At 40.6% G+C, this 63,945-nt stretch overlaps 1 pseudogene; it reads right to left on the bottom strand.

The window, feature by feature from the left end:
* Window positions 1-215: 215 nt before the first annotated feature.
* Window positions 216-50,751, bottom strand: LOC134370622 (proton-coupled amino acid transporter 1-like; annotated as a pseudogene).
* Between the last annotated feature and the right edge of the window lie 13,194 nt (window positions 50,752-63,945).

A 63,945-nucleotide genomic window follows, 5' to 3' on the forward strand; every position in this document is an offset into this window, starting at 1 on the left:
GCTCCCAAAGGGAGTTGGCCTGGATCAGACCAAATGGGAGCAAATGAGAGAGCCCAGGATTAGAACTCAGATCCACGAGCTCCTTCCTGTGCTCCTTTCCCAGCACCATGGCAGCCTCCTAAAAATACAGACATTAGCAATTAAAGAAGGATTTTTGTTCAAACAAAGCTAGAATGTCAGTTTAGGGAGTGAAAGAAGTGTCTTGTTGAAATTGGTCACTGTTCCAAGATGCCAGTGGAATTGGGAATGAGCAGAGAGTCTTGAGGCTGGATCAGGTCATCGAGGGCCTAGTAGGTCCCCACCACAAAGCCCACATAACCCAGGATGCTGATCAGGGCATCCGTGGCGATGGTGAGGGGGCTCATGCCCTCTGAGTAGTAGGTGGTGACCTCCAGGAGGGGTGGGATGATGAGGGCCAGGGCGCTGCTGCTCACAGAGCCCACCCGGGAGATGACCAGGTCCAGGCTGGGGATGAGGATGGCCAAGATGCCTGCAAGTGAAGAAGACATTAGTTTTCCAATTGCCCTGGACGGGGATACCCCTACAATTACCAAATCCAAGCATGGCAGAGCGTTAGAAAACATTTTACAGGACTCCCAAGGGAATCTCCTTGTCCTGCTAAAAGCTGTCTATGGGGACAGGATATTTTGGCAGGGTAACTTCAGTGGGGCTCTATCAAGGTAGGGATTTGATAAAGCCTGAAGTACGAATCACTAAACTTTCAGTATTTTGTAAAATTACGAAGCGATGTGGGAAGCAGATTTTCCACCCCACTCTTGAGCTTTATCTCCCTTTCAACCCTGGGGTGTACATCGGAGTGAGGCACATTCAGGGAGGAGGAAAGGGACAAGAATGTCTCTTTAACCATCACATGGAAAGAAAAGCTGGTGTTTATGGATTTTAATGCATTAATAACAAAATGTCCTCTGAGTCAAAGTGACAGTAAAATATTGGGTATTTTCTTTGTGACTATTGAACAAGTCACTTTCCATCTCTAAGCCTCAGTTAGCTTGTCTGTAAAATGGCAGGGTGGAGAGGAAAAGGATTCAAGAGAAGTTTGGGCTAAATTATCAGAAAAGTCTTCCAGTTTTGATATTCAGAGGCCTAATATAATCTTTACAATGTTTTGCATTTATTTGCGCTTAGCTATCAATAAATGACATCCTTTTTTCATAGTAATTAGCTGCTAAGATCTTTACACATCCCATGAGGAAGGCTGGGCAGGAAAGAAACTAGGGCCTAGAGATAAAGTAATTTTCTTTAGTCTTCAAGAACAAGTTTACCTCCATACTTGGAGACGGGAGACTGGCTTTCAGCAATCTTATCTCTCCTTTTGGTTGTTTTTGAGGCTTTGGGAAAAATCCCTTCTTTGTTTTTACCTGTTGAATGGTTATAGCTCCTTTCTCTGAGGAGAGATGAGAGTCATTAAGGTCCTTCAAAGGATGTTAGATATCCAGGAAAGCTTGATATAAAATAGGAAGCTCTTTTGTCAGTAGAATAAAAATAGGAAGCTCTTTTGTCAGTAGAGTATATCTTTCTTTTTTTTCTGACCAGTAAGGGGATCGCAACCCTCAGCACAGTGTTGTCTGCACCACGCTCAGCCAGTGAGCGCACCAGCCATCCCTATATAGGATCAGAACCCGCAGCCTCGGCGCTACCAGCGCTGCACTCTCCCGAGTGAGCCACGGGGCGGGCCCAGGAGAGTATATCATTAAGCATAAAGACCGAACAGTTGACTTTTCCTTTAGCTGTTTCCCAGGGAAGAGAATTATCCTTTTCAGGGGCTGATCTAGACTAGAATAGCATCTGACACTCAGTAAATAGGCCTTGAATGAATGAGTCTGGAAGACTCCAGCTGCAGGAACTCAGAGCTATGGGAGCCCCACCTGAAGAAGAGGCTTTTATCCAGCAGCTCTTTGACTTCAAGTTTCTCTTGTTCCCCTTTATTCTGTTCAACCTTTTCTCCCCTCAAGTCATTTCACTGGTGTCTAGAATTATATAATACTAGAAGGGACCTTAGCCATCATACCATCCAAATTGCTTAAGCAGAAAACATGCAGGAAGGTGCAGTGCTCAGCTCTTAGTAAACGTTTGCGACAGATGGTTAATAATATCAGGTGTAGGCAAGGGTGTGGGGAAAGAAGCCTTTTCACACTCTGTTGGGAATACGAATTTGTATAGCCAATTTGGAGGACAATTTGGCAGTAACATTTTTCAGTTATTCTTTCAGAAACTCGGATGCCAAAGATTGAGTTAATCATATTCTTGGGGCTCTATCATTCTGGGTTCATGCAAGTCTCCTGCCTGAGTCTATTTATCTTCCTTTATTTACACCAGTGGCTTTCAACTGGGGGCAATGTTTCTTCCCCAGGGAACATTTGGCAATATCTGGAGACATTTTTGCTTGTTACAACTGCTGTTGGCATCTGGTGGACAGAGGGCAGAGAAGCTGCTAAGTGTCCTACAAAGCACAGGACACACTCTTACAACAAGACTTCCTTGGCCCTAAGTGTCAATAGCGCTGAGGTAGACAAACAGGGATTTCCACCACTTCTTTCCCCACCGTAGGTGACAATTCTGATGTATTTAGTATATATTGTATCTATTTTTGTAAAGGTGTGTATTGTTGCTTTGTTGCTGTGTATGCTTCGTTAATATAAATAGTATCATGTTAGAATCTCATTCTGTTTCTTGCTTTTTTCTTTTGTGTCTATTTTTAGGCTCCATCCATGTTGCTAGGTTTAAAGTTAGTGTTAAAAATAAGGATGAAAATGCCCATTGGCCCAAATACTCCACTTCCTGGTATCCGTCTTGAAAAAATATTTACACATTTCCTAAGAATGCATATACAATAATATTCTTTTATTATCGTTTATAACAGCAGAATATTGGGAACAAATTCAATATTTATAAGACAAGATTGGTTAAATAAATTATAATATAAAATCTGTACTTTCTTACTCGATGTCAACTTGCCTGGGGCTAGTATTTGATGTAAATTCCTTCTAAGTGTTGGGCTGTCCTGTGCACTGCAGGATGTTTTGCAGTATCCCTGGCCTCTACCCGCTACCCACTAGATGCCAGTAGTACTACTTCCCCTAGTGTTCCAATGAAAAAGTATCTCTAGACTTTGCCAAATGTCCCCTGGTGGTAGGGTGTGGACATTGTCCCTGGTTGAGAATCGTGTGTAAATAAAGGGGGAACATAAATAAATAAATTCAGTTAGGGACTTTCCATGAGCCAGTGACAACCATTCCTTTTATTTGTATAGAACTCTGGAGTTTTTATATACTTTGATTTTCTATTAACTATATTCAACATAGAAAAATTGGAGAATATACATAAGCAAATAGAACACAAACATACACAATTTACCACCCAGAAATCAACTATTATCCCCCTCCCTGGACATACATACACATTCATTTTTCACAAATGACATTGCAATATAACATTGTCCTACTACTTGCCTTTCTCACATAATGATATATCATTAGATCTTTTTGATATCACATTGTAACATTTTAAGGCCTAATAGGGAAACAGAATGGAAATTGATCCCACTTTAGAGATGAGGTCATTGAAAGTGAAGTTAAAAGAATTCCTAATATTCTGTCTTGCTATCAGCTCCTATTGTCAACAGAGATTTAGTAAAGCAAATTTAAAGAAAAGAGGGTCGAAAAAGGCTTAACAACAGTCCCTTTTAAAAATCTCTTCCTTTTACAGAAAGGAACTAAGACCTTCCTACCCAATTGCATTACAAGCACTTTAACAAACAAAAGTGTATACTGATACACCTTAGTTTTTCGTAAGATTATTGACTGTCTCACTCCCGGTATATATGGGAGTGGAGGACAGAGAGAAGAAAGGGAGATCCTGCTTTTGTTGTGACTGTGACACACCGAACAGGGACTGGCTTCCCTCTAGTGGTATAGTAATATCCCCCTACTGAAGGAAGACAGCTTCTCTTTGGCTTTGGCTGCCTTGTGAGGTGTGAACTCCCATCCCTGGAGGTGTTCAAACTCTGAAATTCAACTCTAAAATCTAACACATTTGTTTGGAACCCTACCTTCTAAGATTGCAAAACTACAAGCTTCTAGAATTCTGAGATTCTGTGACTCTCACAGAGAATCTCTGGGTTGTCATCCTGGTCATCCTCTGCAAGAATATTCTCATAGACAGATTCAGCCCAAAGACTGCTTGCTACTCACCATCCCAGCACGCTAAGGCATTGAGGACATGATTATTTCTGAGAACTTCATGGCATTTCTGAAGCTGGTTTGTACAACACGTATGAACATGGAGGATTATCAGAGAGATGAAAATTACAAAAAGGAATCAAATAGAAATGCTAGTAATAAAAAATAGAGTAGCAGAGATGTAGCATTCTTTTGATAAAATTAGCAATAGGTTCCAAAGAGCCAAGGAAAGGTTCTGTGAACTTGAAGATAGATCGATAAAAATTACCCAAGCTGAAATACAGGAAAAAGAGTGAAAAAACTAGAACATCCAATAGCCGTGAGACAATGTTAAATAATCTAACACAGGAGTAATTGGAATCCCAGAGAGAGAAAAGAGAATGTGGCAAAAGAAATATTTGAAGAAATAATGACCAAGATTTTTCAAAAAATAGTGAATGACATAAAACTACAGATCAAGAAGTTCCGAGAAAAACACCAAAGCAGAGCAGGATAAGCAGCACATACGCACATACACTCACCTAGAAACATTATATGCAAACTGCTATAAGCCAAAAATAAAGAGAAAACCTTTAAGGCAGCCAGGGATTAAAAAAGGGATTTACACACAAAGGAACAAATATAAAAATTACAGTATACTTATCAGAAATGATGCAAACCAGAAGACAATGAGGTGATGACAGTGTTGGCACAAAACCCTGTCAAACCAGAGAAAATGTCTTTCAAAAATGAAGAATAAAACTTTTTTTTAGACAAGCAAAAACTAAGATAATTCATTATCAGCAGAACTGTGCTAAAGAAACTTAAAGAAAATTCTTTGGGAAGTAGGAATATTATACCAGACAGAAACTTGGATCTGCAAAAAGAAGTTAAGATCTTTGGAAATGGTTAAAGGTAAATATAAAATATATTTTTTCCTTATTTTTAGTTGCTCTAGAAGAGATTTGACTATCTAAAGCAAGGATTAGCAAATTATTGCCTCTGGGCTGGTGATCTATTTTTATAACTAAAGATTTACTGGAACACAGCCATGTTCATTACTTTAAACGTTGTCTGTGACTGATTTTGGCTACAATGACAGAGGTAAGTAATCACAACAGAGCCTGTATGAATTGAAAGCCTAAAATATTTACTATCTGTCCCTTTAAGAAAAAGTTTGACAACCCCTGGTTTAAAGCAAAAATAGTAGCAATGTATTGTGGTTTTATAGCATATATAAAAATAAAATAAATGGAATTACGAGAGGCGTTTCAAGATGGCGGTGGCTGCGGCGGTTGGCGCGGAGTAGCTGAGGTGGAAAAGGCGGCCACTGGGCCTCAGGCAGCCGGGAAACTTGTGGACCTTCCTCTTGCCATCTCTTAAGGGAGGACCGCTGCTGGTGGCCGGTCGTGGGGGGGTGACTGCAACTTTGCCCCCTGGCAGGAGAGGCTGCCTCATTTACAGGCAACAGCTTTGAAGTGTGGAGCAGGAAAAGAACTGTTTCTTAGCTGCAAAAGTGAGTCTCAAAACAGGGAACACGGTGCCAGGGCTGCTGTGGATGCAGCCAGGATCCTGGAGGCTGGGCCACACTGAAGGTGGCCAGCTGCTCTATTCAGGATTCGAGGTTTCAGGCTGGCATTAAAGAAGATTCCTGGGAGCACCCGAGCCGCGCCGCAACTGAACAGCCCAAGGTGGCAGTGGCCGAGAACGGGGAAGGCGGCAAAGAAGAGGCAGAGAGTGAGCACCCGACCTGGCACAACCCTGTGAGTGACCCCTGGACCAGCCCTGTATGGGGGGCTGACGCCCACCCGGCTCCCGCCTGCATCACCAGGCCACTCACTGCCCCGGGGCTGCCTCCATTTTCCCAGGTGCTGGCAGCTCCACCCGGCTCGGCCGTCACTGAGGCTTTCCGGAGGCTGCGGGCCGGCCTCCCCTCCCACTCCCTCCGCGGTTCTCTTGCGGGTTGGTGGCGTGGGGTGTCCCCGGCCAGTGTCGGGAGGGCAAGGCAGTACGGGTGGGCCGACTGTCACTCCACCACACCCTGGACTCCGGCGCCAAGTAAACTTCCTGTTACTGGGAGGCAGATACCATCTCTGCGGCCACCAGTTCGGAAAAAAGCCTAACCAATTTCTGGTTGGGAATAGTGTGGTAGGAGAGTTCCCAGGTCCGCTTGAACCTGCAGGAGAGCTGGCTGCAGGCGGGCGCTAGACTTGGTTTATACCAGGGGGATACAAAGGTGAACAAGTCCCGAGAAAGATCTATACAGTGCTACAAAGGCACCCAGAGCGACCGGTCGTCTGTGCCTAGCAGAAACCTGGTAGACTTCCTGGGCGAGGCGGTGCCGAGCAGGGTCTTGAAGGCCCAGCTGATAGACGAGGGTTGCAGAAGACACGCCCCAGCCCAGCACAGTGCGCACAGAGTGAGGAGACGTGCGGCCAGGGAGGCGGAGACTCGACAGAAAACACACACCCTGTGGGGTCGCCACTGCACGATCCAACAGCCTGGGCCAGAGCACACGGAACAGGGAGAAGTCCTGCACAGGAAGTGAAAGCTCAACAGCGATCACACACCCTGTGGAACGTGATCCACCAGCCCAGCAGAGTCCAAGCTGACCAGAAAGGTGGCTCCCCGGAGAAGCCCAAGACCCGAGGCAACCACACACACAAGGCACTAGAGGCCAACTGAGCAGCCACGGAGGTAGCTATACGAAATTGGCAACCACAGCAACTTCCTAGTTAGTCATTAGTCTCAAACCGGTGGACTGTGAAACCCCCTGCCACAATGAATAAACATCAAAAAAAAGATACCAGAAATACAAAAAACCAAGAAAGCACACCACCAAAAGTTAATAAATCTCAAACTCTAGATCCTATAGAACAAGAAGCCCTTGAAATGACTGACAAGGAATTACGAGTGATAATTCTAAGGAAACTGAATGAGATAGAAGAAAACACAGCTAGACATCATAATGAAATGAGGAAAAGTATACAGAATCTGAAAGAGGAAATGTACAAAGAAATCAATGTCCTGAAAAAAAATGTAGCAGAACTTGCTGAACTAAAGAAGTTATTCAGCGAAATAAAAAACATAATGGAGAGTTTAACCAGCAGGCTTGTCAAAGTTGAAGAGAGAACCTCTAAACTTGAAGATGGGCTGTTTGAAATAACACAAGCAGACAAAAAGAAAGAAAAAAGAATCAAGGACATTGAAGAAAATCTGAGAGAGATATCAGACAACCTTAAGCGCTCAAATATCCGAGTCATGGGTATTCCAGAAGGGGAGGAAAATGGAGATTCCATTGAAAACATATTCAACAAAATAGTGGCAGAAAACTTCCCAGGTATAGGAAAAATCACAGATCTTCAGATCCAGGAAGAACAACGATCTCCAAACGTATTCAACCCAAAAAGGCCTTCTCCAAGACATGTCATAGTCAAATTGGCAAAACTCAGAGACAAAGAGAGAATCTTAAAAGCTGCAAGAGAGAAGCGTCAAATCACCTACAAGGGAGCCCCAATCAGGCTAACATCAGACTTTTCATCACAAACCCTATAAGCTAGAAAGGAATGAGATGATATTTTCAAAATACTAAAAGACAAAAATTGCCAGCCAAGAATACTCTACCCTGCAAGACTATCCTCCCAAAATGAAGGGCAAATAGTATATTTCTCAGACAAACAAAAACTGCGGGAGTTCATTACCACATGACCACCCTTACAAGAAATCCTCAAGGGAGTACTGGGTTTGGTTCCTGAAAAATAACTACCACTGCCATAAAAACCCAAGAAAAATCAATACCCAGTAGTATAATAAAAATGGCATCCATGAAGAGAAAACAAGCAAACAAAAATGCTATCTACAACCTAAGGAACCAACAAACACAGAAAACAAACAGCAAATCAGAAAGCAAGGAACAAAAGACACCTAAGACAACCAAACAACCAATAAAATGCTAGGAATAAATCAACACCTTTCAATAACAGCTCTTAATGTAAAAGGCTTAAATTCCCCAATTAAAAGACACAGATTGGCTGTCTGGATCAAAAAGGAGGACCCAACAATATGCTGCCTACAAGAGACCCACCTCACCCATAAAAATTCACACAGACTAAGAGTGAAAGGATGGAAAAAGATTTACCATGCAAACAGAAAAGAAAAACGAGCTAGAGTAGCTATTCTTATATCTGACAAAATAGACTTTAAACTAAAAACCATAAAAAGAGACAATGAGGGACACTACTTAATGATAAAAGGACTGATCCATCAAGAAGACATAACAGTCATAAATATGTACGCACCCAATGTTGGAGCAGCCAGATTTATAAAACAAACTCTATTAGACCTAAAGAAGGAAATAGACACTAATACCATAATAGCAGGGGACCTGAACACCCCACTGTCAATATTAGACAGATCATCTAGGCAAAGAATCAGTAGAGAAACACAAGATCTAAACAAGACTCTAGACCAATTGGAATTGGCAGATATCTACAGAACATTCCACCCAACAACCTCAGAATATTCATTCTTCTCATCAGCACATGGATCATTCTCCAGGATAGATCACATATTAGGTCACAAATCAAGTCTCAATAAATTCAAAAAAATTGGAATTATCCTATGTATCTTCTCAGACCACAATGGATTAAAACTAGAAATTAATAACAAATGAAACTCTGGAAACTATACAAACACATGGAAATTAAACAGCATTCTACTTAATGACATATGGGTCCAAGAAGAAATCAAGCAGGAAATCAAAAAATTTCTTGAAACTAATGAAAACAATGATACATCATACCAAAACCTGTGGGATACTGCAAAAGCAGTATTGAGGGGGAAATTTATTGCATTAAACGCTCACTTCAGAAGAATGGAAAGATGGCAAGTGAACAACCTAACACTTCACCTTAAAGAACTAGAAAAACAAGAACAATCCAAACCTAAAGTTAGCAGATGGAAAGAAATCATTAAGACCAGAGCAGAACTGAATGAAATTGAAAACCAAAAAACAATTCAAAAGATCAACGAATCAAAAAGTTGGTTTTTTGAAAAGATAAATAAAATTGACAAAACATTAGCATGGCTAACAAAAAAAAAAGAAGAGAGAAGACTCAAATAACCAAAATTAGAAATGAAAAAGGCGATATTACAACGGATTCATCTGAAATACAAGGAATCATTTGAGACTACTATAAACAACTATACGCCAACAAATTTGAAAATCTGGAGGAAATGGATAAATTTCTGGACACACACAAGCTCCCAAAACTGAACCATGATGACGTAGAAAATTTGTACAGACCAATAACAATAAAGGAGATTGAAGCTGTTATCAGAAGGCTCCCAACAAAGAAAAGCCCAGGACCAGATGGATTCACAGCAGAATTTTACCAAACATTCAAAGAGGAATTGACATGGATTCTTTACAAACTATTCCAAAAGATTGAAACGAACGCAAATCTCCCAAACTCATTCTATGAAGCAAACATCATCCTGATACCAAAACCAGGTAAAGATATAACCAAAAAAGAAAACTACAGGCCGATATCCTTGATGAATATAGATGCAAAAATCCTCACTAAAATACTAGCAAACAGAATACAGCAACACATACGAAAAATTATTCATGACGATCATGTGGGATTCATCCCAGGGATGTAAGGTTGGTTCAACATACGCAAATCAATAAATGTGATACACCAGATTGGAAAAGATGAAGTCAAACTGTCCCTGTTTGGAGATGACATGATCCTATATATCGAACAGCCTAAAACCTCTACAAAAAAACTGCTGGAATTGATAAATGATTTCAGCACAGTAGCAGGATACAAAATCAACACACAAAAATTAGTAGCATTTCTTTTCTCCAATACTGAACATGCAGAACGAGAAATCAAGAAAGCCTGCCCATTTACAATAGCCACCAAAAAAATAAAATACTTAGGTATTGAGTTAACCAAGGAGCTGAAAAATCTCTATAATGAGAACTACAAACCACTGCTGAGAGAAATTAGAGAGGATACAAGAAGATGGAAAGATATCCCATGCTCTTGGATTGGAAGAATCAACATAGTGAAAATGTCCATACTACCCAAAGTGATATACAAATTCAATGCAATCCCCATCAAAATTCCAAAGATATTTTTCTGAGAAATGGAAAAAACTATCCAGTCATTTATATGGAACAATAAAAGACCACACATAGCCAAAGCAATGCTGAGCAAAAAAAGATAAAGCTGGAGGCATAACACTACCTGACTTTAAGCTATACTACAAAGCTATAATAACCAAAACAGTATGGTACTGGCATAAAAACAGACACACTGACCAATGGAATAGAATAGAGAATCCAGAAATCAACCCACACACTTACTGCCATCTGATCTTTGACAAAGGCACCAAGCCTATTCACTGGGGAAGGGACTGCCTCTTCAGCAAATGGTGCTGGGATAACTGGATATCCATATGCAGGAGAATGAAACTAGATCCATACCTCTCGCCGTATACTAAAATCAACTCAAAATGGATTAAGGATTTAAATATACACCCTGAAACAATAAAACTTCTTAAAGAAAACATAGGAGAAACACTTCAGGAAATAGGACTGGGCACAGACTTCATGAATACGACCCCAAAAGCACGGGCAACCAAAGGAAAAATAAACAAATGGGATTATATCAAACTAAAGAGCTTCTGCACAGCAAAAGAAACAATTAACAGAGTTAAAAGATAACCAACTGAGTGGGAGAAAATATTTGCAAAATATACATCTGACGAAAGAGTAATATCCAGAATATATAAGGAACTCAAACAACTTTACAAGAAGAAAACAAGCAACCCAATTAAAAAATGGGCAAAAGAGCTAAGTAGGCATCTCTCTAAGGAAGATATACAAATGGCCAACAGACATATGAAAAAATGCTCAACATCACTCAGCATCCGGGAAATGCAAATCAAAACCACATTGAGATACCATCTAACCCCAGTTAGGACGGCTAAAATCCAAAAGACTCTGAACGATAAATGCTGGCGAGGTTGCGGAGAAAAAGGAACTCTCATCCATTGTTTGTGGGACTGCAAAATGGTGCAGCCTCTATGGAAAATGGTATGGAGGTTCCTTAAACAATTGCAGATAGACTTACCATATGACCCAGCTATCCCACTGTTGGGAATATACCCAGAGGAATGGAAATCATCAAGTCGAAGGTATACCTGTTCCCCAATGTTCATCGCAGCACTCTTTACAATAGCCAAGAGTTGGAACCAGCCCAAATGCCCATCATCAGATGAGTGGATACGGAAAATGTGGTACATCTACACAATGGAATACTACTCAGCTATAAAAACGAATGAAATACTGCCATTTGCAACAACATGGATGGACCTCGAGAGAATTATATTGAGTGAAACAAGTCAGGCACAGAAAGAGAAATACCATATTTTCTCACTTATTGGTGGAAGCTAAAAATTAATATATAAATTCACACACACACACACACAAAACCGGGGGGGGGGGGAAGAAGGTATAACAACCACAACTACTTGAAGTTGATACGACAAGCAAACAGAAAGGACATTGTTGGGGGGGAGGGGGGGAGGGAGAAGGGAGGGAGGTTTTGGTGATGGGGAGTAATAATCAGCCACAATGTATATCGACAAAATAAAATTAAAAAAATAAATAAATAAAAATAAAATATATGATAAAAATAGCACAAAAATAGGAGGAAGGAATTGGTAGTGTACTATTTTAAGATTCTTAAACTGCACATAAAGCAGTATAATATTATTTTAAAGTAGTCTATAATTTATTAAAGATGTATATAGTAAACCTTGGGCAACTACTAAAACACTAAAAGAGGTATACGTAATAAGATGGAATGTTAAAACATACTCAATCCAAAAGCAGGCATAAAAAGATGAAAAGGGGAACAAAGAGCAGAAGGTGGATTTTAATTCAACCATATCAATAATTGCATTAAATGTAAATGGTCTAAATATCAATTAAAAGACAGAGATAGATTGGTTATAAAAACAAGACCCAACTATATACTCTCTGCAAGAATCCCAACTATATACTCTCTGCAAAATATAAAGACCTAAACAAGTTAAAATTAAACAGAAAAACATATACCATGCAAACACTAAAACCTGCAGTGGCTGTAATTATATCAGACAAAGTAGATTTTGGAACAAGGAATATTGTCAGAGATAAAGAAGGACATTATATAATGGTAAAGGAGTTATTTATCAAAACAACTCTAAGTGATGTAAGTGTGTATGCATTTAACAACAAAGTTTCAAAATATATAAGGCAAAAACTGATAAATTTGAAAGCAGAAACAGACAAATTCACAAGTGTATTTGGAAACTTCAGTAGTCCTGTTCCAGTAATCAATAGAACAAGTAGATGGAAAATCAGTAAGGATTGAGAAGACTGGACAACACTGTCAAACAACTTGACCTATTTAATATTTACAGAATGCTCTATCTAACACCAGCAGAATATACATTCTTTCCAAGTGCACATGGAACATTCACCAAGATAGACTATATTCTGGGTCATTAGAAAAACCCCATAAATTGAAAAGAATTAAAGTCACTCAAAAAGTATGGTCTCTGACAAGAGTGAAATTAAACAAGAAGTCAGTAAGATGTCTGGAAAATTACCAAATATTTGGAAATGAAACAACACACTTCTAAACAGCTGACACATTAAGGAGAAAGTTGTAAGGATAATTAGAAAATATTCTGAATTAAATAAAAGAAAACCCCATGTATTAAGATGTGTAAGATGCAGCTAAAGAAGTGTTTGGAGCAGCACAGTCCAACAAAAATATAGCATGAGCCACAAATGCAAGCCACATTTATAATGTTAACTTATCTAGTAGCCACATTAAAAGAAGTAAAAAGAAAACAGGTGAAGTTAATTTTAATATTGTGTTTAATTTAGCACAATACAGTATACCCAAAATTTTACTACTTCAGTGTACAGCAAAATAAAAATTATTTTTAACTTTCTGGGTGACCCAATGTGTAGCCTGTCTTCTCTTGGCCTTGGCTTTAGAGATACTTTCAGCTCCCTTCTCTATATTTCATGAATTATTGGTTACTTGCCTGAGGGGTCTGACTCAATATGTCTCCAAAACAGTTCTTGAATGTTAGAGTTGAGCCAGGAAGAGACAATGTGGAAGAGAAATCTGTGGGTTGTATATTTAGATCAGACAAGGGCTAGCATTTTATGCATCCACAGTGAATATTTTCAGAGCAAAAATGTTTTTCATGACTTCTATAATCTCCTATTTATAATGAATGCATCAGACAACAGCTACCAGAGCATCATCCTTTAGATTCAGTAATTTAATCGCCAGCTTTTTATTTTATTGACTTTTTAGGAGAACCAAGAAAGGGAATCTCAGATTTGAAAGTAACTTCTCATAGGCTATATAGCAAAACTATTTCTGCCTTGATCCATGGTTGTCCTACCTCTGCTTGAATACCTTTAGAGATGGAGCATTCACTACCCTCTTCTCACCCAGTATAAGAAAGCTCTCTGTTTAAAATATGTACCCTCAACCTCTCACTCATTAATGATTACTCCAGACTCATAGTACAAGCCATTCCACTCTTGCCTTTTATAGACATGAAGCCATCCTGCTGAACAGCCGCCGAGGGACCCTGAAGATCTTCGAACAAAGAAATATAAACACAAAGATACAGAAGGAAACCTGTTTTTTTAAGCAATCTCATTTACTTAAGTAAGGAGTGTGAATAAGTAGGAGTGTGTATGTGAGTGTGGGAGAGAGTGAGAGAGAGAGAGAAGAGAGAGAAAGAAAAAGAGGGAGAGGTTCAGAGGGAGAGGCTTCAAAAATACTTTGGAAATGAAATCTAGATCCTGGTTACAAATCGGCCACTTGAAAGTCTACTTTTTTAATTAGATGCCACTATGTAAAAATTGGAAAAGTTGCACACTCATACACAAAATCAAGATTTCTGGCTTCCTTTGAATTTGGAAATGTGCCCACCCTGGGCCCTTATCACCTGGAGCTGGTAACTTTAGACTGAGCTGTGTTCTCATTCTTGGCCATGTTCCCTGCGCAAATCACTCATTTATTCTTTCTGCCTGGCCATGGTAGGCAAGGAGAGAAAATCACATATTTATACCTAGCTCTCTAAGCAGACTGGGGAGAGCCTAGGGATTTCCAGAAAGAAACAAACCAGAATTGCCATTTAAACTGGAAATGCCCTAGAGAGCTTCCTGCGAGCCCTCACTTCTCAAATTGAGAAACCGTTCACATCCTCATCCATGTCTCTGGTAGAAATAGAGGCCAGGAGGGAGTCAGGTAGCTCTGATGAAGTAGGTTCAGACTGAGACCTGTGTGAGAGGGCAGCTTCTTTGTTAGCAGAGGCTCATAACCTTCTACAGACCCCTTTGATGAATTGGTGGTAACTACAGGTTCTTGAGGCAAAAAAATGACCAAGCAACAATGACAAAAATAAGACGACATCAAAATCAATCAACCAAACAACACATGCCTTTACATACCATGTTTGCACATAACTCAGGAAGTTCATGGGACATTGTTCAGGTTCTCAGATTAAGCCCTTTAAGAATAGTGGGCTAAATGTTGAACTTAGTTTCTATCTGATCTAGATTTTTTACTATTTTTGGTACTTGAAGTTGCTAAGGCTGACAATTTTTCCAAGTTAGCTAATGTCATATCTGATTCCTCCCTATTTCTCAGTTACCCTTAGCTGGTGAATTCTGTCATCTGGATGGCGATATCCACTTTGTGTGGACATCTGTTGCTTTAAGACCCCTCCTCATCCATTCCCTTTTCTCTTGGTGCAGGACTCCATCTTTGCTTTAGGGTACCATCCCCCTCACTGCATTGACGTCTTGGTGACACTGTCAATCAGAATCAAAAAGTTCCAACTTTTCTTGCCCAATGGATGGGCATGTGCAATTGGACGCTCTCTCCATAGACTTTGCATCTTGAGCAATGAGCCCAAGAACACAGAACAGTTGGTGGAAATTTATCCCAGAGGCAAAGTCCCTTAATTCTTCTGACTTCAAGCTGAGGCCTTGCCTTGTCCCTATCTTTTTCAAGGTCTGCATCTTTAGCTTTTTCTTTGATTCTCTGAGCCACCTCCAAATTCTTTTGTTTTAGCTTAAGTTGTCCAGAGTTCTATTCTGTTGCTTGCCACCAAAGAACCTAACTGATGTGCTTCTGTTCGGTTCAGTTTAATTACACAAACACTTATTGTGCCTGGAATTTTGCACTTGCTCTAAGGATGTTCTTGTGGCCCAACTCCTGGAAACTCCTGGGGCCTGGGGGAGGGACAGGAGAGAAGTAAGTCTGCCTGCCATTTACTTACATGTCAGACAGACCACGGTAGTGTGGACGCCGAGGTCACCACAAAGCCCTAATGCTTCAGTACCTGGGAAACAGTGAAGGGCACCATGATTTCTGCAGGGACATAGAACAGCAAGGGGTAGGTGAGGCAGATACCACCCAAACAGAGGAGCTTGACAGACTGGTACAACCTGCAGAAGGCAAAGGGAATCGGGAAAGCTTCATCCACAGACACCAGAAGCCTCTGGAGGACACTTAAGGGTCAGCAGGGAGAGCGCTCATGCCACAGCAGGGGGCAGAAATTAGGAATCATCATAACTGCTTTCAATAGTCCTCTCAGCACCTTAAAGTAAAGAAACATGTTAAGAGGTTATACAGTAAAAAAAAATTATATGCATATTTCTAGGCTCTAGAGTCTCACTTGAGTGATAAGTTTCATTCTACAAAGGTCATGAAGGTGCCAAGACTACAGAGAAGATGATGGATTCATATTTCCAATCTCAACTCCTTTGGGTATATCTATGTAATGAGTGGGGAGGTGGGTGAGACTGCCTGTACTTTAAAAATAGTGTGCGCTCTCTCTGTGTCTCTTTCATAATTGAATTCGCATGAGGTCAGAGAGTGTGTGATATGCACACCACAAAAAAATGCTGGATTGAGTTTCAGGAGACCTGGAATCCTAACTCAGCCTCTAAACCTAGGTCACTTTGCTTCCCTGGACTTCATTTGCCTTATCCGTAAAATGGGAATATGCTCTACCTGCTGAAAGGTGGGCTAGATATGAGGTTTTCTGAAAGTCTATGACTATGAAATACTAACCAGTTGGGGCTAATTTTTATCAAGAATAGAAAAAATAACACTGCTGTTAGTGGGCGTAATGCAGAGGAAAGATTAGTGATTGTTACTCTAATGCTCAAAAAGCCTTTAATGGTAACTCATCGTTTCTAGGAAAGAGTTCCAAATTTGAGCCTGGGATTCAAAGCCCACCATATTTCAGGCTCAGTGGTTCTAATTGTCTAGAATGGTTACAACGTTGAGCATGTTGTCCCTCCACTTCCATGTGCTCAACATGTAACCACTCCAGACAATTGGGACCATTCCCTGAGCATGTGATGCACCTTCACAATCAGTGAAGCCTTTGTGCATACTGTTCCCTCCAACAAGAATGCTCTTTCCCTCCATTTATAATCTGTCACATTCCTGCTCATCGTTCAAGTCTTAGAGGCTTCAGTGATGCCTCCCTGTTTCCTAGTTGGGATTAATCTTCCTTCATTTTGAGTTCCCATAACAGTAACCCTTCCCCGTGTTAGAGCCTCTCACTTGCAATGAGTTGGTTGTGTGTGCGTCAGTCTTTTCACGAGGCTAAGGAGTGTGGTCAAATTGTGTCAAGATTCCTTGCACCTGGTGCTGTGTCTTCATATGGTAAATGGGACTGTGACAAGATAAAATGAGATCATGGCTATAAGCCACGCAGTACATGAGAAGCACTTAGTGAATACTTGCTATTATTCTTTATTCTCCTCCTACTTTTTTTCTATATTAACATTTTTTTATTTAATTTACTTATTTATTTTTGGTGGCTGGCCAGTACAGAGATCAAACCCTGGACCTTGGTGTTAATAGCACCACACTCTAACCAACTGAGCTAACCAGCCAGCCCTTCCTCCTACTTATTAATGATGCATGTGAATTACTCAGAAAACTAAATCAAGTTATCATATTTTATTTTTCTAAATCTTTGTTATTTGTACATTGGATCAAGAATGTGAATCTCAGAAAATGCTAACTTCTAGGCCCTGAGGCAGCAGCTTCAACCTGGCAGCCCCCATGGGATCCAGCCCAGGCTAGTCCCCACCCCTGAGAGGCCTGAACTACTGACCCCCAGGCCACAAGGCAGCAACAGGCAGCTGAGCATCAGCAAAACTCCCTGCCACTGCTGCAGACACCAGGGTGGAATGAGTGGACCATGAAAGCCTCTGCCACAATGACTGAACACCAATAGAGAGATACTAGAAATATGAAAATCCAAGAAAGTATGACACCACCAAAGGAATGCAGTAATTCTCAAGTTCCTATAGAACGGGAAGCCCTTGAAATGACTGACAAGGAATTTCGAGCAACAATTCTAAGGAAACTAAATGAGATATAAGAAGACTCAGCTAGACAACACAAATGAAATGAGAAAAAGTATACAGGACCTTAAAGAGCAAATGTACAAAGAAACCAAAGCCCTGAAAAAAATGTAGGAGAGCTTATGGAGCTGAGTGATTCCTTCAAGGAAATAAAAAGCACAACAGAGAGCTTAACCAGCAGGCTAGAACAAGCAGAAGAGAGAATTTCTGACCTTGAAGATGGCCCGTTTGAAATAACACAGACAGACAGAAAAAAAAAAAGAAAAAAGAAAAAAGAATTTAAAAAATTGGAAAGAACCTAAGAGAGATAACAGACAACCTTAAGCACTTAAATATCTGAATCATGGGTATTCCAGAAGGGGAGGAGGAAAAAGGAAATGGCATTGAAAACATATTTAATGAAATAATAGTAGAAAACTTTCCAGGGGTATAGGGAGATATAAAGATCTTCAGATTCAGGAGGCTCAAAAATCCTCAAACATATCCAATCCAAAAACGTCTGTAAGATGCATTATAGTCAAACTGGCAAAACCCAAAGACAAAGAGAGAATCTTCAAAACTGCAAAAGAGGAGCATCAAGTCACCTATAAGAGATCCCCTATCAGACTAACATCAGACTTTTCATCAGAAACCCTAAAAGCCAGAAGAGAATGGGATGATATATTCAAAGTACTGAAAGACAAAATTTGCCAGCCAAGAATACTTTACCCAGCAAGGCTATCCTTCTGAAATGAAGGTCAAATAGTATATTTCCCAGACAAACAAAAACTGCGGGAGTTCACTACCACACGACCAGCCTTACAAAAAATTCTCAAGGGAGTACTGGGTCTGGTACCTGAAAAACAAACATCACTACATGAATACTCAAGAAAGAGCAAAACTCACCAGTAAAATAAAAAAGCTAATAATAAAGAGAAAAAAAAGTTTATCTACCTTCCCAAGAAACCAACAAACACAGAAGACAAATAGTAAGTCAGAAAGAAAGGAACAAAAGATATTTAAAACATCCAAACAAAAATCAATAAAATGCCAGGAATAAATCAACACCTTTCAATAATAACTCTTAATGTAAGAGGATTGAATTCCCCACTCAAAAGAAACTACTGATTGACTGACTGGATTAAAAAGATGGACCCAACAATACGCTGTCTTCCAGAGACTCACCTCACCTGTAAAGACACACATAGGCTAAGAGTAAAAGGATGGAAAAAGATATACCATGCAAATAAAAATGAAAAACAAGCTGGAGTAGCTATTCTTACATCAGATAAAATAGACTCTAAACCAAAAACCATAAAAAGAGATAAAGAAGGCCACTGTGTAATGATAAAAGGATCTATCCAACAAGAAGACAGAACAATCATAAATATATATACACCCAACATCAGAGCAGCCAGATTTGTAAAGCAAACACTATTAGACCTAAAGAAGGAGACAGACACTAATACCATAATAGTAGGGGACCTGAACAGCCCACTTTCAACAATGGACAGATCATCTAAGCAAAAACTCAATGGAGAAGCACAGATCTAAACAACACTTTAGACCAATTGCACTTGGCAGATATCTACAGAACATTTCATCCAACAACCTCAGAATATTCATTCTTCTTGTCAGCACATGGAACATTCTCCAGGATAGATTACAAATTAGGTCACAAACCAAGTCTCAACAAATTTAAAAAATTGGAATTATTCCTTGCATTTTTTCAGACAATAATGGATTAAAACTAGAAATCAATAACAAATGAAACTCTGGAAACTATACAAATACATGGAAATTAAACAACATTCTACTTAATGACATATGGGTCCAAGAAGAAATTAAACAGGAAATAAAAAAAATTATTGAAACTAATGAAAATAATGATACATCATACAAAAACCTATGGGATACTGCTAAAGCAGTACTAAAGGGGAAATTTATCACATTAAATGCTTACTTCAGAAGAATGGAAAGATGGCAAGTAAACAACCTAACACTTCACCTTAAAGAATTAGAAAAGGAAGAGTAATCCAAACCCAAAATTAGTATATGGAAAGAAATAACTAAGATCAGAGCAGAACCAAATGAAATAGAAAACCAAAAAAATGATATAACATCAATGAAACAAAAAGTTGGTTTTTTGAAAAGATAAATAAAATTGACAAACCATTAGCAAGGCTAACTAAAAAAAGAAGAGGGAAGACACAAATAACAAAAATTAGAAATTAAAAAGGTGATATTACAACTGATACCTCAGAAATACAAGGAATCATTAGAGACTACTATAAACAACTATACACCAGCAAATTTGAAAATCTGGAGAAAATAGATAAATTTTTTGACATGCACAAACTACCAAGACTGAGCCAAGAAGACATAGAAAATCTGAAAGACCAATAACAATCAAAGAGATTGAAGTTGTTATCAGCAGTCTCCCAACAAAGAAAAGCCCAGGACTGGATGGCTTCACTAAAGAATTCTATCAAACCTTTAAAGAAGAATTAATACCAATTCTCCTCAAACCATTTCAAAAAATTGAAACAGAGGCCATTCTCCCAAACTCATTCTATAAGTCAAACATCACCCTGATACGAAAACCAGACAAAGATACAACAAAAAAAGAAAACTACAGGCCAATATCTTTGATAAATATAGATGCAAAAATCCTTAATGAAATACTAGCCAATTGAATACAGCAATACATACACAAAATTATATGCCATGATCAAATCGGATTCATCCCAGAGATGTAAGGTTGGTTCAACATATGAAAATCAATAAATGTGATACACCACATCAACAAAATCAAAGACAAAAACCATATGATCATCTCTATAGATGCTGAAAAAGCATTTGACAAAATTCAACATTAGTTCATGATGATGACTCTATCATGAGAGTCTTTATCATGGTGTAGAAGGAAAGTATCTCAGCACAATTAAAGCCATATATGACATGATGATATGCAGATGATATGATTCTATATATAGAACAGCCTAAAAACTCTACAAAAACACTTTTAGAGTTAACCAATGATTTCAGCAAAGTTGCAGGATACAAAATCAACACACAAAAATCAGTAGCCTTTGTATACTCTAGCAATGAACTAGGAGAAAAAGAAATCAAGAAAGCTAGTCCATTTACAATAGTAACCAAAAAAATAAAATATCTATGAATAAATTTAACAAAGGATGTGAAAAGTCTCCATGACAAGAACTATAAACCACTGTTGAAAGAAATTAAAGAGGACACAAGAAGATGGAAAGATATCCCATGCTCTTGGATTGGAAGAATTAACACTGTGAAAATGTTCATACTACTCAAAGTAAGCTACAGATCCAGTGCAATCCCCATCAAAATTCCAATGACATTTTTCTTAGAAATGGAAAAAAAAATCCTAACATTCATATGGAAAAACAAAAGACCATGAATACCCAAAGCAATCCTGAGCAAAAAAAATAAATAAATAAAAAAGCTGGAGGCATAACACTATGTGACTTTAAACTATACTATGGAGCTATAGTAATCAAAAGAGCATGGTACTGGCATAAAAACAGACACACAGACTAATAGAACAGAATTGAGAATCCAGAAATCAACCCATGCACCTACAGCCATCCAATCTTTGACAAAGGCACCAAGACAACACACTTGGGAAGAGACTGCCTCTTCAGTAAATGGTGCTGGGAAAATTGGACATCCATATGTAGGAGAATGAAACTAGATGCATACCTCTCACCAAATACCATAATCAACTCAAAATGGATTAAAGAATTAAATATACATCCTGAAACAATAAAACTCCTCAGAGAAAACATAGAGGAAACACTCCAGGAAGTAGGATTGGGTACAGATTTTTGAATACAACCCCAAAAGCACAGGCAACCAAAGGAAAAATAAATGGGATTATATCAAACTAAAAAGCTTCTGCACAGCAAAGAAACAATTAACAGAGTGAAAAGACTACCAAAGAGTGGGAGAAAATATTTGCAAAATATACATCTGACAAAGGATTAATATCAATAATATACAAGGAACAACTTAACAGCAAATAAACAAGTAACAGAATTAAAAAATGGGCAAAGGAGCTGAATAGGCATTTCTTAAAGGAAGCTATATGTACAAATGGCCAACAGAAACATGAAAAAATGCTCAACATCACTCAGCATTTGGGAAATGCAAATCAAAACCACTTTGAGATACAATTTCACTCCAGTTAGGATGGCTAATATCAAAAAAACTGTGAATGATAAGTGCTAGTGAGGATAAGGAGAAAAAGAAACCCTCCTAGACTGTTGGTGGGACTGCAAAATGGTGCAGCCTTTATGGAAAATGGTATGGAGTTTCCTCAAACAATTACAGATAGATCTACCATATGACCCAGCTATTCCACTGATCCGGAAGAATCAAAGTCATCATGTTGAAGGGATACCTGTACTCCCTTTATTACAGCACTGTTTACAATAGCCAAGAGCTGGAACCAGCCCACACGTCCATCATCGGAGGAGTGCATAAGGGAACTGTGGTATATCTACACAATGGAATACTAACTACTCTGCTGTTAAAAAAATGAAATACTACCATTTGCAGCAACATGGACAGACTTAGAGAAAATTATATTAAGTGAAATAAGTCAGGCACAGAAAGAGAAATACCACATGTTCTCACTTATTTGTGGGACCTAATAAAAGTAAATAAATAAATATACAAACAAACGGAGGCTGGGAAGAAGACACAACAATCACAACAATTTCTTGAATTTAAGACAAGTGAACAGGTATGATGTTGATGGGGTGGGAGAGGGGAGTGAGAGGGAGGAAAAAAAAATCACTGAAAAGCACCATGAAAGGTCATTTGCCCCAATGACCTCCAAATATTTTGTTTCTTACTCATATCAGTGACACTTTTGATCATGCACACCTGTTTACCTATGTGTAAATATGTATGTACTGTTATCAATCTGTATTAAATATTAGCAAAACATAATAAAATATGTTTAGATAAAAATCAAAGTTCTATTTACATAGGCATTCTAATATTATCTTCCTGCACTACAATGGATCATTTTATACACCTCCCAGGGAGATCATTGATCTAGCTCATATTTCCCTTTTCCAAAAGGACTATTTTTTTTTAAATAAGAAAGTTGTTAGTTAAAAAAAAAAAAAAAAAAAAAGAACGTGAATCTCTGTTCTATAGCATCATTAACTCACAGTAACCCAAAATGAATTAGGGGTCACATACAAGAAAAAAATGTATGTTGGATTAGATTTTTTTTAAAAAAAGAAGGTTAGCTCAGTTGGTTAGAATGCACTGTTATAACACCAAAGTCGAGGTTTTGGGTTCCTGTACCGGCCAGCTGCTAAAAAAAAAAAAAAAAGGAAAATTTAAAAAAAGAAAAAAGAGAGAGAAATGACATGTATGGGATTGCATTTTCAGGGGAAGGTAATATTAATAATAACCCAAATTTAGTGAGTTACTCTTATGCAACAGGCACTGTGCTAAGCTCCTTTACTTGGATTTACATTGATTATCTGACTACCAGCCATAGGATTGGCTCAGGAATGGATATGTAACCCTAGCTGGAGAGAATCAGAATTAATCCCTTGGCTCTTAATAGACATTTTGGAAAAGAGAAATTTTCTTTACATGGGCTAATGAGAGAAATGCCTGTAACCAAGGGGCTGCTACTGTTTGTACAGGAAAAGCCTACTTGAATAAATTCAACACAGAGAAAAACAAACCTGAGAGACAGAGAGAAACCGAGTCCTGATGATACCACTTGATAGCTGGATCCAGCCATGCCCAAAGCTAGATACATACATAGATTTCTCTTTTCTTTTTGCTTTAAAACTTAGGCCAGTTTGGATTGAACTTCATCACTTGCACATGAAAGAGACCTAATACATCAGTCAAAGTTGGGAGGACTGTTAGAAATCATTTAGCCTAATCCCTTTGTTTGATAGATGGGGAAACTGAGGTATAAGGAGGAGAAATATCTTGCCTAGAACACAAGAGGATGAATGGCCATGTTGGACAAGAATCCAGATCTCTTGCTTGATCTAGTCCACTTCTTTCCATGGTGCAGTTTCCTGGCCTCTCTCCTCCATGCTAAAGACTTGATGCTCACTCCTGGCCCCCTCTGATAAGGAGAAGCTAAGCCAGCCCTACACTGCACGTCATCCTAGAGCCAGTAACCATAAGAACTTTTGGTTCTGACGCTTGAATTCACTCACCAGCAGTTGGGGAGGTTGAGGGTAATTTTCACCTGGGTAGTGGCCCCAAACCTGAGGTAGCCTAAAGCCCTGAGGCTTGTGTACAGAGTGATGATCACGAACATCCCCTCATACAGGTCAAGTGGGAACTGGGCATGGTCCTGCATCTTGTTTTCCAGAGGCAAAACCTGTGAACGGAGGAGCCACAAACAATTACACAGCGGTTCCTCTTTATGTAATGACCTCATTTACCCACTGTTTGTTATTCTACATTCATAGATGTCAGCCATCAAAAAGTTTGAGAGAAAAAAATAAAAACACAAAACTCCAAGATATGGTGCTAGCTTCAAATACAATAGCTGTAAGGAAGTACTAAATTATAACATCAGTTATTAAAAAGACCTTAGGGGTCTTCTAGCCCAAACAGCCATACTTGAGTATCCCCTTTCATGTTCAGGAGAGGCTCTACCTCTGAGCAGCTTTGTGGCCCAGGGATGAAGAAGATCTTCATTACTATTATTACAGAAAGTCTCAATTAAAATGCACAAGCTCCTGTCTTTGCAGGAGTTGTACGTCCATGTTCCTACCAGCAGGTGGCGCACCATCCAAATTTCAGTTGGACGGTGACCCTCCAGCAAACACAGGTGTGTGGGCTGCAGTATAATTTTGGATTCCTGCCTGGCGCCAGGCTTTCCAGAGCCTGCGGACCGGCCTCCGCTCCCACTCCCTCCGCGGTTCTCTGGCGGGGCTGGGGGTGTGGGGCGTCCCGACCAGTGTTGGGAGGGCTAGGAAGTACGGGCGGGCCGACTGTCACTCCACCACACCCTGGACTCCGGCCCCGGTAAACTTCCTGTTACTGGGAGGCAGATACCATCTCTGCGACCACCAGTTTGGAAAAAAGCCTAACGAATTTCAGGTTGGGAATAGTGTGGTAGGAGAGTTCCCAGGTCCGCTTGAACCTGCCGGAGAGCAGGCTGCAGGCGGGCACTAGACTCAGTTTATACTGGGGGGATACAAAGGTGAACAAGACCCGAGAAAGATCTACACAGTGCTACAAAGGCACCCAGAGAGACCGGTTGTCTGTGCCTAGCAGAAACCTGGTAGACTTCCTGGGCGAGGCGGTGCTGAGCAGGGTCTTGAAGGCCCAGCTGATAGAGGAGGGGTGCAGAAGACACACCCCAGCCCAGCACAGTGTGCACAGAGGGGGGAGACGTGCGGCCAGGGAGGCGGAGACTCGACAGAAACCACACACCCAGTGGGGTCACCACTGCACGATCTAACAGCCTGGGCCAGAGCACACGGAACGGGGAGAAGTCCTGTACAGAAAGTGAAAGCTCAACAGAGATCACACACCCTGTGGTACGTGATCCACCAGCCCAGCAGAGTCCAAGCTGACCAGAAAGGTGGCTCCCCGGAGAAGCCCAAGACCCGAGGCAACCACACACACAAGACACTAGAGGCCAACTGAGCAGTCACGGCGGGAGCCATACCAAATTGGCAACCACAGCAACATCCTAGTTAGTCATTAGTCTCAAACCGGTGGACTGTGAAACCCCCTGCCACAATGAATAAACACCAAAAAAAAGACACCAGAAATACAAAAAATCAAGAAAGTACACGACCAAAAGTTAATAAATCTCATACTCTAGATCCTATAGAACAAGAAGCCCTTGAAATAACAGACAAGGAATTTCGAGTGATAATTCTAAGGAAACTGAATGAGATACAAGAAAACTCAGCTAGACATCATGATGAAATGAGGAAAAGTATACAGGATCTGAAAGAGGAAATATACAAGGAAATCAATGTCCTGAAAAAAAATGTAGCAGAACTTGCTGAACTGAAGAAGTTATTCAGCGAAATAAAAAACACAACGGAGAGTTTAACCAGCAGGCTTGTCGAAGTTGAAGAGAGAACCTCTGAACTTGAAGATGGGCTGTTTGAAATAACACAAGCAGACAAAAAGAAAGAAAAAAGAATCAAGGACATGGAAGAAAATCTGAGAGAGATATCAGACAGCCTCAAGCGCTCAAATATCCGAGTCATGGGTATTCCAGAAGGGGAGGAAAATGGAGATTCCATTGAAAACATATTCAACAAAACAGTGGCAGAAAACTTCCCAGGTATAGGAAAAATCACAGATCTTCAGCTCCAGGAAGCTCAACGATCTCCAAACGTATTCAACCCAAAAAGGCCTTCTCCAAGACATGTCATAGTCAAATTGGCAAAACTCAGAGACAAAGAGAGAATCTTAAAAGCTGCAAGAGAGAAGCGTCAAATCACCTATAAGGGAGCCCCAATCAGGTTAACATCAGACTTTTCATCACAAACCCTAAAAGCTAGAAAGGAATGGGATGATATTTTCAAAATACTAAAAGACAAAGATTGCCAGCCAAGAATACTCTACCCTGCAAGGCTATCCTTCCAAAATGAGGGGCAAATAGTATATTTCTCAGACAAACAAAAACTGCGGGAATTCACTACCACAAGACCACCCTTACAAGAAATCCTCAAGGGAGTACTGGGTTTGGTTCCTGAAAAATAACTACCACTGCCATAAAAACCTAAGAAAAATCTAAACCCGCTAGTACAATAAAAATGGCATTCATGAAGAGAAAACAAGCTAACAAAAACACTATCTACAACCTAAGGAACCAACAAACAAAGAAACCAAACAGTAAATCAGAAAGCAAGGAACAAAAGACACCTAAGACAACCAAACAACCAATAAAATGCTAGGAATAAATCAACACCTTTCAATAACAACTCTTAATGTTAAAGGCTTAAATTCCCCAATTAAAAGACACAGACTGGCTGACTGGATCAAAAAGCAGGACCCAACTATATGCTGCCTACAAGAGACCCACCTCACCCATAAAGATTCACACAGACTAAGAGTGAAAGGATGGAAAAAGATTTACCATGCAAACAGAAAAGGAAAACGAGCTGGAGTGGCTATTCTTATATCTGACAAAATAGACTTTAAACTAAAAACCATAAAAAGAGACAATGAGGGACACTACTTAATGATAAAAGGACTGATCCATCAAGAAGACATAACAATCATAAATATGTACGCACCCAATGTTGGAGCAGCCAGATTTATAACACAAACTCTATTAGACCTAAAGAAGGAAATAGACACTAATACCATAATAGCAGGGGACCTGAACACTCCACTGTCAATATTAGACAGATCATCTAGGCAAAGAATCAGTAGAGAAACACAAGATCTAAACAAGACTCTAGACCAATTGGAATTGGCAGATATCTACAGAACATTCCACCCAACAACCTCAGAATATTCATTCTTCTCATCAGCACATGGATCATTCTCCAGGATAGATCACATATTAGGTCACAAATCAAGTCTCAATAAATTCAAAAAAATTGGAATTATCCCATGTATCTTCTCAGACCACAATGGATTAAAACTAGAAATCAATAACAAACAAAACTCTGGAAACTATACAAACACATGGAAATTAAACAGCATTCTACTTAATGACATATGGGTCCAAGAAGAAATCAAGCAAGAAATCAAAAAGTTTATTGAAACTAATGAAAACAATGATACATCATACCAAAACCTGTGGGATACTGCAAAAGCAGTATTGAGGGGAAAATTTATTGCATTAAATGCTCACTTCAGAAGAATAGAAAGATGGCAAGTGAACAACCTAATACTTCACCTTAAAGAACTAGAAAAACAAGAACAATCCAATCCTAAAGTTAGCAGACGGAAAGAAATCATTAAGATCAGAGCAGAACTGAATGAAATTGAAAACCAAAAAACAATTCAAAAGATCAACGAATCAAAAAGTTGGTTTTTTGAAAAGATAAATAAAATTGGCAAACCATTAGCATGGCTAACAAAAAAAAGAAGAGAGAAGACTCAAATAACAAAAATTAGAAATGAAAAAGGCGATATTACAACTGATTCATCTGAAATACAAGGAATCATTCGAGACTACTATAAACAACTATACGCCAACAAATTTGAAAATCTGGAGGAAATGGATAAATTTCTGGACACACACAAGCTCCCAAAACTGAACCGTGAAGACGTAGAAAATTTGAACAGACCAATAACAATAAAGGAGATTGAAGCTGTTATCAGAAGGCTCCCAACAAAGAAAAGCCCAGGACCAGATGGATTCACAGCAGAATTTTACCAAACATTCAAAGAGGAATTGACACCGATTCTTTACAAACTATTCCAAAAGATTGAAACGGACACAAATCTCCCAAACTCATTCTATGAAGCAAACATCATCCTGATACCAAAACCAGGTAAAGATATAACCAAAAAAGAAAACTACAGGCCGATATCCTTGATGAATATAGATGCAAAAATCCTCACTAAAATACTAGCAAACAGAATACAGGAACACATACGAAAAATTATTCATCACGATCAAGTGGGATTCATCCCAGGGATGCAAGGTTGGTTCAACATACGCAAATCAATAAATGTGATACACCATATTAATAAACTCAAACACAAGGACCATATGATCATCTCTATAGATGCTGAAAAAGCATTTGATAAAGTTCAGCACTCATTCATGACAAAGACCCTCTATAAGTTAGGTATAGAGGGAAAGGATCTCAACATAATTAAAGCCACATATGCCAAACCCACAGCCAATATCATCCTGAATGGGGAAAAGCTGAAAGCTTTTCCTTTAAGAACAGGAACTAGACAAGGATGCCCACTCTCACCACTCCTATTCAACATAGTGTTGGAAGTACTAGCCAGAGCAATCAGAGAAGAGAAGGAAATAAAGGGCATCCAGATTGGAAAAGATGAAGTCAAACTGTCCCTGTTTGCAGATGACATGATCCTATATATCGAACAGCCTAAAACCTCTACAAAAAAACTGTTGGAATTGATAAATGATTTCAGCACAGTAGCAGGATACAAAATCAACACACAAAAATTAGTAGCATTTCTTTTCTCCAATAGTGAACATGCAGAAGGAGAAATCAAGAAAGCCTGCCCATTTACAATAGCCACCAAAAAAATAAAATACTTAGGAATTGAGTTAACCAAGGAGGTGAAAAATCTCTATAATGAGAACTACAAACCACTGCTGAGAGAAATTAGAGAGGATACAAGAAGATGGAAAGATATCCCATGCTCTTGGGTTGGAAGAATCAACATAGTGAAAATGTCCATACTACCCAAAGTGATATACAAATTCAATGCAATCCCCATCAAAATTCCAAAGACATTTTTCTCAGAAATGGAAAAAACTATTCAGACATTTATATGGAACAATAAAAGACCACGAATAGCCAAAGCAATGCTCAGCAAAAAAAATAAAGCTGGAGGCATAACACTACCTGACTTTAAGCTATACTACAAAGCTATAATAACCAAAACAGTATGGTACTGGCATAAAAACAGACACACTGACCAATAGAATAGAATAGAGAATCCAGAAATCAACCCACACACTTACTGCCATCTGATCTTTGACAAAGGCACCAAGCCTATTCACTGGGGAAGGGACTGCCTCTTCAGCAAGTGGTGCTGGGATAACTGGATATCGATATGCAGGAGAATGAAACTAGATCCATACCTCTCACCGTATACTAAAATCAACTCAAAATGGATTAAGGATTTAAATATACACCCTGAGACAATAAAACTTCTTAAAGAAAACATAGGAGAAACACTTCAGGAAATAGGACTGGGCACAGACTTCATGAATACGACCCCAAAAGCACGGGCAACCAAAGGAAAAATAAACAAATGGGATTATATCAAACTAAAAAGCTTCTGCACAGCAAAGGAAACAATTAAAAGAGTTAAAAGACAACCAACAGAGTGGGAGAAAATATTTGCAAAATATACATCTGACAAAGGATTAATATCCAGAATATATAAGGAACTCAAACAACTTTACAAGAAGAAAACAAGCAACCCAATTAAAAAATGGGCAAAAGAGCTAAGTAGGCATTTCTCTAAGGAAGATATACAAATGGCCAACAGACATATGAAAAAATGCTCAACATCACTCAGCATCCGGGAAATGCAAATCAAAACCACATTGAGATACCATCTAACCCCAGTTAGGATGGCTAAAATCCAAAAGACTATGAACGATAAATGCTGGCGAGGCTGCGGAGAAAAAGGAACTCTCATACATTGTTGGTGGGACTGCAAAATGGTGCAGCCTCTATGGAAAATGGTATGGAGGTTCCTCAAACAATTGCAGATAGATCTGCCATATGACCCAGCCATCCCACTGTTGGGAATATACCCAGAGGAATGGAAATCATCAAGTCGAAGGTATACCTGTTTCCCAATGTTTATCGCAGAACTCTTTACAATAGCCAAGAGTTGGAACCAGCCCAAATGCCCATCATCGGATGAGTGGATATGGAAAATGTGGTATATCTACGCAATGGAATACTACTCAGCTCTAAAAACGAATGAAATACTGCCATTTGCTACAACATGGATGGACCTTGAGAGAATTATATTAAGTGAAACAAGTCAGGCACAGAAAGAGAAATACCACATGTTCTCACTTATCGGTGGGAGCTAAAAATTAATATATAAATTCACACACACACACACACACACAGACACACACACACACACACACACACACAAACCGCGGGGGGGGGCGAAGATATAACAACCACAATTATTTGAAGTTGATACGACAAGCAAACAGAAAGGACATTGTTGGAGGGGAGGGGGGGAGGGAGAAGGGAGGGAGGTTTTGGTGATGGGGAGCAATAATCAGCCACAATGTATATCGACAAAATAAAATTAAAAAAAAAAAAAAAAGAACATGATAAAATGATAAATAAAAAAAAAATAAAAATAATAATTTTGGATTCCTTTGGCTTAGGAGGTGGAGAGGGGAGTATCTTATGTACCAGACTATATGACAGCTCCCGAGCAAAGGATGGAAAAGGAGTAGAGATTGGACTGCACTGAAGAAACCTCAGTTTCCTTATCGGTGGTGTGAATTATTGTCTAGAAAAATCTCTACATGTTCATCCTTTATTCTGGCCCCAGCTGTCTATGATCTGTGATTCTGTGTTCCAGAGCAATGATGTGAGAGCATCAGCTCTGTCAAAGAAGAGCTAAAAGAGAAACCGTTTAAAAAGAGCAAAAGGGGGTCCGACCCCGTGGCGCACTGGGGAGAGTGCAGCTCTGAGAGCGCAGCGACGCTCCTGCCGCGGGTTCGGATCCTATATAGGAATGGCCAGTGCGCTCACTGGCTGAGTACCAGTCACGAAAAAGGACAAAAAAAAAAAAAAGCAAAAGGTGAAGATCACCGCGACGCTCCCGCCGCGGGTTCGGATCCCATATAGGAATGGCCGGTGCACTCACTGGCTGAGTGCCGGTCACGAAAAAGACAAAAAAAAAAAAAAAAAAAGAAGAAGAATCTGAGAGGGGAGACGCATTGGACTGGGAGCTAGAAGGTGAGGGTTTAAGACCTGGCTTTAGAATTTAACAGCCTTGTGCTCTTAGACAAGCCACATCACTTCTAGCCCTTGGTCTCATTATCTGGGCATGGATGTGTGCACCACTTCAAGCTGGGAATAAAATTCTGATCTGTCTCTTTATTTACCTTTTTATTTTGAAATATTTCAGACTTACAGAAGAGTTACAAGAGCAGTACAAAGAATTCCCACACACCCTTCACCAGTTCCCCAAAGGTTAGCACATTTGCTTTACCTTATTCTTTTCTTCTCTGTGTGTATTTTTAGTGTACATGTATATATGCCTATACATATGTGTGTGTGTGTTTTTCTTAGCTATGTGAGAATAACTCTGATTTGTTTGAAAGACTATGTTCTTTTTGAGATTTTATTCAAAGTGTTCAGAGCATAAGAAATATTTGAAAACCATTGCTGAACTCTTTTTTCTTTCTTCTTCTTTTTTAAATTTTTTTATTTTTAGCAGCTGCCTGGTACAGGGATTGAACCCTGGAACTAAGATTAACTCCCTTTTAGTGCTGACTTTTTAAGTAATTAAGCTCAAGTACCCAAATGTGCTGATGAAAGGTCATACCAAATTAAATAGTAGATTTTAATATGAAGACCATAGAGCTTTAAGTTGGTTGACTTGTTGGCAGGGATTGTCATACAGAGGTTTTCAGTTCTCCCATTTTACAGATGGATAGTATGAGGACCACTGAAAAGAAAAGATTTGCCCAACATCCCACAGCTTCCTATCAGATATTTTTCTCTAGCACATTAGCATTCTTTTACATACCCTTGATGAGGACTGGTGAAGCAAAATAATAACAACAATGACTTATTTTGTGCCTGGCAATGTGCTGGTCATCTTACCTACCTAATCTCATTGAATCTTTACAACATCCTTGCTTTGTAAGTATTATAATCTCCATTTTACAGATGAGAAAACTGAGGCTCAGAGAGGTTTTTAAATAGCTTGTCCAAGATCACACAGTTTAAAAGGATGAAAAACTAGTATTCAAACCCATGTCTGTTGGGCTCCAAAGCCAGTGCTCGTCACCTAGCAGTGTCCTTGCTCTGTGTTGGGCGTGGGGGGCACTCACATCATCTTGACCCTTACCACTCCAGTACTTTTGAAGGTAAAGATGGCTGTCCCAAAGAACCGGGGGTTGGTCTTCCAGTTTTGCCACCAGAGGCAGGCTGCTGGGGTCTGGAATTTCCTGATAGAAAAATGCTAATGGGCGGGAGAACAAGGAGGAGCTCCGAGCGCCAGCTCGTTCTCCCGCCAGTCCACTGCCAGCTGAGTTTAACCCGGGCCCAGCCTCTTTCCTCAGACTCAGCCCGAGAGCTGTGCGCCTGCCCCACCCTGGAGGCAAAGCCCTTCTCTGAGCGTGCAGGTCCAGCCCGGAAGTAGCCGCCATGAGCCGGGGCTCTGGGTGAGGGGAAGGAGATTCCTCTTACTCACAGCTGCCAAGATTGCCTCGGTTTTCTCGAAAGCCCCAGCGGGGAAGCAGGCACCCTCCGGGGCTGTGAAGGGACGGTCGCTCGCTTTTCTCCTCTTCCGCCCTTTTCCCTCACCAGACTGCCAAGCCCTCGGTTAAATGGAAAGTTTTTGGCAAACCTGAAATGAAAAGGAATTAGAAGTGACCAACATTATTTATGGGGACAACATGCTGTTAGAAACTAACCCAGTGCCTGCCACAGAGTCAGTCCTCTGTGGGTAAATGAATGTGGATAAATGAATGAACTGGGCGTCCCTTGGTGGATTCCTGTTTTTTATCACGTCTCAGTTCAGCCTTTCCACATTTCAAGTGCTCAAGTCCACATGTGGCTAGTGTCTACCATATTGGACAGCACAGGCCTAGCGTATGTAATGAACAAATGAATGTCAAATGACAAATCAGGTTATGTGATTTACCTAAAGAACCAGAATGGAGCCTGGGACTAGGACACAGGTATCTGATTCTTAGTATAGTGCTACTTCTGCTGTTCGTGCTGGGCATTTCCCATGTCTCTCCTACTCCCCACATCACCTCATCCTGCCCCTACCTTACTCCAAAGTTGAGTGCCCGGATATCCAGGATCAAAATTAAAAAAGAACAGTACACTGCTTCTGCCATCTCACAGTGTGAAACCCTGCATCACCACCAAAGCAGATCCTCACCAGATGTGTTCCCTGGATGTTGGACTTCCCAGCCTCCAAAACTCAGAGGCTGCCTCATTTACAGGCAACAGCTTTGAAGTGTGGAGCAGGAAAAGAACTGTTTCTTAGCTGCAAAAGCGAGTCTCGAAACAGGGAACACGGCACCAGGGCTGCTGTGGATGCAGCCAGGATCCCAGAGGCCGGGGCCGCGCTGAAGGCAGCCAGCTGCCCTACTCAGGATTCGAGGTTTCAGGCCGGCATTAAAGAAGATTCCTGGGAGCGCCCGAGCCACGCCGCGACTGAACAGCCCGAGGCGGCAGCGGCCGAGAACAGGGAAGACGACAAACCAGAGACAGAGAGTGAACACCTGAACACCTGACCTGGCACAACCCTGTGAGTGACCCCGGGCTCAGATCTGTTCGGGGGGGATTATGCCCACCCAACTCCCGCCTGCACCACCAGGCCACTCACCGCCCCGGAGCTGCCTCCATTTTCCCAAGTGCTCGCAGCCCCGCCCGGCTCGGCCATCACTGAGCCCTCCCACTTGCTTGGCCTGGCGTGGGGCTTTCCGGAGCCTGCGGACCGGCCTCTCCTCCCACTCCCTCCGTGCGGTTCTCTGGCGGGGCTGGTGGCGGGGGGAGTCCCCAGCCATTGTCGGGAGGGCAAGGAAGTACAGGCGGGCCGACTGTCACTCCACCACACCCTGGACTCCGGCCTCCAGTAAACTTCCTGTTACTGGGAGGCAGATACCATCTCTGCAGCCACCAGTTCGGAAAAAAGCCTAACCAATTTCTGGTTGGGAATAGCTTGGTAGGAGAGTTCCCAGGTCCACTTGAACCTGCTGGAAAGCAGGCTGCAGGTGGGCGCTAGATTTGGTCTATGCTGGGGGATAAAAAGGTGAACAAGCCCTGAGAGAGATCTACACAGTGCTACAAAGGCACCCAGAGAGACCGGTCGTCTGTGCCTAGCAGAAACCTGGTAGACTTCCTGGGCGAGGTGGTGCCGAGCAGGGTCTTGAAGGCCCAGCTGATAGACGAGGGTTGCAGAAGACACGCCCCAGCCCAGCACAGTGCGCACAGAGTGGGGAGATGTGGGACCTGGGAGGTGGAGACTTGACAGAAAACACACACCCGGTGGGGGCGCCACTACACTATCCAACAGCCTGGGCCTGAGCACAGGGAACAGGGAGAAGTCCTGCACAAGAAGTGAAAGCTCAACAGAGATCACACACCCTGTGGTACGTGATCCACCAGCCCAGCAGAGTCCAAGCTGACCAGAAAGGTGGCTCCCCAGAGAAGCCCAAGACCCGAGGCAACCACACACACAAAGCACTAGAGACCAACTGAGCAGTCATGGAGGGAGCCATAAGAAATTGGCAACCACAGCAACATCCTAGTTAATCATCAGTCTCAAACCAGTGGTCTGTGAAACCCCCTGCCATAATGAATAAACACCAAAAAAAAGATACCAGAAATACAAAAAATCAAGAAAGTACACCACCAAAAGTTAATAAATCTCAAACTCTAGATCCTATAGAACAAGAAGCCCTTGAAATGACTGACAAGGGATTTCGAGTGATAATTCTAAGGAAACTGAATGAGATACAAGAAAACTCAGCTAGACCTCATGATGAAATGAGGAAAAGTATACAGGATCTGAAAGAGGAAATGTACAAAGAAATCAATGTCCTGAAAAAAAAATGTAGCAGAACTTGCTGAACTGAAGAAGTTATTCAGTGAAATAAAAAACACAACGGAGAGTTTAACCAGCAGGCTTGTCGAAGTTGAAGAGAGAACCTCTGAACTTGAAGATGGGCTGTTTGAAATAACACAAGCAGACAAGAAGAAAGAAAAAAGAATCAAGGACATTGAAGAAAATCTGAGAGAGATATCAGACAACCTTAAGCGCTCAAATATCCGAGTCATGGGTATTCAGGAAGGGGAGGAAAATGGAGTTTCCATTGAAAACATATTCAACAAAATAGTGGCAGAAAACTTCCCAGGTATAGGAAAAATCACAGATCTTCAGATCCAGGAAGCTCAACGATCTCCAAACGTATTCAACCCAAAAAGGCCTTCTCCAAGACATGTCATAGTCAAATTGGCAAAACTCAGAGACAAAGAGAGAATCTTAAAAGCTGCAAGAGAGAAGCGTCAAATTACCTATAAGGGAGCCCCAATCAGGCTAACATCAGACTTCTCATTACAAACCCTAAAAGCTAGAAAGGAATGGGATGATATTTTCAAAATACTAAAAGACAAAGATTGCCAGCCAAGAATACTCTACCCTGCAAGGCTATCCTTCCGAAATGAAGGGCAAATAGTATATTTCTCAGACAAACAAAAACTGCGGGAGTTCACTACCACACGACCACCCTTACAAGAAATTCTCAAGGGAGTATTGGGTTTGGATCCTGAAAAATAACTACCACTGCCATAAAAACCCAAGAAAAATCAATACCCACTAGTATAATAAAAATGGCATCCATGAAGAGAAAACAAACAAACAAAAACACTATCTACAACCTAAGGAACCAACAAACACAGAAACCAAACAGTAAATCAGAAAGCAAGGAACAAAAGACACCTAAGACAACCAAACAACCAATAAAATGCTAGGAATAAATCAACACCTTTCAATAACAGCTCTTAATGTAAAAGGCTTAAATTCCCCAATCAAAAGACACAGATTGGCTGACTGGATCAAAAAGGAGGACCCAACTATATGCTGCCTACAAGAGATCCACCTCACCCATAAAGATTCACACAGACTAAGAGTGAAAGGATGGAAAAAGATTTACCATGCAAACAGAAAAGAAAAACGAGCTGGAGTAGCTATTCTTATATCTGACAAAATAGACTTTAAACTAAAAACCATAAAAAGAGAAAATGAGGGACACTACTTAATGATAAAAGCACTGATCCATCAAGAAGACATAACAATCATAAATATGTACGCACCCAATGTTGGAGCAGCCAGATTTATAACACAAACTCTATTAGACCTAAAGAAGGAAATAGACACTAATACCGTAATAGCAGGAGACCTGAACACCCCACTGTCAATATTAGACAGATCATCTAGGCAAAGAATCAGTAGAGAAACACAAGATCTAAACAAGACTCTAGACCAATTGGAATTGGCAGATATCTACAGAACATTCCACCCAACAACCTCAGAATATTCATTCTTCTCATCAGCACATGGATCATTCTCCAGGATAGATCACATATTAGGTCACAAATCAAGTCTCAATAAATTCAAAAAAATTGGAATTATCCCATGAATCTTCTCAGACCACAATGGATTAAAACTAGAAATTAATAACAAACAAAACTCTGGAAACTATACAAACACATGGAAATTAAACAGCATTCTACTTAATGACATATGGGTCCAAGAAGAAATCAAGCAGGAAATCAAAAAGTTTATTGAAACTAATGAAAACAATGATACATCATACCAAAACCTGTGGGATACTGCAAAAGCAGTATTGAGGGGAAAATTTATTGCATTAAATGCTCACTTCAGAAGAATGGAAAGATGGCAAGTGAACAACCTAACACTTCACCTTAAAGAACTAGAAAAACAAGAACAATCCAAACCTAAAGTTAGCAGACGGAAAGAAATCATTAAGATCAGAGCAGAACTGAATGAAATTGAAAACCAAAAAACAATTCAAAAGATCAACGAATCAAAAAGTTGGTTTTTTGAAAAGATAAATAAAATAGACAAACCATTAGCATGGCTAACAAAAAAAAAGAAGAGAGAAGACTCAAATAACAAAAATTAGAAATGAAAAAGGTGATATTACAACTGATTCATCTGAAATACAAGGAATCATTCGAGACTACTATAAACAACTATACGCCAACAAATTTGAAAATCTGGAAGAAATGGATAAATTTCTGGACACACACAAGCTCCCAAAACTGAACCGTGAAGACGTAGAAAATTTGAACAGACCAATAACAATAAAGGAGATTGAAGCTGTTATCAGAAGGCTCCCAACAAAGAAAAGCCCAGGACCAGATGGATTCACAGCAGAATTTTACCAAACATTCAAAGAGGAATTGACACCGATTCTTTACAAACTATTCCAAAAGATTGAAACGGACGCAACTCTCCCAAACTCATTCTATGAAGCAAACATCATCCTGATACCAAAACCAGGTAAAGATATAACCAAAAAAGAAAACTACAGGCCGATATCCTTGATGAATATAGATGCAAAAATCGTCACTAAAATACTAGCAAACAGAGTAGAGCAACACATACGAAAAATTATTCATCACGATCAAGTGGGATTCATCCCAGGGATGCAAGGTTGGTTCAACATACGCAAATCAATAAATGTGATACACCATATTAATAAACTCAAACACAAGGACCATATGATCATCTCTATAGATGCTGAAAGAGCATTTGATAAAGTTCAGCACTCATTCATGACAAAGACCCTCTATAAGTTAGGTATAGAGGGAAAGGATCTCAACATAATTAAAGCCATATATGCCAAACCCACTGCCAATATCATCCTGAATGGGGAAAAGCTGAAAGCTTTTCCTTTAAGAACAGGAACTAGACAAGGATGCCCACTCTCACCACTCCTATTCAACATAGTGTTGGAAGTACTAGCCAGAGCAATCAGAGAAGAGAAGGAAATAAAGGGCATCCAGATTGGAAAAGATGAAGTCAAACTGTCCCTGTTTGCAGATGACATGATCCTATATATCGAACAGCCTAAAACCTCTACAAAAAAACTGTTGGAATTGATAAATGATTTCAGCACAGTAGCAGGATACAATATCAACACACAAAAATCAGTAGCATTTCTTTTCTCCAATAGTGAACATGCAGAAGGAGAAATCAAGAAAGCCTGCCCATTTACAATAGCCACCAAAGAAATAAAATACTTAGGAATTGAGTTAACCAAGGAGGTGAAAAATCTCTATAATGAGAACTACAAACCACTGCTGAGAGAAATTAGAGAGGATACAAGAAGATGGAAAGATATTCCATGCTCTGGGATTGGAAGAATCAACATAGTGAAAATGTCCATACTACCCAAAGTGATATACAAATTCAATGCAATCCCCATCAAAATTCCAAAGACATTTTTCTCAGAAATGGAAAAAACTATTCAGACATTTATATGGAACAATAAAAGACCACGAATAGCCAAAGCAATGCTCAGCAAAAAAAATAAAGCTGGAGGCATAACACTACCTGACTTTAAGCTATACTACAAAGCTATAATAACCAAAACAGTATGGTACTGGCATAAAAACAGACACACTGACCAATGGAATAGAATAGAGAATCCAGAAATCAACCCACACACTTACTGCCATCTGATCTTTGACAAAGGCACCAAGCCTATTCACTGGGGAAGGGACTGCCTCTTCAGCAAGTGGTGCTGGGATAACTGGATATCGATATGCAGGAGAATGAAACTAGATCCATACCTCTCGCCGTATACTAAAATCAACTCAAAATGGATTAAGGGTTTAAATATACACCCTGAAACAATAACACTTCTTAAAGAAAACATAGGAGAAACACTTCAGGAAATAGGACTGGGCACAGACTTCATGAATACGACCCCAAAAGCACGGGCAACCAAAGGAAAATAAACAAATGGGATTATATCAAACTAAAAAGCTTCTGCACAGCAAAGGAAACAATTAAAAGAGTTAAAAGACAACCAACAGAGTGGGAGAAAATATTTGCAAAATATACATCTGACAAAGGATTAATATCCAGAATATATAAGGAACTCAAACAACTTTACAAGAAGAAAACAAGCAACCCAATTAAAAAATGGGCAAAAGAGCTAAGTAGGCATTTCTCTAAGGAAGATATACAAATGGCCAACAGACATATGAAAAAATGCTCAACATCACTCAGCATCCGGGAAATGCAAATCAAAACCACACTGAGATACCACCTAACCCCAGTTAGGATGGCTAAAATCCAAAAGACTCTGAACGATAAATGCTGGCGAGGTTGCGGAGAAAAAGGAACTCTCATCCATTGTTTGTGGGACTGCAAAATGGTGCAGCCTCTATGGAAAATGGTATGGAGGTTCCTCAAACAATTGCAGATAGATTTGCCATACGACCCAGCCATCCCACTGTTGGGAATATACCCAGAGGAATGGAAATCATCAAGTCGAAGGTATACCTGTTTCCCAATGTTCATCGCAGCACTCTTTACGATAGCCAAGAGTTGGAACCAGCCCAAATGCCCATCATCAGATGAGTGGATACCGAAAATGTGGTACATCTACACGATGGAATACTACTCAGCTATAAAAACGAATGAAATACTGCCATTTGCAACAACATGGATATACCTTGAGAGAATTATATTAAGTGAAACAAGTCAGGCACAGAAAGAGAAATACCACATGTTCTCACTTATCGGTGGGAGCTAAAAATTAATATATAAATTCACACACACACACACACACACACACACACACACAAACCGGGGGGGGGGAGAAGATATAACAACCACAATTATTTGAAGTTGATACGACAAGCAAACAGAAAGGACATTGTTGAGGGGGAGGGGGGCGGTAGAAGGGAGGGAGGTTTTGGTGATGGGGAGCAATAATCAGCCACAATGTATATCGACAAAATAAAATTTAAAAAAAAAAGAAAAAAAAAAAGAAAAATGCTAATGGTTACTATAAAGCTGAATTTGAGAAAACACAGCAGAAATAAAGCAAATGGGGAAACAGCCAGCCAGCAGAACTCCACAAGGTGCTCAGCCTTCTGCTGACCTTCACCCTTTGGTGGATGGATTTTGCTTTTTTAAAAGTACAGAGGCAGCAGGAAATACACAGACTCAGTAAAGGGGGCTGAGTTCTAGGGCTGAAATCACCAGGCCAATATCTAGACCTCAGTTTCTCCATGTGTAAAGTATGGTGGGGAATTGGGAGTGGGGGTGAAAGTTGACCTTCTGCTCTCTGCCACTCTCTGATCCAACACCTGAGTCAGTGAGAGGATTGAGGGCACTGGCTGGCTGGAGATGCTCAGGAAGGGAGAGGGAAGGACCTTAGAAATCTTCTGATCTGATGTCTTCATTTTATGCATGATGAGCCTGAAGCCCAGAGAGACTAATATTGATCATAATAATAAGACTCCTCATCTAATAAGATAATATAAGCAGCTAATATTTTTTAGGTCCTCGTGATGGGTCAGGCACGGTGTTAAGTGCTTTAAATGTACTGTTTCAGTTAATTCTCGCCACAACCCTACAAAATAGGGATTATCATCTTTATTTTAAGGATAAGGAAATTGAGGCCCAGGGTTGCTCTAGCTTTAGGTTCTCCTTACAGCATTATTCCCATTTTCCAGGTGGGAAAACCAAGGCACAAAGAAGTGAGAAAATGTGCCAAAGTTTGAAATGGTGGAGGTATGACTAGAATTCAGATAACTGGTTCTAGACCAACACTGGTGCGATTGACATTCAGGGCCAGATAATTCTCTGTTGTGAGGGGCTGGTCTGTGCATTGCAGGATGTTTAATAGCATCCCTTGCTTCTATCTGCTAGTTGCCAGTTGTGAACCCTTCCTACTTGTGACAACTGAAAATGTCATCAGAAATTGCCAAATGTCTACTGGGGGGCAAAATCATCCCCAGTTGAGAACCACTGCTCTAGAGTCTGTACTTGTGTCAACTAAACTCACTCTGCTGCTTAATAAGAACTACTTGGTTCTTACCAGTATTTTTACACCAAAACAGCCTAACAAGGGAGGATTTATTAGCCCTTTTTTGAAAGCATGACTTATGCAGGGTCACATAGCTAGTGAGTTGCAAAGCTAGGACTCAGATCCACATTCATGCCTTTCTTTTATTGATTCCCACCAAGGGTGGGTGTCTTGGGGAAGCTTTTGTGCCTTGTAAATGAGCAAAGCTGAAGGCTACAGATGGACTCTACCCAATTTTTACTCCTGATTTCTTTTTAGTTTCTTCGAGGCTTTGTCATGTATGCCTGCTTAGTAATCCTCCCCCACATTTCTGAAGTGACCTGACCCATCTGTATTAGGTATGTTTCTGCTGGGGTTTCTCCCAACTACAGTTGATGGGTTCAGGGTGGCACCTGATTCATGCTAAACCAATGAATTTCTTTCCTGGATTTGTGGGACCTGAGAGAACATCAGGTTAGTCTCCTTCTGGTGGCCAAAATGGTAAAATATAAAACTCAAAAGTTATGGACAGAGCTGTTTGCATCAAGACAGAGAAAAGAAGCCAATTGATAAAGTCAAAATGAGCAGAGGCATAGGAAGCCCTGATGTGGTTGGACCCCTGAGTTGTGTTGCTCCCAAAGCCTGACTGCCCCTGGATCCTTGTGACTCGGCTATTCCATGACATTTCTCAGAATCCTTCTAATACAGTCTCCTTTTCTTCCAGTTCTTTCGAGTTGAATCGAGCAAGATCCCTTATTACAGTTTTCCCCTTAACAATAAAATATCTGCTTGTTGAAACAAAACAAAACCTTCTTAATATCAGTAATCTGATGATCTGTGCAAATGTGCTGATAACCAAATTCATATCACTTTAAACTGGGGAAAACTCAAATGACACCCCAACCCAACCACTCAACCAATTCTTAAGACATAACTAAAGCTCAGTAAAATGCCTATATGTGAGAAATAAACTGTCATGTTAGGCCACAAATGCTTAAAACTTGGTACTGAACACAAGTATATGTGGTTGTTACAAGAAATTGCTTTTTCTCCAGTAACATCCTCCACATCCTTTTCAAACTGGCTTTGTGTGTTGTGACATTCTGACATACCTGGAATGTGAGACTTTTCCCGCAGGTTGTTTTGTCAAACATGTTCTATTGAGTTTGGGGACATAAATGTAAATGTTTCCTATATAAACATAGTAAGGAAAAGTTGCAGTGAGGGAGATATATTCATTTTATAAATTTGGAGTATTAAAAAAAATGAAGTCATTCTATTGATAGGGAAAGAGTGGAAGAATCTTTCCGTGTGACAGTCCTGTATATGTCAAACAGTACAGATGAATATAAAAAACATGCTCCAACCAAGCAACTTCCAAGCAAGACATTTCTTGCTGTAGAGGAAATCGTGGTTGACGGTCTGGAAGGCATGTTTCAGGCTTTTGTTCTACACGCACACACACAAACACACACATACACAAACACCCCTATCAAGCGATGACATGGGGTAGGAAACATGCCTGGAGGAGGTGCTGGAAGATGAGGACCAGGCTTCCCAGCATGAGGATGTCGGCCAGCACAGAGAAGGTGGATGGGGCTCAGAGGTTCTGGACAAACACCAGTGGCACATGGCAGGGCAAGGAGAGGACAAGGTCCCTCCCAAGAGCAGGGGCTTGGCTTCAGCGCATCTCCATAGTCCATTGGGCTTGTTGAGCTTGCGGGAGAAAGCACAGGAGACCGATTTTGTTGGGTTCAGAAGTGTATTCTGGGGAGGGAGTAACAGTCCAATACAAGGCTGAAGGGAAAGCTGTATGGGAGGAACCATGGCAGAAGTGACAGGTGCCAACACCCTCTTGTGCTCTGTGTCTCCCTCATTTCCCTGAAGGGCTCTGGAAATCACTTGCTAACTAGTTAGACAAGTATTCAGTGAGTCGTTACTGAGTGTCTGGAGTTGTACAGGGCACTATGGTCCATATTAGTGAATAAGATAGGCAGATCCCCGTTCTCCTGGAGCCATGAGTGAAGTGAATTAATGAGTCCCATGTGCTTACTGAATGCTTGGGGACACTTAGGCCCAGAGGGAGCAGGGCACTCATCCAAAGTGAGTTGGAGGCACAGTCAAGACCTGACTTCAGGTCTGCTGACTCCCATAACACTGACTTTCCTATGACACCTGCCACTCCCCTGAGACTGCACAAATTGCTGGTCTTCATGCTAACGACGAAGATTATCATGTGTGCTATCCCTTGGCACAGTGATTTCTAGGAGTGCAGAGGCTCATACTCCTAAGGGTACATCAGAATTTCATGGAAATGAGAAGGAATGTGTCCCCCCCTTTTTTTGCATTTAATTAAAAATATGTAGTAGTAAAAACGCCCATTATAAAAAGGTCAAATGATACAGAAGTATATAAAATAAAAAAGAATGTCCCTATTCATATCCCCTCCCCGCCTCATTCCAATCTAATTCTTCTCTCCACTTCTTTCCCCCGAAGTAATTACTTTTAACAGAGAGGTTGAGTCCAGACCTTTTAAAAATATATATATTTATAAGCTTTAAATGTAAATAGGCAGTTTAAAAAAATCTTGTAAAGTTTTAGAAAAGTGTATTTAATATTATTTTTTAAATTGTGTAGAAAGTGAAAAAAGGACAGTGCTTTTGTGATGGAAACTGAAGGAAGAAAAAGGGAAAATTCTCTTGGCTGGTGGGGCATGATCAAGAGGTCTTGTTCTGGTTGGTGTATCAAGACAGGTCGTAGAAGACTGGGCAAAACATGCCATGAAACTAAAGCAAAGAAAGTTTAATCTGCAAGGAGGCTTGGAGGCTCACATGTGCGGCAGAAGTGGCAGGAACACTTTGCCAGGACATCCATGCAGTACACAGCCAGGAGGCCTAGTGCCAGGAGGCTGACAGGACCCAGCTGGACACAGAGGTGTGGGCAGGAGGAAGAGAGTTGAGCAGGTATGTTAGGATGAAAAACACGGGACAAAAATGGATTTGTTAAGAGAATGAGAAGCCATAGGCTGAGAGGAAATATTTGCAAAAGCCATATCTGATAAAGGACTGTTGTCCCTCTTAAAACTCAACAACAAGAAAACAACCCAATTAAGAAAGTGGACAAAAGACCTAATAGACACCTCACCAAAGAAGATCACAAATAAATGTATGAAAAGATGCTTCACATCATATGTCATTAGAGAACTGCAAATTAAAACACCAATGAGCTGCCACTACACACCTATGAGAGCAGCCAAAATCCAGAACACTGACCACACCGAATTCTGGTGAAGGTGTGGAGCAGCAGGACGGCTCATTCATCGCTGCTGGGAATGCACAACGGTACAGACGCTTTGGAAGACAGTTTGGCAGTTTTTTACCAAACAGAATACACTCTTACCGTATGATCCAGCAACTGCATTCCTTGATATTTACCCAAAGAATTTGAAAACTTACATCCACACAGAAACCTGTACATGGATGTTTACAGTGGTTTTATTCATAACTGCCAAAAGCTGAAAGCAACCGAGATATCTTTCAGGAGGAGAATGGATAAATAAACTGTGGTGCATCCAGACAATGCAATATATCGACCACTAAAAAGAAATGGGCTACCAAGCCATGAAAAGATGTGGAGGAAACTTAAATGCATACGACTAAGTGAAAGAAGCCAGTCTGAGAAGACAACATCCTTATGATTCCAAGTATATGACATTCTGGAAAAGACTAAACTATGGAGACTTTAAAAGATTGGTGGTTGCCAGGGACTGGAGGGAGGGAGGGATGAATAGGCAGAGCACAGAGGATTTTTAGGGCAGTGAAAATACTCTATATGATACTATAATGGTGGATATATGTCATTATACATTTGTCTAAAACCATAGAATATACAACACCAAGAGTGAACCCTAATGAAAACTATGGACTTTGGGTGGTGATGTGTCAACATAGGTTCATCAGTTGTAAAGAATGTACCATTCTGGTGCTGGATGTTGATAGTGGGGGAGGCTGGAGGCTGTGAGTGTGTGGGGGCAGGGGGTATATAGGAAATCTGTGTACCTTCCTCTCAATTTTGGTGTGAATCTAAAACTGCTCTAAAAAATAAAGTCTGTTAAAAAAAACAACAACTAAACAAAAACTCTGAATATTTAAGAAATGTGGACAGGGGACTAAGAACTCTGCAGTGTGATGTTAACACTGGTACAAGAGTATGACCAGTCTCACATGGACAGACAGTAAGATATTGTGGACAGCAGGCCAGGGCTGCCTGCTCTGCCTTCCCTTCCAGCCACTGTGCAGAAATAGCCTCCTGTTGAGAAGAATGGAGACTGTAACGATAAAAGTACATTACGTTAGGCAGGACGTGGTTCTGAACATGGTGACTCTCCCAGTCACCTCTAATCGCACAGAGAATAATGACAGAACCCAGAGGGTGCAGCAAAGTGTAGAGGAGGGGCAGGTGTAGAGGTTTCAGTGACACTGGAGGAAGAAAGGCAGAGGACAGGTTTTAGGGACAAAACTTATCTCCAGAGATAAGAAGGCATGTAAGAAAGAGAAGACAGTATGGGCTTCCAAGTCAAAAGGGAAATTTAAAGGTTATCATTCCACGAGACTGTGCAGAGGAATGTACAACCTTTTCTTTTTTTGAGCCTCAGACTCCTTTTTCATGAAATAGATAGGTCCTCTCAGAAAAAGAGCAGATATTAACCATTAGACTTTGCCTACAATTTCATGAGGCTTATGGAATTCCTAAGACCCACATATGACCCCCTGTCCTAGGGAAGGAATGAGATGAGAATAATAATTAAATAATAATAATAATAATAATAATAATAATAATAGAAACCATTCTAGGATCAAGTACTCTAAAATTTACTAAATAACTTTACATATATTATTTAATTTAGTCTTTATAAGAAGCAAGATGTCAATTCCTGTTTTATGGGGGAGAAAAGTGAGGCTCAAAAGAGCCAAGGGAGAAAATGACTGCAAACGGGGGAAAGCAGTTTGTTCTACAATTAGATTATGGTGATGATTGCACAACTTCGTAAATTTATTGAAAATTTGTTGAATTGTGCACTTAAAATGGATATGTTTTATGGTATGTAAATGATACCACAATAAAGCTGTTAAAAATCAAACTAGAACAAAAAAGGGCAGAGGCTCACATAGGCTCACATGGCTTACAAGCTGCAGAGTGGGGGGAACTCAGATTTTCTGACTCTCAGGTGTGCAGAACCAACCTATTAAAGGGGACTCCTGGGAGAGAAATGGTTGCAAGGATGCTTGCTGTCACACTGTGTTTGGTGCCACTTGAATAAGGCTTGCTTTCAGGCAAGTGCAAGAGCACCAAAGACATCACCACCCCACGTCTCCCTGGCAATCAGGACCACCCACAGCCCATCTTACCAGGATGACCGCATTCTTCAAAGCCAGGGGCAGCCCCAGGATCCCCACGCCAATGCTGCCTTTTGCTATGTGGATCAGGGCTTGCAGCCACCTGAGGAGGGGGGAAGAGAGGTGTGAGAGGATGGTCACTGCTCACCTTAGCCCCAGAGCCAACCTCTTGGGGCAGGGCCAGCAGACAGGCTTCCCACTAGTGCCCGGCAGCATGAGTGTGGGGGACTGATGGATTAATGGATGAGTGAATGACTAAATGATGAATGAGGTAAGTGACTGAAACAAAACCCTACATGCTCCGAGTCTGCATTTATAAAAGATGCATCTAGAAGCAGGGAGCTGATAGCTTTGCTCTGCTCTACAGAACACAGGCCATACCTGGACTATTGGGTTTAGTTATTTTTTAAAAAGTATAGTTTATCAAAATAAATGATGTATGTACATGGTAAAAATACAAATACATCAAAAGTTTATACAGTGAAAAGTAAATCTTCCCACCTGTGATACTTGGAGTCCCAATTCCTTTTTCCAAAAGCAACCACTGTTAACAGTTTCTCATGTAGCCTTCCAGAGGTAGTCTCTCTCTCTATCTACCTATGTCTAGATAAATAGACATAGGTATATAAATATATACATGTACATATATGTGTATTTATAGACATTTATGCTCCTTTTTACAGTCTTAAACTCATTTTTACCCTTATTTTTAGAGTTAGTATATTCATTGTTACAAATCATACTTATTCTTTATGCCCCTGATATAATCTCTCCCCTTCTCCCTCCCCTCTTCCCTCTCCCTCCTCGAATAACCATAGATTTGTTCTCTCCCTCTGATAGATTAGCTGTTCCTCTGTTGGTTTGTAGAGATTGTGCGTATCAGTTCATAATAGTTGTGGCTCATTCTTCATTCCTTTTAACAACTGAGTAGCATTTCATTGGTTATATCATGGTTTATAAAACCAGCCTGCTATTGGTGAGTATTTTGGTTATTTCCAGTCTTTTGCCACTCCAGACCAAACTGAAATGAATAATTGTGCACATGTAATTTCATACGTATATGAGAGCTTGTGTGTTAGATACATTCTGAGATGGAAGTAGTGGGTCAAGGGTATGTGCTTTTAAAGTTTGGATAGACATTGGCAAATTATCCCCCAAGGAGCTGTACTGATTTGCTTCCCAGCCAGCAGAGGATAAGAGGGACTGCTTGTACCTGTCCTGGCAATCACAGCATGTCCCACTTTTTGTGCTGTGCCGATCTGTGAAGAGTAGCAGCTCCCTGTGCGGTTCATTTGCATTCCTGGGCTTGGGTCCTTACTTCCCTCTTTATCAAGGATCTTGTCACGCTGAAACCTGTCCAGAGGTGAGAGTTAAGTGGTTAGGGGCTAGGAAACTATGTCTTAGGAGCAGAGCATGAAAGGACATAGTGGAAACTAGGACAGCCTTACTCACACCTGCCTGTCTCTGAAGGGCTGTCACGGGGATGAGGGAGGAGACAGCAGCGGATGTCTGGGTGTCCAGGTGGGGAGAGGAAGGCCAGACACTACAGTGCAGCATTGTTCACCTTTATCTAAGGAGCGCTCAAATCTCTCCAACATTGTCCCCAGAAGTGCCCTGGGGGGTGAGCTCCTTGCCACCAGAGGTATTCAACAGAGAGTGAGGTATGCAGGAAAGGACTGACTGGCAGCCGGCTTTATTGTGCCTTCTTCTACTGCTGAGGCTGGAAAGTGAACAGTTAAGTCTCCTAGACTCCTTGAAGCTGCAGTTCTAGACATAAAATAGGAAGGTCAGAGTGCGGTGGAGACATCTCCCTGTGCTTTTGGCTGTTTCCTGCTGGTGGGAAGGTTTCTATAGAGACCCAGACTCCTTGAGGGTGTCCAGAGGCAGCTGCTGCAGCAGTGGTGGTAGATGCCAATCTCTGGGACACAGGTCAGCCTGGCCTTCCTGACCTCGGTGGCCCCCAGGGGAGGGGGTGGGGGTTCTGTTTCTGCCTTCCTGATTGTAGTGGAGGTGGTGGCTCTTCTTGCAGACCACTTCAGAGATGTTGTTCTGGAAAGTCCAGTCTACAGCCCCCTCCTCCAACCCTTCTAATAGCTATATAACCTCCTAATTCTCATTATAAAATATGTTTCTGGCATTTTTCTGCCAAAAATATTATGTTTCTTACCCCAAACCCTGACTAATAGGATACAGGGGTATACAGGACAAGATAACCTCCAAGGTGTAATGTTACTGTCAGTTTCTATGACCCCATGATATTTTCCCACAGCAGAAAACACAGTCTTCAAAAACCAGGTGTTTTTATGTGGGAGATGCGGCAGTCCTGGAGGAGTGAGGGGTGGCCCAGCTCCCAGCCTGCTCCCCTGGCTGCTTCTCCAGGCCTCGATGCCCAAGCAGAAGTGAGCTTCATCTATTGCAGTGGGTCTCCCAGAACTGTTGTTCTTTCTTGCTCCCTTGGCACCAAAGCTATGAACCTAACTGTAGCCAGGGTTCCAGGACAGGTGGCCTGACCTTAACTTGGGAACGTTCTGGGGACTAGTGATAAAGAACATTTCCTCCCTCTGCTGCCTTGTGAGCTCTTGAGGAGAAAGCTCTTCATGAATGGGTATAAGTTGTTGTTCTTCTGGGACAGGCATGAAATTCACAGGATGCCAGAACCAGACTCAGATCCTGGCCCGCACAGGATTCTAGGGAGAACTCCCAGGTAGGGTTGCTACCTGCACGACGCTTAATACCCATTGCTTCATTTAACCCTCTCAGCAACTCTAAGCAATGGGTATTATTATCAGCATTTTCTCTATGACTTTAAAAAGCTCTGGCTCAGAGAGGGGGACAGCTTGCCCAAGGTCACAAAGCTAATGTGGGAATAGCAAAGCTGGGTTGGAATCTGGGTGTGTTCTTTCGCGGTCTTACCCACGTGTTATTCTGCAATCTCAGAATCCAGTCAGTTCAACATTCTTGACCCTCCTGCAAAATGCTTGACTTTTTTCTAGTATAGCCAGTGCTCAAACACTTCTAGAGACAAACTTCAAGCAGGCTGGCCTCTTAAACTTTCAAGGACAAATGATAGTTTATCTTCTTAAAAGATCTTTGGCAATAAGATAGCTTTCTTTAGAAGCCCCTTCTAAGGTTCACCCGTGCTCATTCTCAAAAAATCTTCCTTTGTGTGAAATTTCAGAGGTTGATCTAGAGGATCCCTCCTTTGTTTCTGCCTTCATTTTGCAAACATTTACTGAGCTCCTTGTGCCCAGGCTCTGCATTAGGTGTGGGAGGTTAGAGAGGTAAATAGACCTGGTCATTGCCCTCAGGTTGCTCACTGGGCAACTAGTCTGATCCATACAGAATTAACTAAGCTTTTATTGAACAATCACTATGCACCAGGCACTGCGTTAAGTGCTTTGCATGGATTACCTCAATTCATCCTTATTGTCTGAGGTAGACACAGCTATCATTATTATCCTGCTGGCCAGGGCTTGATCTGTCTTCTTCAGTGGAGGTAGATGATGCTTTATGGCTGTCCTCACTGTCAACATCATTCCTCCAAGGACTAGCTCAGTCTTTGCCACCTCTAACACAAAGCCTTCCTTGTTTTCACTATCTGGAAATAACTTTCTTTTCTGAACCCTCGTAGAATCCTGCCTTCACTTTCTCTGGAGCTTCAGCTATGCGTGTGCCTATCTTCCTCCCCAGGCTGTGAGATCCTTAGCTGCAGAGACATGAACGGCATATTGTGCCCATCGCTGTGGCCCCACAGTGCCCAGGTGCTCAATAACGTGAAAGAGTTATGCTTAGGATTCAAAGCTTCATCTTCAAGGAGCATTATCTTTGCTACTAACACAACTTTTCTACACTTCTCTTTGCCTGTCTGTCAAGAATGCAGAAGAGCCCAGATTTAGCTGTATGGGTTACTGGAAAGAAGAAGGAAAAAAATTCCCACAAAAGTTTCCAGGTACAAGATCTCAGGCCCAGAACCTCCTGCTGGGGAGGAAAGGACACTTATGAGATCTTGATGGCCTCGTCCTGGAAACAGGAACCTCAAATGTAGGAGTTGCTGGGCTCTCCCTGGTGGCTGGTAGGGTACTCTTTGGGCTGCACCATCCAGGAACTAGCAGCTGGTGGAGGCATACCTGGCCCCGGGCAGGTGAACACCTCCTCGCTCTTCACCTCCAAGCACTGGGTGGGTGAAGCACCCATGGCTTTAGCATGCAGGAGCTGCAAAAGAACTCTCAGCTCTTGAGCCTTAGTAAGTCAAGGAGCTTAAATACAGCTCCATCGCTGCTCCTCCCCCCAACTTGCCTGGAATGGCACAAACTCCTCTCCTTAGGAAGAATGAATGGACAAAAGCATGAACGGATTGATAAATGAGCTTCTCCACCCACACAGAGACGACTCACAGTTGATGTAACTGTCTGTTCTTTCCCTTCATCCTTCCTGCCGAGATGCTGGTTGAGTACCCATGTTCCAGGCATTTTGCTGGGTGCTGGGAACACCCTGGGTGTGTAAAGAAAGCAAGTGCTCTTGTAAAGGAGGTCAGCAAAAGTTTTCCTCTTCACCTTCCTGCTATCACTACGATGTGGCTCCCCTGAGGCTGCGGCTTCCCCTGCAGGGCTCCACTGTTCCCCCTCACCTGCTTTCTTCCAGAAAGTCAGGAGGCAGGCAAGCATTTTCATTCCTCTTTGCTTTCAGATCATTCATTGCTCCTCCTTCCTCTCTAAACAACACTGGCTCCTTTGAAACACACCCAGCAGACCACACCACCTCTCCTTGCTGCACGTATGCTCAGCCCTCGGGGCCAGTCCCCCTCTTCCACAGATGCTTTAACACCTAGTTCTTCCCGCCCCCCATTTTACTAGGGTCATTCTTGACACTGTCAGCAACTATTAATGAAGCATCTGTTCTCTGGCCTCTTAAGTCCTTGACCACCTTTGCTTCCAATTAGTTTCTCCTCCCCCGTCTCAGACACCCACTCCCACCATCATGCCCCCAAACTGCACCAACTTCCACATCTCTATGTCAAGCGTTCCATCTCTGGTGGCTCACCAGCTCCTATTGTTCCAGCTTGCATCCGCTCACTTGAAGACTCTAAGAATTCTTTGACCTCATCAGAGTCTCTGATCTACTGTTGCTACTCTTCTGTCTGTTCACTGCTTTGTCTCCCTCTTACCCTCACTCCCCTCTTTACCCAGTGATCTGTCAATCACTGTGTCATTGTAATTATTCCCTGCCACGCACTCTCATCCCTGCTGTCTGTCGCTCTCTCCACATTGTCTCCACCTTGCAAAGACACAAAACTGATCAGATCCACCTTTCCATCTACTTTGAGCATGTACCCAAGCAGCTGAATGTGGCTAGAGGAAAAACTCATTAATTTGCCGGCAGGTCATATTTTAGAACACTGTGTTCTAACCTACTGACGTAACCAGCCAGCCCATATTTTAAATTTATGAACACAGACCTCAGCTGGGTGCTAGCACTGCTGGGCAAATGTACTACTCGTCTTATTTATATTACTCTTTCATTCTTCGGGAGGATGATTTCCCATCTCTTCTCTTGATTCAAACTTTCATTGATCTCCCCTTCTTACTCTCAACTGATGATCTTGTTCTTATTTCACTGAGAAAAAGGAAGGAATCAGAAGAGAACTGTCTTATCCTCCAGCCACTAACTCTGTCCACTGACCTGTGTCTGAATGCATATACCGGGGTATCTCTCCCCAGATAATATCTGAGCCATCCCCGTTCCATCCTAAGTCCCTTTATCTTGTGCGCTGGACCTCATCCCTTTTCATTCATCTGTGCAAGAGCTTTGCTCCTGCAATTATCCTTCCCTCTATCTTTCGTCATCAACTTTCTTTTTACTATGCCATTCCCACGAACATATGAATATACCATAGTATCTTTAATCTCTCACCTCTCTGCTCCCTTTTATAGAAAAATTCCTTGAAATAATTGTCTTTACTCACTCTCTCCAAGTTCAAACTTTCCATTCTCTCTCCTTTTTTTTTTTTTTTTTTTTTTGGCAGCTGGCTGATACAAGGATCAAACTCTGGACCTTGGTATTATTAGCACCATGCTCTAACCAACTGAGCTAACCATTCAGCCTTCACTTTCTATTCTCTCTTGAATCCACTCCAGCAGACTCTTGTCCTTATTGAAATTACTCTTGCTAAAATGCCTCTTGCTAATAAGGCCAACTATGCCTCCTGTTGCCAAGTCCAGTGGCTAATCCTCTTACTTGTCCTCTTACTTGTCTTAACAGGAGTAGAAATTTCAGTCCTTTTTACACTTACAATTTTCAGCGTTGTGATGGACAGACTCTGAGGTACACCTCCCTTAAGATTCATGGTATCCCTGCTATTGTGTATTGCCTCCCCTTGACTGTGGGTGGGACCTGTGTCTTGCTTCTAACCAGTAGAATATGGCACAGGTGACGGGATGCCACTTTCATGATTACACTATGTTATATAAGATTTCATCTTATTGGTAGGCTCTCTCTAGAGACTTTAAAGCCTAGCTGGCTTTGAAGAAGTAAGTGGTCATGTTGGGAGCCCACAGGGCTCAGAGCTGAGGGTAGCCTCAAGCTGACAGCCTACAGGAAGCTGGGGCCCTCAGTTTTACAATGGCAAGGAAATGAATTCTGCCAATAATCTGAAGGAGCTTAGAGGAGCATTCTTTGTGAGTTGTGCCTCCAGATGAGAATGCTGCCCAGCCAACACCTTGACTGCAGCCTTGTGAGACCCTGAGCACAGGACCCAGTTGAGCCATTTGTGTGAACTCCTGACCCAAGAAACTGCGAGGTAATGAATGTGCATTGTTTTAAGCTACTAAGTTTGTGGTAATTTATTACACAACAGTAGGAAACAAATATAACCACTCATCTTTTTTATATGGTTGTTTTTATGTTTGTTCCATAATGATATCTTTGTATTTTTTTTAAAACCCAAACACAATTTCTTTGCATATTAAATAGGTAGAAATAAATCTTAACTTCCATAACAAAATTTGCTTCTTGTGTTTTTCTATGTTTGCTGCTGTAGTCCCAGGACCTAACACACATGGCTCTATATATATGCAGAATGAATGAGTGAATTAATAAATTTTCTTGAAAGATGCAGCCATCTTGTTCTAATTTTGTTTGCCTGTATTTTCTAGAACTGTAGGTTCATGAAATATTTTACTTTGCTCTTTACTATAAGGAAAACAACAGTGCAAGCACAATAATAAATAGCAAATAATTTTCTTGCCTCTGAAATGAGGGTATAATAGGGAACAGTGGGGATTGTGACAAACCGGGGCATCTACTACTTAGTTCCAGCTGATGGTTGCTTTGGGGTAATATGGACTTAGTCTTGCCAAATCCTGATTTTTTAAATAGAAAATCTCCTGATTTTTAAATGTTTCATTAAGTTTTATTTTGATGAAATTGCACAAGCAAAAAGGAAAAATGTGTGAAACAATTTAGTCCATAGGTCTCCAGTTTTGGCTCCTGCAAAGTAGCAGGAACTCTGGTATGGAGTGGGAAACTGAACTAAATAAATTGAATGAAATAATTTCAGTAAGGTAGGCAGAATTCTAAAGATGCCCTCCACCCCCAAGATTTCTGTCCCCTGATTATTCAAACACTAATCTAAGTACTGCTGAGAAGGGGATTAGTAGATGTAATTAAACTCCCAAGTCAGTTGACCTTAAGGTATGAAGATTATCTAGTTAGGCTTGACCCAATCAGATGAACACTTTAAAAGCAGAGTTTTCTCTGGCCAGGCAGAAGATCAGAAGCATGAGGTTTTGATATGTTGCTGCTGGCTTGAAGATGGAGGGGGCCACATTACAAGGCATACAATAGATATTATGAGGAGAAGAAGCTGAGACCAGTCAGGCAGAAAGAAACCAGGGCTATCAGTTCTACTACTTACTGCAAGGAGATGAATTCTGCCAACAATCTAAGTGAGCTGGGAAGAAGATGCTTCCCCAGTTGAGCCTACAGATGAGAATTTAGCCTGGTAACACTGATTGCAGCCTTATAAAACCCCAAGCAGAGAATTTAGTTAAAGCCATACCTAGACTTCTGACATACAGAAACTGTGAGATAATAAATGTGTTGTATTAAGCCACTAAGTTTTTGGCAATTTGCTACATAGCAATAGAAAATGAATATACTCCACAACAGAGCATTGTCATACTGGGATTCCAGTCTCTATATCCAGTCTGGGATTCTACTACATTGGTGATTTGGCAGGCTAAATAACCAGATTGACATTGCTGCTGAAAATAACTAAAACTCCTAACACATTTTTAAAAATTCTTAACAATATTAAGGGGAAATCAAGAAAGCTAGGAATTCCTAGATGGGAAATTCATTCAGATAAGTGAAGACAGGAACTCAGAGCCATAAGTTGAATATTGCTGCAGTTTTTTTCCTGAGGGAATTTGCCATACCCTGTGAAGTTGGACTTATGAGGTACAGGGAACAAGAGACAGGTCCCAGAGCTCATTCACGGCAAACAATTCCAACAGGTTATCTTCCCACCTGCCCAAATAGGTTGGTACCACTTCTTCAGTATGAGTAAACTAGTAATAAACCAATTATCTTTCCTCTCCCCAACCCCCATGCCTGTCCCATCCCCCAATCAGGGAAATGAAGAAAAGTGACTGACTTGAACCTAGTGCTCAGAAGATTGAGCAAAATTGTGTCTAATATGTGGAATGAGAATCCAATTCTCACTCAGTGTACAGCCCAAATTCAGCTACCTGGGTGGCCCCAAATACCTCAAGCCCAGAATTTAATACATGAGATCCTAAACTGATAGTCACCAACTGCTGGCAGAAGCAAATACAAATTCTTTCAGAAGGATCCCGCTTTCATCCCAGACTTCAAAGAATTTCCACAATAAAATTCTAAGGAACAGAAAAATAAGAGAAAGTTTAAATAGAACACAAGAACTCTGAAAAATGGAAATGTATGATACAGACTACAAGTGACTATTTTTACTGTGCTTAGCAACAGAAAAACGAACTTGAAAATATGCACAAGGAGCAAGATACTGAAGAATGGTCAGACAAATTTGAAAGAGAACCAAATAGAACTTCTAGAAAAGAGAATTATATATAATAATTGAAGTTAAAAACTCAGTGGCTGGGCTTGACAGTTAGATATAGGGAAGAGAGAATTAGTGAATGAGAAGATAGATTTGGGAAAAATATGCAGAATGTAGCACACAGAGACCAAGGAATGGAAAATCTGAAAGAAATGTCAAGAGACATGGAGAACAGAACGAAAGACCTAAATACGTCTGTATGGATTGAATGTTTGTGTCCTCCCAAAATTCAGATGTTGAAGTTCTAACCCCCAATGTGATGGTATTAAGAGGTAGAGCCTTTGGGAGGTAAGTGGGTGATAAGGGTAGAGCCCTCGTGGATGGAATTAGTGCCCTTGCTAGAAGAGACATGAGAGAATTTGCTTCCTCTCTCTCTGTTCTCGTCAAGTGAAGATACGAGGAGAAGATGGCCATCTGCAAACCAGGAAGTGAGCCCCTACCAGACACCAGATAGGCCAGCACTCTGATCTTGGACATCCAGCCTCCAGAACGTTGAGGATGTTTGTTGTTTAAGCCACCCAGTCTGCAGTAATTTCAGTTAGAGAAGCCTGAAAACTGACTAAGACAACATCAAATCAGACTCCTAGTAGGAAAGGATAGAGAGAATGTAGTAGAAAAAATACTTGAAGAGATAATGGCTGAGAATTTACCAGAAATGATGAAAGACACCAACCCACAGATTTAAGAAGTCCAGTAAATTCCAAACAGGATAAACAAGAGGACACCCATTTCTTGACACTTCATAGTGAAACTGCAGAACATTAAGGAGATCTTAAAGTCAGCCAGAGTGGGAAAAAAGATTACATTAAAAAGGGTTACATTATAAAACAAATTTCAAAAGAAAAATAAAGAGTTGCAGTCAGACTTGCCAGCTGCTTTCTTATTAGCAGCGGTAGAAGGCACAAGGTAGTGGAACGATAACACTAATATGCTGAGAAAATCTGAATATGTCAAGAAAGTCCAAAATAAAGACATTTTCAAACAAACAAAATTGAGGAACTTCGCTAAAGGAAATTTTAAAGTACGTATTCAGACAGATGGTCTGAGTTGCTAAAAGAAATGAAGGACCAAGAAGAGATAAATATATAGGTAAATCTTGGCTCTAATAACAAAGTGTTATGGAGCCTAAGAAAATATATGACATCAATAGTGTATAAGACAAAGTGCAGTGAATGGAGATGTTCTGAAGTACTTATGTTTTCTGGAAGGAGGGTAAAGATATTGCTTGACGTCTCATTAATACTTTCTTAATTTAAGTATACATGTTAAAATCACTAGGGTAATAAAGAATAGAAATAAAATGTTTAACTTCCAAATTAGTAGAGTAAAACACAAAATAGAAAAAGAGAAAAAAACCCAATCATTCCAAAAGAAGGCCAAGAAAGGAGAGAAAAAGAAAACAGGTGGAACATAAAGAACAAAATGAGAAGACAGATATGACTGCAAATATATCTATACTTACAATAAATGTAAATAGACTCATTTAAAAAAATACACCCAAGATAATGTTTATAAAATACATTTCTAAAACAGAAGGATGCAAGGGACAGGACAGTTAGCTCACTTGGTTAGAGCATGGTTCTGATAAGACGAAGGTCAAGGGTTCAGATCCCTGTACAAGCCAGCTGCCAAAAAAAAAAAAAAAAAAAAAAGGATAAAACATAAGGATGCAGAAAGGTGGAAAGTAGAGAGGATGGAAAAGATTTACCAGGCAAATTCTACCAAAGAAAGCTAATATACCAATATTTATATCAATAATTGCTCCTACTACCTCTGCACCTGCTATTTATTGAGCACCTACTATGTTCTAGGCAATATCTCCATTAATCCTAGCAACATCCCTCTAAGACAGGTATTTGAAAATTTTTATTGAAGTATAGTTTATATACAATGAAATGCACATTGTATTTATTTATTTATTTTTATTGAAACATAGTTGATTGTACATATCTGGAAATGCACAGATTTTTTTTTTTTTTTTCCTTTTCAAAATGTTTATTATAAAAAGTTTTTAAACATACAGAATAAAAGAGAGTAGTACAATGAGTCCCTCTATACTAAAGGAATATTTTTTTTTTTTTTTTTTTTAAATTTTATTTTATTTTATTTTATTTTTTTTTTTTAAATTTTATTTTGTCGATATACATTGTAGCTGATTAATGCTCCCCATCACCAAAACCTCCCTCCCTTCTCCCTCCCCCCCCTCCCCCCAACAATGTCCTTTCTGTTTGTTTGTTGTATCAACTTCAAATAATTGTGGTTGTTATATCTTCTTCCTCCCCGCCCCCCGGTTTGTGTGTGTATGTGTGTATGTGTGTGTGTGAATTTATATATTAATTTTTAGCTCCCTCCAATAAGTGAGAACATGTGGTATTTCTCTTTCTGAAAATGCACAGATTTTAAGTGTACAGTTGGATGAGTTTCAACAAATGAATACATTTGTGCAACCTACCTAGAAAGTTCCATTGTACCTCTTTCCAATCATCCCCCCCTCAACATACCCAGTAACCACTGTGTAGATCTTCATCACCTTAGGCAAGTTTTGCCTGTTTTTGAGCTTTATTTTAATGAGATAATACAGTTTGTATTCTACTCTTTCCAGCCTCTACAGTACTAGAGGCAGATTGAAAGCTGGTTGGAATAGGTGTTGAGTCAACCCATCATATCCACCATCCTGTAATTGTGACTAAGGAACCTTAAGGTCTAAGTGAGGTGTCATAGGAGAAGCCATAGATTCTCACACTTGTTACAAAGTGTGACCCTGGACAAATGTCTTGGTCTCTCTGAGGCTCGGCTTCCCATGTGTAAAACAATGAGTTGCAGTAGACCGTCTCAAAGAAACTCTAAAGTGTGATGTGTAATGGTACTGTGACTGAGCTAGGACCCTATCCAGTCATGTTTGGAAGAAGAAATGTAGCTGAAGCAGGGAAAAGAAGGACTCCCAGAGCTGGCAGATGTGAGAGATGGACTTTTCTCCGCTGTTCATTTCACCAGATTGAAAGGGACTTGCCAGTAAGTGGCAGAGCTGGACGAAGACATTTCCTTTTGGCTCTTGTGTCTGCACTTTTTTAGTGGCCACAGAAGCACTTCTCTCATCTCAGCACTCCCACTTTGTCACCATTGTGAGGTAGACCCCAAGGTCAGCCCACCCTACAGATGGGACTTTGGGGGTTTACTCCAGATCTCTTAATGTGCCTGGGTCCAATCCTGGGAATATTCCTCATCCAGTGTGCCTTCTTCTGCCTTATTTCAGGAGGATCTACCAGCTGGTCCTGTCTTGAGTCAAGGCTGAGAATAAGGAAGCAACTGACTGAGTAAGAGGTTAGAGGAGGGTTCATGAGTGCGTGGGAAGCTGTAACATGTTTCTGGTAGGGTGGGGGCTAGAGCTTTGGAGAATCTAAGCCCAATAAGTTTGGAGATGTCCCACAACACAATTTTATTTTAAAAATTAATGTCACATTAAAAAAGTACATGCTCAGGGTCAAACTATGAATTGTTTTAACCAAAGGATTTATACTAAAAAGCTATAGACTCTCCTTATCTGACCTTCTCTATCCAAAGTTCCTCTTTCTTGGGCTACTTAAAAAAAAAATACATTTTTTGTTTTAGTTTTTTAGTTCTCCATCTCGCTATACAACATATTTATAATGATATTTCTCAATTTATCAACATTATGTTAGACGAAAATTTATACCTGTCAACATCCCCTACTCAACTTCTCAATATAATTATTTCACTGTTTTAGTTCTTTATTGCTTACCTTTGTAATTTTAAAAACTGTGTAAACATAAAGCTAAATTTCTTATAAATTATGTATAGTATTTGTGTTAGATTTCTATTGCTGCTGTAACAAATTACCGTAAACTTAGTCAATTAAAACAATACAATTAAAACAGCAAAACGATTGTAGAGTCAGAAGTTCTAAAATCAAGGTGTTGGCAGGGTTGCATCCTTCCTGGAGCCTCTAGAAAGAATTTATTTTCTTGCTTTTCCAGTTTCTAGAGGCTTCCTGCATTCCCTGGGCTCATGGCCCTTTCCTCCATCTTCAAAGCCAGTAGGATAGCATTTTCTCTCCTCTGTGACCCTCCTGCTCTTTCCTATAAAACTCATTGTGATTATGTTAGGCTCACCCAGATAATCTCAAATAATCTCCTCACCTCAAGATCCTTAACTTAATCACATCTGCAAAGTCCCTTTTTCTATCTAAGGTAATATATTGACAGGCTCTGGGGATTAGTGGACATCTTTGGGGTCATTATTCTGCCTACCACACAATACATCCCAGTTTACTTGGGACAGTCCCACGATATGGCTGTTGACCTAGTGAAATATTAATACAGCACAGCACCTTTCATTCTCAAAAGTGTCTCCATTTGAACACAAAACTATATGAACACCCTGCTTATCCAGTACTTCCCAATCGATTTTGCACCATAACATATAGAAAACAACAACATTTTGTATGTTATTGGGATAAAAGAACAAGGCTGCTCATTACTAGAGCTAATAGTCTCGGGAGCTCCAGCCACCTTTGGACCCATCTGGCTACTCCAAGGGGCAAGGGTATCAATGTCTCAGCACCCTTATAACCCATTGATGGTACCCTCTTGGCCAACGCACACCACTGGGAAAGTCTTTCTTATTCCTTAAGCAATATAATATGATCAAAGCCTGTTCTTTTGATGTGCTCCTGTGTGAGCAGCATTTGGTTCCAAGGAGAGGAGTGCATCTGGGTCTCATACATGTGCTCTGACACTCCTGTCTTCATGAACCTGCCTGCAGGTTAATGCAGGTCGTCAGACTGATGCACTCCTTGGCATCCCTTTCACATATGTGCCCCAGGTCTGTGTCCCTGCAGAATTCACCATTCCTTGTGCACGCTACCAGACATCAGAGTATTGGCACTGGTGGCAGAGCCATTCTATTTAATCACAGGATGGGATCTTGAATAGTTTGCAAAATTTTTCTCTGAGAACTCAGAGTGCATATGTCTATTACCTTGGTAGCATATTTTTTTCTTCAAACATACTTTGTTTACACAAAAATACTATTGGTAAAACGTTTTATCATTACCTCTTTTCAAATCATCAAAAATCACAGTAAGTATGAAAACAATAACTCGGCACATTCTGGTGGTGTTGATTTGGCCTAGCACTTTTCCATGTACTCGAGCTGATGTCATTCCCTCGGTGGCACCCTTGCTTTTCATTTCTTTACCCCATTGCTAATTTACTTTACGGGCTGCACTCTCCTAAGTCACCAGCATGTCGTATCCTGAGGGTGTTTGGCCTTCTTTATAACAATTTTACTTTTTCTAATTTCCATTCTAAAGTTAAGGATTTTCAAATTCATTTTTTAGCACTTGTGTCACTTAATGAATTCTTGAATCAGGTTGTTATGGCTTGGCAAATATTTTAAATTTCAATTATGATGATGAATACTTATGCTACAGCAAATGCAAGCAGTTACCCTAACTGCCCACAGAAGTTCCGTGAGTGTGAACAATGGTGTTTCTCTGTAGATACTGACAAAAGTGAGTGCGCCTTTCTGGGTCCCAGCCAAAAGTGGCCACGGTATGGCAATAATAGTGCGACACAATTTATAGGATAGAAGGCAACACGCACTGCAGCTAGGGGAAGGGGCATCAACTCTGGTAAAGGGGATACAGGAGGGGGCCCCAACATCATTTATATGTATACCTCATAGGGCTTCTGTAACGAAGAAGTTAGTTAATAAACAAGGAACTTTAGCATGGTTTCTGGCACACTGCAAACACTTGATTTTGTTTTTGTAAGATATAAAACCTGAGAATTTTAGAACTAGAAGCAACTTTAGAGGGCAGCATGTCCAGCAGAGAGGTGATGGAACAGAGTGCCATCAGTTAAGAGCATGCAGGAAGATGGGTCAGGGACACAAGGGGTCTCGAAAGAAGAGGTGGAGAAGGAAAGGGGAAACTGAGCAGAGCTCACATGACAACTCAGGGCCCATTTCTCTTGAGGGCTGGGATGGGTGGGATGGTAAGGAAGAATGGAAGTTATACCTTCAAGACTACTGCGTGCACAAGGATTCATTATCCTAATATCTCTCAGCAGTTATACTGTATAACCCTTCCTGGTATATACAGTAGGTAACACAGAGTGCATACTCTAAGGCAAAGTTTCTAATAATGTGCATCATAAACAAGAGATTACATTTAATGTGAATGTGTTAACACACATCAGAGCCTGCAAAAGGATTTATGAAGTCTTAAAATAGTTCTCTACATATTGAAAGTGGAGGAGAGACAGGTGGGAAGTAGAATGGGGAGAAATAGGAGAACTGACTTTACGGTTTTTTTCTTATACATTTTTTCCAGAATTTCTTTATGCATATACAAGTAATAAAAATACATCCCCTCCTTTTATACAAAAGGCTATATCATAGTTCCCTTTATTTTTCTCCTTAAAGATATCTATCTGGAATTTGCTTCAACATAATTCAGGGTACAGGGGCATTAGGTGGGAAGAGGGATGATGGGGGTGGGGGATGCTATGTGGGGTTACAGATAAAAGATGGTGGCCAAACATGTCTCTCGAAACAGGGTTTCACTCCCACCCCAGTGAAACCTGCTCTTTTGAACGTCATCAATGATTTCTACTTTGCTAAATATAGAGGTCAGTTTTCAGTTCTCTTCTTCCAAGCAGTAACATTTGACATTTCGTTCCCCTCCTTGAGCAATATTCTTCACTTGGCTTCCAGGAGATGACTGTTCTCTCCTATCTAAGTGACCACGCCACCGGGCTTTCTTCTGCCACTTGCTAGTCCTCATTCTGTCCTCAATTTTTGGACTTTCATCTTTATTTATACTCACTCCCGTGGTGATCTCATCTAGTCTCTTGGCTTTAAATATCATCAATATGCTGACAACTGCCAATTTTTTCTCTCTAGGCTGGACCTCTTCCCTCCACAGTCATGTCACACTGCTTACTGAAGTCGTCCCTTGGAGGTCTAACAGGCACTTCACACATGACAGTCTCCCTTTTGTCCCCACCAAAACTTGCTCCTGCCACTGTATTCTTGTATAGTAAAAGGCAGCTCTAATCCTTCCTGTTGTTCAGGTCAAAGTATGTGTCTCCTCTTTCACATACTCCCTTTCTGAGCCATCAGCATGGCCAGTCCACCGTAGAAGGCTGTTCAGAAAATGCCACTTCTCAGCACCTTCCCTGCTCTCACTCTTCTTCACATAGCCACAGAATCAATGAAATGAAGTGAAATTCCTTGACTAGGCTCAGAGGCATTCCAAGCATAGTTCCTGGAACACAGCAGTCACCCAATGAATGTGGATTCTTTCAGGGATGGGATGAACTCACTGGCCAGCCTGAATTGAGCATAAATCTGCATTCTTTATCTTTCCCTGGTGAAATGAATGAATTGCAGTTGGTTTTTTTAAAAATTAACGTGGTTTACACATTTAATAAATATATATATAGTAACACCAGTGAAGGTAAAAGTCTTCAGCAAAACAGTATGCACTGGTATTCATGACTGAATTGTAACAACACAAATCTACATCACTATACTCGTGTATACATATATTTTTCAATAACCGCATAATATAGAATTTGGAGAACGATTGTCTTGTGCTGGTAACTGTAAACCTTTGGAGAGGAGAGTAAATTTGGGTGAAGATGATTTTCAATTTATGTACTTCTATATTGTCTAACTTTTCTAATGAGACTATATTAACCTATTATATGATTTTTTACTAAATATTTAAACAGCTTTTTGAGGTATAATTTACATAAACTGCACGTATTTAAAGTGTATAATTTGATAATTTTCAACGTATATATTCACTGTGAAACCATCACCACAATCAAGATCATGAGCAAATTTGTCACCTCAAAAGCTTCCTTATGCCCCTTTATAATCACTCTCTCCTCTCCTGCCCCTGCCCCCATTCTCAGGCAACCACTGATGAGTTTTCTGTCACTGTAGATTATTTTTAATTTCTAGAATATTATATAAGTGGAATTTTTTTCCTGACTTCTTTTGCTCAGCATAATTATGTGGTTTTTTTGAGTAGTTACATGATTATTATTTTTTAAATAAAATTTATTGTGTATATTTAAGGTGTACAAAATGATGTAATGTGATACATATAGATAGCAAAATGATTACTATAGTGAAACAAAGTAACATATCCATCATCTCACAGTTACCCATTTATTTTGTTTTTGTGGCAAGAGCAGCTAAAATCTACTTATTTAGCAGGAATCCCAAATATAGTGCAATTTTATTATCGATAGTCCTCA

This window comes from Cynocephalus volans, chromosome 2 (genome assembly GCF_027409185.1).
Source record: "Cynocephalus volans isolate mCynVol1 chromosome 2, mCynVol1.pri, whole genome shotgun sequence".
Lineage (NCBI taxonomy): Eukaryota > Metazoa > Chordata > Mammalia > Dermoptera > Cynocephalidae > Cynocephalus > Cynocephalus volans.